Source organism: Nelumbo nucifera, chromosome 7 (assembly GCF_055504915.1).
Source record: "Nelumbo nucifera cultivar China Antique chromosome 7, China Antique-T2T, whole genome shotgun sequence".
Classification (NCBI taxonomy): Eukaryota; Viridiplantae; Streptophyta; class Magnoliopsida; order Proteales; family Nelumbonaceae; genus Nelumbo; species Nelumbo nucifera.
Window position 1 is genome coordinate 48,838,566 of NC_142655.1, and position 72,089 is coordinate 48,910,654.

The 72,089-nt window shown below is 40.4% G+C and overlaps 3 protein-coding genes and 1 non-coding gene across 7 annotated transcripts; 1 reads left to right on the forward strand and 3 right to left on the reverse strand.

Annotated features, from left to right (window-relative positions):
• Positions 1-265: 265 nt before the first annotated feature.
• Positions 266-2,145, reverse strand: LOC104608140 (aspartic proteinase NANA, chloroplast-like). Its single transcript, XM_010274033.2, has 2 exons — positions 1,501-2,145; positions 266-1,354 (listed from the first exon to the last, which is right to left on the reverse strand). Exons 1-2 carry the CDS (start codon positions 2,064-2,066, stop codon positions 532-534), a joined length of 1,389 nt encoding a protein of 462 aa, XP_010272335.2. The 5' UTR covers positions 2,067-2,145; the 3' UTR covers positions 266-531.
• Positions 2,146-14,060: 11,915 nt separating this feature from the next.
• On the reverse strand, positions 14,061-23,319 carry LOC104608095 (protein JASON-like). 4 transcript variants are annotated; one of them, XM_088892371.1, is made up of 7 exons: positions 23,023-23,319; positions 22,814-22,865; positions 22,378-22,478; positions 17,718-17,968; positions 16,544-17,375; positions 16,322-16,404; positions 14,061-14,520 (listed from the first exon to the last, which is right to left on the reverse strand). In XM_088892371.1, the coding sequence occupies exons 1-7, from the start codon at positions 23,164-23,166 to the stop codon at positions 14,412-14,414; spliced, it is 1,572 nt and encodes a 523-aa protein (XP_088748497.1). In that variant the 5' UTR covers positions 23,167-23,319; the 3' UTR covers positions 14,061-14,411. The 4 variants fall into 4 exon arrangements, with proteins under 4 accessions (XP_088748497.1, XP_010272277.1, XP_010272276.1 ...); XM_010273975.3 differs by having other exon boundaries at positions 16,544-17,378; XM_010273974.3 differs by having other exon boundaries at positions 22,814-22,868.
• Positions 23,320-65,226: 41,907 nt separating this feature from the next.
• Positions 65,227-66,783, reverse strand: LOC104608142 (uncharacterized). The gene has a single exon (XM_010274035.1). It carries the CDS (start codon positions 66,781-66,783, stop codon positions 65,227-65,229), a length of 1,557 nt encoding a protein of 518 aa, XP_010272337.1.
• Positions 66,784-67,462: 679 nt separating this feature from the next.
• Positions 67,463-67,569, forward strand: LOC148790470 (small nucleolar RNA R71). Its single transcript, XR_016078975.1, has one exon. It is a non-coding gene; the product is annotated as a small nucleolar RNA R71 (small nucleolar RNA).
• Positions 67,570-72,089: the final 4,520 nt, after the last annotated feature.

Below are 72,089 nucleotides of genomic sequence, written 5' to 3' on the forward strand. Positions count from 1 at the left end.
GAAGAGTTAGTTGTACATTCCTTGGCTGAAGAGTTACACAAATAGTTTAAGCCTCGTTCCCACACAGATATTTTTCTAGCTGATGAAATGACTCTCATATATGATGTGATAATACATATTTTCCACCCATTTGTAATGTTCAACCCACAACGTTTCAGGTGCATAAAAAAACGTTTCAGGTAGAAACAGCAACAAGGAATGCACAACCTTATTTTCACAATCCAAGTATCGGATTAGCTGCATTAATTAAACCCTATAAAACCGGTTTATTGTTGAGAAGAAGAAGAAAGATACAAATGTGTATTTATTGAGAAAGCAAAGAATTAAGGGTAAAAAAAATTACACTACAATTGAAAGATGATCAACCTGAAAACCAGTACTCTTGGACCGGAAAGCTAGAGAACAGAAAACCCAACTGGATCAAATCGTTCTGGTTGTCAAAACCACCCAAAAGACCATCTTAATTTAATTTCAACTCTACAACAACACTGTTTCGATTACACTAGCTATCATCACAGGGATCGAATCAAGCTATTCATCAGTGCAGCTGGAGGGTGCAAAGCCCAACCTGCTGGTCTTCAAATCAAACTCCCAAAACATGTTTTGCTGCATTATGTTCCCAATGACTGAGACACCGCCTTCAGGAGGAAGGGGCTGAAACCCAAGGCACCTTACTCCATCATCCACCTGGATCACATAGTTCTTCACCGGCGGCTCCATTCGAGCCTCACCGGTGAAATGGATTCTGAGTTTAGGCACTTCAGTGGCATTAAACTCTCCCGGTTTCACGCTGATGCAGAACTCGAAACGAGGATCCTCATACTTGGTGTACTTAGTCAAAGACTTAATCAAAGCATCCATCAGAGGCCTGTAAGCATCCATTGCCAGAAACGTCAAGGTGCTACCTTCATCAATAATGGTTCCTCCCCCATCATCCCTCAGCTCCCACACTTCGGACGGAATGTCTAACATAACACCATCCAGTGAGATGCCAACCACATTCACACCATAGAACGTAAGGACCTTGCCAAGGACTAGATCCGTGTGCTGCATATGTGGTGGATGTCGAGTCTCGCCGAAGACAAGGTAACTGCGGACGTTCTCGGGGCTGAAATGATCAACCAGGCAATATGAGAACTTGTAGCCAAAACTTTCTGAACCTCTCACGGCGAAGGAGTAGATGCTGTATCCCAGCCCGACTACACCATCGATAGCGTCATTTTCCTCTATACCTTCAATTATCTCGTTGCATCCCACCAGGAATTGTTCCATTTTTTTCTCCGTGCCGCTCTTCATTTGTAGGGTCAGTGTTTCGTTGGCAAAGAAGCCTAGCACACTCTGCCCAGCTCCATAACTATAGATATAGAATCAAGTGATGATGATGATCAAATTAGAAACACCCAAATTAAAAGAGATGAATGGATGGATATATATAGATCGAACAGAAGAAGACGAGAGCTTAGCTAGCTATAGCTAGAGAAGAAGGCAGCCAATACATACCTGTAGTCATACTTGCAGGGGCTATCTGGCATGGGGCATATACCCAAAGCAAACAAATCCCCAAGATCTTGAGTACACATCGTGGACGAGCAATTAATTGTTTGAAAGGAAGACGACTTTGTTGGATCGAAAGACACCTGCTTCCCTTCATCTTTATTACTTCCACATTTCATCCATGTAAGCTCGCTAGCTGTGTTTGCGATCATAATCAACTGCTGGGGTGGAGTCCCCACTTTCAGAGGAATGAGGTAATGGCCTGACCTAACCGATGCCCCAGAGAAGAATGGAGCTCTTATTACATCATCGGTAGCAGTCTCTTCAGCTTTCCTCCTCTTTTTCATCGCACGGGAGATCATTTGGACACGCTGAGAATCGTAGTGAACATGTTGCTTCATTTGTTCCATATTGTTTGTCGGTGGCCCCAAACCAGGCTTTCTCTGGAGACGAGGGTCATTCTTGTGAATCAGGTCGAATCGCACTGTGTCACCAGACTCACCACCATATGCCGGGACTAAGAAGAACCCATTGATGGAAACTAAGAAGAAATAGTGCAGGAGAGACATCATTGGACGTGGTTTCAGCAACCTGCAATTGCTAGAGGACAATTCTTCCTATTGAAGTTGCTAGAGGACAAGTTTAAGACAAACAAAAACAAACCCAAGAATTAATAGTGTCTTTTTCTTTTTCTTCTTTTTTTGGTAAGCAAGAACAAGGTGTAATAGAGCTCCATTTGTGGAGATCCGAACTATTAGGGAAGTTGGGAATCATTCTACGCTGTCTGAAAAAACCGGGGAATAAAGATAGAGTGCAACTGCAGCACTAGGAAACTATAGGAGAGGTTCAACATCTAACAATCAATATTCTCTCTTTCTCTCTCTAATTCAATTCTTTGAATTGATTAAAGATCATCATCATCTCCTAATTTGGGTTGGCTACATGAATTTCATCTTGTCATTCCCTTCCTTATGTTTAGTGTCTTAACCAATTATGAGCCCTCAAATCTCCTTTCAAACTTCCATCCTTTTAATTGAATAATGGCCTAAATTATATTCTTATTGGAGATCTATTTAACTGTATGAAAAAATTGGACAAAGGCAGAAATATAAGGCCATGTTTGGTTCGCTGCTCTGGGCCGCCTTCTCTCATTTTAGGTAAGAATGGGCAAGAATGAATAACATTAGACTGTTTGGTTACAAAATTCTTGTCAAGGGCCACATTCTTTTTACAATGAAAAGTCAACTTCATAGCACGAAAATTGAGTAGCCTATAGCATGAAAAATAATCATGCCCCATCTTGCTCATTTCATTTGAGGAAACTCTGCCTACAAAACTATTGTCATAAATGTTTACTTTTACAAAAATACTTTTATAAAAGTACTTTTACATGAAAGTACTTTTATGAAAGCACTTTTTTGGAAGTACTTTTACTAAAGTACTTATATAAAAGCACTTTTGCGGAAGTACTTTACAAACACACTTTTGTGAAAGTACTTTTATAAAAACTTACAAAAGCACTTTTATAAAAGTACTATACTAAAGCACTTTTATGAAAGTACTTTTATAAAAGCACTTTTACGAAAATACTTTTATAAAATAACTTTTACAAAAGCAATTTTAGAAAACGACTTTTATGAAAGCACTTTTATGGAAGTACTTTTATGAAAGCACTTTTATGGAAGTACTTTTAGAAAAGCACTTTTAGAAAGTACTTTTATAAAATCACTTTTAGAAAGTACTTTTGTGAAAGCACTTTTATAAAAGGACTTTTACAAAAGCACTTTTATGGAAGCGCTTTTACAAAAGTGCTTTTACAAAAGCACTTTTATGGAAGCACTTTTAGGAAAGTACTTTTATAAAAGCACTTTTATGAAAGTACTTTTGTGAAAGCACTTCTATAAAAGGACTTACAAAAGCACTTTTAAGGAAGCGTTTTTTACAAAAGCATTCTTATGGAAGCACTTTTATGAAAGCACTTTTACGTAAGTACTTTTACAAAAGCACTTTCAGGAAAGTACTTTTATAAAAACACTTTTACGGAAGTACTTTTGTCAAAGCACTTTTATAAAAGGACTTTTACAAAAATACTTTTATGGAAGTACTTTTACGAAAGCACTTTTGTGGAAGCACTTTTATGGAATTACTTTTATGAAAGCACTTTTACGGAAGTACTTTTACAAAAGCACTTTTAGAATGTACTTTTATAAAAGCACTTTTATGAAAGTACTTTTACAAAAATCTATGCCAAGTGGTAAACATTGATTGTTGGAGACCTAGGCTAGCGGTTGGTGAATACTGGCATGAATTTTTTTTAAGAATGAAAATGAAAAACATAGCACATTTGTTAGTATGAAAAGAATTCATTTTTAGGAAAAAAGTGTTCGGTTCATAGCAATATTTTCTCATTCTGCCTATTTTTACCCACTCTTGTCCATTTTAGAATTTCATCTTGGATAAGAATGAAAAAAAATGAAAATTCAACCAAACATGGCATAAGTGGCTAGATGTTCTGTGTTTTTGGCATTTCAATGCCTTAAAATAGGATACGATATGCCTGATACCGTGAACCCTTGGCCGTTTGAGTATTCATTTAACATCATAACGAGGATAACCATGGCTTTTAAAATGTTGTTGACTAAACGATCAGATCATTCAAACCAAGAACAGATCATGATTCCAGGTATGGTTATGCCTTGAACTATTATTTGCTAAGAAAATTTTGAAAAGGGCAGAAAACCGCTGAATCAGATGATTGAACTGTTCAACCTAGTCAACAGTTTATGGCTTACATTTAAATTTATAAGAAAAGTATTATATATATATATGAAGGAGTAGTTTATTCCATTTTTCCGTGGGGTTTACCATTTACATATGATAGAAAGACTCAACTCTGGAGGATTGGAATCCCAATACTAGACGATAGGAGTCTCAAGGCTAAGGCAATATCTATCAATCCCCTTTGTCTAGTATTAGCCATCGACAATCACCACTTGCAGAGATGACAAGGGTTTGTTCTTGCAACGACGACCAACTCAGTAGAGAGACCCAAGGCTTGCAACAACGACTCAAGGCTTGTGCTGGTGAATATCTATCTCACTACAACAGTGACCCAAGTAGCAGTGGCAATTAGGCGGGTTGGATTAGTTTTGGTTTGGGTTGACCTTCAACCCAATCCATCTAACCTTCCAACCCATTAATGACTCAGTTATATAAAATTAAATGGGTTGGGTTTAACTCAAACCTGTTTTGACCCAATCCAATCCGGCCAAACCCATTAATCATATATTTATGTACTTAAAACAAAAAAAAAAGGAACTCCCTCTTGACAAATAAGTTGGTCATAGCTTGGTGCTAATAGTAATTGCTATTTACACAAGTGGTGAAGGTTCAAATCATATTACATGCATATTATTTTTACACAAGCGGCAAAGCCATTTGACTATGTTTGGGTTTCGGGTTTGACCGAACCACTTAGGTTCAAATTGGTCAAACCAACTTGAACTATCTAATTGAATTGTCTTCGAGCTAATCACATCAAGAGTAGCTGAACCGTTTGGATTCAGATCAGTCCAATCAGACCAGACCAAACCGGTTTAGTCAATGGCGGATTGACTTGGACCAGCCCATATCAGGTTTGTGCACGGGTTTGGGATCGAACTGACTAACCCAAAGCAGGTCAAGGGAAGTAAATCGGATTGGTCCATATTCGGGTCGGATTGTATAGATGAGTCAGGCCGGACAATCCAAACCGGGCCAAAGCAAGCGGGGTCCCGCACGGCCCCATTTCAGATTTAGGTCAACCCAAATCGGCCTGCCTTGGGTCAGATTGGGTTCAGACTGGGCTGTCCAACCCAAACGAACCGAACCGAGGTGATCGGGTTTGTTTATATTTAGATCAAGTTGTGTTGGTCCGGACTCGAGTCAAGTTGATTTGGATTTATGTCTATTTGGGTGAAGTGTATTGATTCGAGACAAAACTAATTTTAGTCAATAATTAATAGAAAATTAATGTATTAATTATAAATTATTTCATTCAAATGAAGAAAATTAAAAAGAATAACCAAGGAATTAATACTTATATCTTTAGTGGTTAACCCAATGGTTATCCATAACCTAACCCAACCCAACCCATTTAAATTGACCCAATGGATGGCCAATCCATTTCCAACCCGCCAAGTAAAAGGGCGAGTTGAGTGGGTTAGATACTGGGTGGATTCGCTGGTCGTTATTGACAACGGTGCCCAATGGCTTGGGCATGGGAGTTGGGAGCAGCAACCAACTCTCTCTATCTCTTATTCACTTGTGCCGGCAACCACCCTCAAGCTAGTTAAAGTTTCATGTTTACATTTTTTGTTCAGTCATTTTAATATTGGTTGAAATCTGTATTATGTTGCTGTGAAATCCCATGTTTTCCCTTGGGCCTAGCATTCCAGCAGTTACCTAGACCCTTCAATAGCAATGCACCACGCCTGCAGCTCAGCTCAACTATCAAATTTCAAAGTTAAAGGAGTCCAGAGTCAACAATAGTATGGATTCCAACAGATATTCATTTTTATTTATTCATGGATAAATTGATGAAACTTCCCCTAAAGTTTTGTAATTGTAATCACCTCCCCTAAATTTTCAAATATAGTTGCAAGTAGACCCTCTTTGTTAGAATCTTCTAATAAGAGGCACAAAAATGTCCAAAATACTCATAAAGTTACTACTAATTCTGATAAGCTGATTTTCACATAAAAAAAAACAATACAAATTTTATGAACAACAAGAAAAGGAGTTTAAAGTTATAGTTTTACCTTTGAGTGATTAATATGAAAAGCAAATATGAAAAATAAATCAATTTCACAAACTAGATTGGAGAGGCTTTGGCAGTGATTGATATGAAGAAATTTTTGAAAAATAAACATTTTGGTCAAAAGTAAATGCATGGGACATGGGTATTTTGGACATTCTTGTACCTCTTATTAGAAAATTCTAACAGAGGGGGTCTACTTGTAACTAGTTCAGAAAGTTCAAGGAAGGTGAACTCTCTCTCTCTCTTTCTCTACTTCTTTCTTCTCCTGAACCCGTCTCATCCCAAACCCACTTAACTCATCCTGACCCATTCTACCTGATTATTATTTGACATATCCTATTATTGCTATCATTTATCAAATTTGAAATTCAAATTTAATTACCTTAATTAATACCCATTAAATCATCATATCATAATTAATTTAATTAATTCCATTTAAATATATTTAAAACCAGTATTGTATAAAATTGAGATATTAAAAGGATTTAAAAGTAGGTTGTTTTACTTGAAACATAAGTATTTTAACCACTAGTTCAGAAAGTTCATTTGCAAATACCTAGATCTCGACCCATAAATCCAACAATCAAACCAATTCTGAATGCTTTTGCCTCTAGAATCTCAATTATCCATTTAAGACTTTTTTATGAATAATTTCTTAGGAGAATATATTTTTTCTACTACAAATAACACCATTACTTATTAAACTTTGATCATTTTAAATTTGGTAACTTTTTACATGATCATTAATGAGATTTATAGTATTAGTTTGTTATAAATTGATGAGCGGTAATTTGGTCCTCCAATGACATCATGACACGTGGCATCGGAGAACAGCTAGGTGACACCTTGGCACCACATAAGCAAACCACTTCGGACTCTTCATAGCTGTATCAACAACCACGGCACCACCTGAGTAAACCGAACCACACAGCTTGGTGGGACCTCAGGTTGGTGTAAGAGGCAACTTGCTTCCACCAAATTACCCTGGTCTCGACAAGACATTAGGTCGGTATGAGAGGCAACCCGCTTCGGCCGACCTGACCTGAGTTCAGCTAGTGACCTACCTAACGTGTCGGGCGACCCCTCCTTAAGCAGGTTATCGTCTCCAACTTCCCCGAGATCAAGACACCATGTCAAAAGACCCGGTTATCACCCTGCCCACTTCAGGCATGACTAGATAAACACTACTCGCTTACGCGGAGTCAACCTCCAGGCTTGAAACCACCTCCGAACCAGATGAGCCAGAGATCTCGGACGCGCTTCGTGAGCCTCACAGTAGCTTGCCTATATAAAGGCGTTCCCTTCCTCTGAAAAGGTATGCACGACTTAGCATTCACAGCTCTCTAGCTTTCTCCCTTTTAGCTCTCTCAACACTCTTCGCTGACTCAATCAACCCGGACACTCTGATCTCTCTCTCTCTCTCTCTCTCTCTCTCTCTCTCTCTTGCAGCTCAACCTAGCGACCTACTCAGTCTAACATCCGAGCTGTCCCCACGACCAAAAGACTTCAAGGCCCTGATGCAACTACACAAGGTAACCAATGCGAGCCTTTGCATGGCCTTCTCGACCACTTTCTGGGGCACAGCTCGGATGTGGTATTTGGGGTTGGCCACGAGCTCCATTAAGAGTTGGAACCAGTTGGCCGACCTATTCACTACATCAAATGGTTCAACCTGGAGCAACTTCAGATTCCCAATATATATACATCGGGGGTCCAAGAAAAGAGGTAAAAAAGTCAGACATTTTGGAGCTCGTCTGCCCCCATATCTTCCATACTAGCATCAGTTTTTTCATCTGCATCGCCTCCAACCACATCGACCTCGTCCTCCTCCTCGAAGTCATGCTCTTCATCAACTTGACCCATCATCTCGTCGATGCATACCGAGGACTTTAACTTGCTGAGGTCGAACTCCGGGCACACCAAAGCTACTAGTATCCGGCACAGCTCAAATCCCTGATGAAAGGTGCCAGATCCGAACTCCTCCCTCTCCTTCAAGAAGTTGGGAGAAGCCATTAACTCTTCAACTACATGGATCTTGGCTACATGGACATCATCAAGAAACTTTTGATTGTTGCTCGGTGAGCTCAGCTTCCTTCTCCTGTAACTGTTAGTCCTTATGCCTGAGCTCCTCGGTTAGCTTCTTAACCTCCCTCGTTAGGTCTGCGTTACGACTTCGCTCCACCACAAGCTCATCCTTCAAGTCACCGATGAGACGGACAACCCGCTCAATTTAGGACCTATACTCCGTTGCTTCCTCCTTGGTAGCCTGGGCCCTAGCCAAACCACCCTCAGCCTACCCCAACAAAGAATGCGCCAAAGTGTTTGCCTACAAAAGATATAAAGGGAAATGAGTCCAGAATGTAGGTCAGAATGAATACAACGGGAAGGTCGAGAACATACCATCATGAGGCAATGCATAAGCTTTCCCCCGAGCTCACCGGGACATGACTCGCAAAGCCTCACAACCTCTTCAAGAAAGACGACCTCCTTGCTCCTCACTAGGGCGGTCTGAAAGTCCATGATGGTGCGCCTCTCCTCAGGATCGGTTTCAGCGTTTGAGCCTCCGAACGCCCCGGTCTCGGGTGGTGGAAGAAGCTCCTCGGATATATGGGTGACCTCAGGCTCTAGCAAGGTCCTTCCTAGCTAGTCTCGCTCGACTAGGTCGACAACCGACACAATCTCAGTAATTCGCATGGCAGTCTCTAGAGTAGCGACCTGTGATGCCTCTTGGTAAGCCACCTTCCTCTTCATGGCTTGGAACAGCCTGGAATTCGGATATATGGGTGACCTCAGGCTCTAGCAAGGTCCTTCCTAGCTGGTCTCGCTCGACTAGGTCGACAACCGACACAATCTCAGTAATTCGCATGGCAGCCTCTGGAGTAGCGACCTACGATGCCTCTTGGTAAGCCACCTTCCTCTTCATGGCTTGGAACAGCCTGGAAGTTGGCATGCCCAACATGTCTCCTACATAAGAAATCAAGGGTGAGTCGAACTATAAAAAGAAAAGAAAGTAAAGAAGAATGCCCAAGCCTGAGGTGACGACCTACCTGGAGGACTCATCCATGCCTGGACCTACACTCTTGCCTGCAGTCGCTCACTTAGAGTTTCCTCCCCAAAGTCCCTCACTCCCTCTCTCCAGGTCATCAAGAATGGCCATCCGCTACTTAACTCAAGGAAGATATACTTCCTCTTCCAGGTAGGGTTGCAAATAAGTCAGATCAGATCCGATCTGAATCTGATACCGATCTGTTAAGAAGCGGATTCAGATATCCCTCCTGATCCTAACAAATCGGATCAGATCGGAAAAGCCGATCTGTTAACTTAACGAATCGAATTTGGATATTGATTTATCCGATCCATTATGACCCACTCCGATTCGTTAATTATGAGATATTATATATTATATATTATTCACATATTATATATGTATATTTTATATATTATATATTATATATTTTAATATATTCTTATATTATATAAATAATATAATATATTATTTTATAAATATAATTTTAATCGAATCGGATATCCAATAATATATTCAAATTCGAATTCAAATCATACATTTGAAAATCCGATGAATCCTTATCGGATTTGGATCAGTCATATTTTCTTAACGGGTCGAATCGGATATGCCCCTACTGAATCCAATCTGATCCATTTGCAGCTCTACTTCCAGGCCGGTACGTTGGAGGGAAATCCGTTCAACAACTTACACCCAGGTCAGTGGAGTGCTGGAAGGGTTCTTTTTATATGGCACAGATCGACAAAGGTCTTAATATCTAAAGGGAAGCCGACGTGGTGATAGAACGAGATGGTGCTGATCAGGGTCCGAATGGAGTTGGGATGAAGTTGATCTAAACTAATGTTGTAATAGTTTAGTACCTTGGGAATAAGCAAATGAAGGGGAAACCAAAGACCCACTTCTAGGGCCTCCTCGAAGATAGCGATCTCGTCATCCCCATGCTCCCACAAGTACCCCTCAAGAGGAAGAGAGTATCTGAATTGATTCGGAATCTTATACTGAGTTGTAAGCTCGTAGACGTTGTCAGTAGAGAGCTCGAAGGGACTGAACTGGTCTGGTGCTTTAGCCTATGTGAAGACGAGGCCCTTTTATGAGAAACTCGCCAGTCTTGGGTCGAGGTCCCTTCCTTGGCTCGACAGGACGGACCCCCCTCTTCCCTGGACTCACTACTAGATGAACATACTGACCTAGCTGACAATACCAATCACTCCGATAATGCCGAGCTCCACGATCTCACCAGGAACCCCAAAGATAGGGACGAGAAAAATAGGCCCTCGAGCGTCCTATTTATAGGCAGATGAACCAAACCATGGACTATTGAGATTAGGTGGATCAAACGGTTTGTAAGGGTAAGGCGGTTCGTATTCCGATCAGTTTAGCACATTTTTTACGTCCACACGACCTAATGGTTGTGGCATCCATGTGTCCCCAATACGCTACCTTGTGCCTAGGTCGGACCGACCGACCGAAATGCAAACAGCTAGGTGGGATCTGAGGTCGATGTAAGAGGCGACTTGCTTCCACTGAACTGCCTTGGCCCGGGCAAGATATCGGGTCAGCATGAAAGGCGACCCACTTCTACCGACTTGACCTGAGTCAGCTAGCGACCTGCCTAACGTGTTGGGCGACCCCCTCCTTAAGCAGGTTATTGTCTCCGACTTCCCCGGGATCAAGACACCACATCATAAGAGTCAGTTATCACCCCGCCTACTTTAGGCGTGACTGCATAAACACTACCCGCTTACGCGGAGTCCACCTCTATGCGTGAAATCACCTCCGAACCAAATGGGTCGGAGATCTCGGACACACTTCATGAACCTCACAACAGCTTGCCTATATAAAGGCATCCCCTTCCTTAGAAAAGTTATACACAACTTAGCATTCACAACTCTCTAACTTTCTCGCTTTTATCTCTCTTAACACTCTTCACTAACTTAAGCATCAGAGTACCCACCCCGGGTCAAGCAACCCGGACACTCTGATCTCTCTCTCTCTCTCTCTCTCTCTTGCACCTCGACTAGACGACCAACTCAATTTGATATTCAAGCTGTCCGCCAGTAGGGAGCACCACATCACGCATCATCATATATCAATGTTTGCTTGGGACATTCTAATGGTTTATACATCTCATTTTTATGATGAAATTACACTTCACATAAAGTCATAAACTATTAAAATACATTTTTCTTATGTATAGAATTATTAGAGGTGTAGGTTATATAAAATTCATATATTTTTAATATATATTTGAATTTCCATGGTGTATCTATGTGTATTTTAAATTTTCCCTTATATATATATATATATATATAATCCAAACACGTTTCTTTTAATTGCATCTTCAATATTCTTTGCATTCAATACTTTGAACCTTGCACCCAATTTTACATCACATAAGTAAAATGTGATGCTAGGGCTGTTCATAAGAATGCCCAACCCGACCAAACCGACCAACCTGGACCGACCTAACCCGAGTCAGCCGGGTTTTCATCCGTACCGGTCGGTTTGGGTTGGGCACATACATAAACCGAAATCTTAGGTCGGTTTCGGTTTTCTTGCATAAAAACCGAAACCAACCCGACCCGAACCGAACTAGTATTCTACTAGTTTGGTAGTTCCTACTTCCTAGTTTGAGTAGTTTCCTAATTCCTATAGTCTTCTACTTTTAGACTTCTACTAGAACTAGAACTCTAGAAGGCCCATTAGGCAATTACAATTAGAATTCAATTAGGTGTCCTTTTTTAGTTTTTTACCTAGATTAGAATTTAGAAGGTTTCTAAATTTTTCTTTTATTGATTTACCTACCTAGATTTACCTAGTTTTTTACTCTAGAAGGCCCATTATTGACACTTGTTTTTACATGAAGAATTTATTGATTTTATTCTTTACCTGAATTAAATTTAGATTTATCTTGGACTCTTGAATATCAAATTATCAACTAATTCGGATTTTATTTGGCTTTGTACAGGAGCAAAACCGAAATCGACCCAACCCGACTCAAACCAACCAAGTCGGTTTGGCCTGTCAGTGGGTCGGTTTCGGTTCCCACCTTAGCTAACCCGACTAGGTCGGGTCGATTGGGAAAATCCCAAGAAACCGACCCAACCCGACCCGTGAACACCCCTATGTGATGCCCCTCACTAAATAGTGTATTTTGCCAATGCTAAAGATGCCTATATATATATATATCTATATATATATATATAAATATAGATAGATATATATTTATATAGATAGATAGATAGATAGATAGATAGATAGATAGATAGATAGACCAGATACCTTGAGGACAAAACCCAAACCCTATAGGGTTTTAATATAAAATCTCAAACTCGTCCCAAACCGTATAGTGTTTTGATAAACGGGCCATACTAGGGCCAGGACAGGTTGAATACCCTAAAATTCTCATGAAATTGCCATCCTTACTAAGAATTCTTCCAGGTGGTCCAGGTCTTTCATTGAGTTTAAAAGTAGCAAGTACTGATGTTCGACAAGTTGTTATTACGGAATTTGATAAGAAGTTGAAATCTGTTAAGGCGGGGAAAAAGGTCTTAGGCGTAATCTTTGTTGCAGTTTTTGCTGCTTAGGAGGATTACAAGAATTTCAATGAAAACCCTTGGGTCCAGTTCAATAGAAAGCAGTGGTTTAAAAAACAAGTGGGAGACTGAACCGCTTTTGCCTTTTTTTTTTTTTTTTTTGACAAAAACCGCTTTTGCCTCTGGGTTGTAGGTAGGTCAACAGTTCGTTGTATATATTATCTAATTTATTTTTTTTCAGTTTTTAATGTTTTTATTTATAAAAAAAAATGCTAAAAACTGGGATTTGAGACAAAAAGAGAATTTTTTACAACAATAACTGGGCAATGCACCCTCCGCCCTTAGAATGCATAGATCTTGAAAATATAGTAAGAAATTGTGTGCAAATGATTTGGGTGCATTTGTTTGCAATGTAAATTTATTTGCATATGCAAAACTATGTAGTTCAAATGATTTAAATGCAAATTCTCAATTATTTTTGTTTCAAAGTTTACCTTATTTAATTTGGATCTAGTAGGGATGAACATTATTCAGTTAAAACCAAAAAATTTGGTTTCAGTTTTTCCAGGTTTTGGTTATTTCAGTTCAGTTAATTCAGTTATTGAATATTAAAGTTTCAGTTTTCAAAATTTCAAATAAAGTTAACCAAAAAAACTAAACAAATTTTCTATATAATATGTAATATCCGATATATAAGACAACATAAAATATATTTATATTAATATAATATAGTATATATAACACAACAAATTTCCTGTAATTAGGTTTCAGTATGATTTTCATATTTTATTTTAACTTTATAATTTCAGATCATTTGGCATAGATCTTAACCAAATAAACGGACTACTCGCCCCTAGATTGTAGTACATAAGAAAAATAAGAACTAAAGTGGAAAAAATTAAAATCCAAAATAAGATTAAACCACATTTTGCATTATTTTCATTTGAACTCCCATACATTTGTATTGGTGTAAATAAAATTCACTGCAACCAAACTTAGCGTAGGAACATATTATAGCAATCATTCATTAACTACTTAACTTTTTTTTCTTAAATAGCCAATTAAATTAAGCGCCATTGGTTCATGAGTACTTTTGTGCGTAACATTTGAGTACACATGGTTTGTGTAGTGCAAAACTCTGAAGAATTTAATTTCATTGAAGATGGAATGGTCATCTGGATTGTAAATATCATAAATGAAAAAATAGATGAACTGAAACCAAAATCGGATGATCTTATACAGATCATCCATGTTTAAAAGATTCAAAAGATTGAAACCCTGATATACCTCTTTGCATAGTTTCACAAACCATGTCAATTACTATATACATAGCAAGAAGCTCTCTTGGACTGCAAAACAACTAAACATTGTAACTCGAAGAAAACCTAAGCTTTCCCAAGTATGTTCGAAGTCTAATAACATCCTCCAAATCAGCCTTGCATACTTACACTACACCGAATAGTACATGGCAGACAACTTTTACTTAGACCCCATTAAGAATGCATAGTGCTATAATCAACCTTGCATCATCAATGACTAAAGGCATTGCCACCTACGATCAGAAAGAGACCACTGATTCAGGATGTAAAGAAGACGGTAGTCGAGATACAGCAGTATCAGTTTCCTCATTCTCTTCAAAGTTTATTGGTCTCCCATTAACAAGTTTCCTGGAGTCAAAAAGACCAAGAATTAGATATGATCTGGATAACAGATTCAATGCCAAATAAGCTCAAGTATAGGAAAAAGAAAAATTAACAATGGATATGGCACTGAACAGAACAGAATGGCGAAATACCATATCGCTGGGACAAGGCTTAAATAATGTTGGCAATGATGATGATGAATGGAAAAAGGATAGAAAGCCACTGGACAAATCCAGAGATAGAAGTAATAAAAGGGATATTATGTGGTTTTGTACAATATCAGAAGAAAATGGAGCAAAGATATCTTTACACAAAGGGAGAAAACCAGGCATATAGTTCACTGAATGAGGTGTTACAGTTACAACCGGACAACCAAGGAATCTAACACATGGCCTTCATAAACAAAGTTATGCCAAAGAAACCATAAACAGGATGAAGATTCCGTCATGTATTATAAAATATAAACTCGTGGTATTTTGAACCTATGTTTGCAAAACCAGAACATACTTGCCAGCTGAAACAGAAGTCTAATTTTAGGGTTGCACTGCATTCAAACAAATATTTAAATCATATTAGATGAATCAAAGAGGAAGATTAAAGAATCTTAATAAAAGATGGAGAAACTAAGAAAAGCTGAAAGTTTTAGGAAATTTATTTAATGAACATAAAGAGGGTTCTAATGGAGGTTGTACTAGAACTCCAATATAAATGGAAACAGTATGTTGTTGTGTACCATTGTAAAATTGACGTTTCCAAAGTAAAGGATTTGTTAAAAAAGATGAAGGGAAATGCATTAGGAATTTAGGACAAAAAGGTGTCCCAATAAAAGCTTGGAAAGACATGGGAGAGATATGCTTAGTATGGCTAATTAAACTATTTAATAAGATTATCAAAACAAAGATGAGCAGGGGTAAGGCTGCACACATTTGTCCCTCCCTAGACCCCACATTGGCAAGAGCCTCATGCACTGGGCTGCCCTTTTTATCAAAACAAAGATGTTGGATGATTTGAGAAAAGCTCTATGGTGCATATATTTTAAAACAAAGGCAAAATACAAAGTTGTAATAATTATTGTGAGATTCAACTGATGAGCCACATTAATGCATTATGAAACTTAGGGAGAGTGTAATGAAGCAAAGGTAACATCATGAAACAAGTGTATAAAACCAAATTGGTTTTACAACAAGAAAAACAACCATGAAAGTTATCTTTCTATTGAGAAGGTTGATTAAAAAGTTTGGAGAGAAGGTGAAATCTTTATTTAGCATCCATTGATCTAGAGAAAGCATATATGATATAGTTGCATCATGAGGTAAGTATATTAAAAAAACACAAACAATCGATGGCATCTACACTCCACCATGTATTGGACCTTTGCTCCTATTTCTAGCAGTTGAAATATCAATTGAGTTTGATAAATTAAGTAGGAAATAAAAGAGAGCTTCTTTGGCCACATGCAGAGACTATTGACCTGAAATTTTCCCAGCAAGAAACCTCTTCTCTAATAGCTTTTAGATTAAAATTTGAAATTTCAATTTGTTAGGGCTACTTAGGGAGTTGGAGTAATAGAAGTTGGGGTAGTATATAACTCACATTTACATTATGATGTAACAATTTCTGGGTTGAACCTGTCATACAATTACATGGTTCATATATTTGATAACAATTTCTGGGTTGTGGCCTATAGATGAACCACTACACAACCAACATGGTTGTATTTCTGGTGGAGCCTTGGACACATCAAAACATGTTCAACCACAACTTTTATTTGCAAATTGCAACATGCCTTCACACTTCAAGTAGTGTTATAAGTAGCAATGCGCACCTTTTGTAGCCAAGACTCTCTTCTGATAATGCCTTCTCTAACCTTTCCTCAAATGGTGTTGCATGCCAATGGACTTTCTGGTCCTATAAACAAAATAACATTCCTTCAAAACCTTAGTAACCTCTAAGAGACCATACATGCATATATGCATAGATACATGTATACTTCTACATGTGCAAGTAGGTGTATATAAAATGAACAATACAAAATATAATGAAGTACCTCTTTGTATTTGTTAGTTGAATTTGGGATCCCATTCCCATCCCACCACTTAGATGAGATACGAGAAGGCTCTTCATCATTCCAGTGTGCAGCAACCATTCCAAGAATAGGCCTATCCCCATCAGAAGTTTTAGAAGAATAAGATCTTCCACCCGGGAAAACCCCACAATTTTGATCAGCATCATCTTTTGGGGGTGATGATGGCTTCAGCCAGTGAGACAAGCTTGCATCAACCTTTGACTCCTTGACAGCCATATTTTCTCTCTCCTGTTCCATTTCTAACTTGTTTGAGTAAGAAACAGATGCATACTCAGGAACTGCACTTGCAATCTCCTCAAGAGAGTCTCCTGTGTGACCAAGTTGTTCCTGATGGGTGCTAAAATCTTCTTCCTTCAGTGCTTTCCACTGAGAAAAATTCTCAACAGGGTTCAGAACCGGATAAACATACTGGGACCTGATCCGAGCATTATTCCCATTTCCATATTTGTCTAGGTTTACTGGATAAATGGTTCCAGGTGTTTGCATCTCATCAGTTAGTTTTAATGGAGTTGGATAAGGAGAAGACTCTGATTCATTGTGTCTACCCGAGGAATTAGATTTCAAGCTTTTTCCATTTGAAGGAAGATTTTCCGTATCTAACTCACATTTGAAACGCACACACTTGTTTTTAGATTCGGAAGCAATGGCTGGTATCTCCGGAGTAACTAATGCGGATGTTTCATTAGTACTAGGATGAAGAGGAAATGTTATTGCCGTACTAGGATTTTCAACCTCACTGCATTCATGATGCCTGGTATAGTCCCTTCCTACCAGCTCCTGCCCCTTTGGCATGCTGCTTCAAGTAATGAAAACAGTCAAACATTAGCTAGCTACACAAATTTTGTGAAAATGAAACCAGAGGTCCACCAATGGATGCTCATACATATGGGAAAAACTAAAAGAAAAAAGGTTTGTTGGATCTCTCTGGAACATATCTTAATAAAAAATGGGTATGTCACCACAAGTTTCAGACTTTGTTTAAGGAATCTTCTGCCATATTTCTTCTTCTACCTATTAAGGAGAGTTCCATGTATCATATATAAATGGGTGAAATCAATTTAGTCATAACATTAATAATCAAGCATAGATGATAGATCTTATTTCACACATGATGAATTGAATAGAGAAATTTAACCTGACAGATGTATGATTTTGAGAATCCGATTCCTTTCCCAATTCTTCACAAAGCTTAACAGGGGAAATGGAAATCTGATTGGGATGCTCGTCCCATTGGAGTTTCTTGATAGATGCACCAGGAAGCCACGAGTGGAAATTGGAAGGTTCTGAATCTCCATTGTGGATTGCTGCATCTTTGATTTTCTCAGACGCTTTCCGAATTTCAGCCGGAGTTTCAAGAAGTGCCCCACAAGCTTTAAGGAATTTTGCCTGTTAGGGAAAAAGCGTTATATAAAGAACACAAAACAGAAACTTATTGGGCATTCCAATAACTGAATATAGAATGTGACCCTCAAAAAAGAAAGCCAAAATTACAGAACCCGTGTTTTAGAAGCACAAGGCACAAAAAAAAGTGCAAGGGGCATTTTGCACCTGAGGTACGAGGCACACGCCTTTTCAAAGCAAGGCACAAAAATGCAAATAAAGAAATAAAAATGCCAAAATTTTCAAAAAAATGTAAAAATATATATATATATATATGAAACATAATATTAATTAAAAATATAAACTTAAATTTAAAATAAATATTTTAAAAACCTATTGTCTCAAATTAAAATACATAAGCATAACATGTAAAACATATCTAACATGAAAATTCAAAAATAATACCATGTATAACATGCAAAACAAATTCCAACATGAAAAACTCTCAGCCTCCTTATTTTTGTCTCCAATTGCATTACTTCAAAGAGCCAATGTGAGGTTAGACATTATGCATTCCCGATTTTACAAGCCACTTTTGTACCAAGCCCCTTAAGTCATTCAAGTATGCTTCGAACCCAAAATATTAAATGGAAAGGAAAGCAATTCATGGGATCAAAAGGAGATTGAAAATGTTGTTTAAATATATAAATGGCCCATAATTTAAAAATGGATAGGGAACCGAACATAGTGGATTTTGGGAACGGAATTATGTGGAACCCTGTATAGTTGGGACAAGGCATCAAGGCCTAGGGCCTATTCATTTCCTCTTAACTCTTACCTCATAAGAGGAATCTTTTAACTTTAAGAGAAAAGTAGTTGTCTATTTCCTCTTATCTCTTATTTCTTAAAGTGCAATCATACAATTTTTTGTTTTCCAACAATACCCCCAAAAAGACAAACAAAAACTCTCATATATGGGGGTCAAAATGGATATTTGATAATTTTCAGAATTCAGAATTCAGAACAACATTCTCTGCATTCAGAGTTCAGAGGAAAGAAAAGTTCACCAATACCAATAGACCTCTTAATGTAGTTATTGCACTTTCAAATGTCAGACTTCAAAGCAAACGAACAGGTCCTTAGTTGAGTTGAGTTGAGTTGAAGAAAATATCACAATTTTTAGAAACTTCACTTGCACAAGGCTCTATATGGTTGCATACTTGCATGTGAAATGAAAGAAAGCAAATGATTTGTCCAAAAAATGATACTTATTATATTGTGCTTGGTTGCATGTAAAATGGCTTTGAGAAATGTTTTGGAAATTTTGAGCAGTAGTTGTGGGAAACCTGCATGCCCTCTATCTTTCCATGAGTTATTTTCTGAAGTGAGGGTTTGCCCCCCCTGATTAAATCTAATGACATTAAATCATTCAGATTCATTTTCCATAGAGTTGTCAATGGATCAGGTAGGTCTGACAGATCCAAATCAAACAAGAAAATTATATAGGGTTTGGATCAATATTATTGTAATTATGTTAGTTTAAGTTTTGGTTGTTTTAAAACAATTAAGACCCAAGACTGATTATATATAATTGCATATATAATCATGTATATGCATATTTAATTGGTAGAAACATTTAAAGAGATAAAGAGAGATCTTCATATGGTGTTAATTTACCTAGAGAAAGCTAATTAAGGTTCAAAGCATCAATACTCCCCATATGCAAATTGAATTTTTCATTTGACTGAAACTATTTTTTATATTTTTTGGTCTAGAAATTTCACAAGAGATCTATCATATAACACATTAGAGTTTGAAAAGAATGAATTCTTTTAATATTTATATTAAACATGTCATTGACACTAAAAACTAATACATATCAGTCAATACACACGGAGACGTTGTGGTTTTTTGAAACTTCTTAAGGATATGTATGAGGGTGCAACAACCAATGTTAAAACACCCAAGAGATATAACAAAGTTTACAATAACAATGGATCTTCACCAAGGTTCAGCACCTAGCCCTTATTTATTTGAACTAAGCATAGATGAATTGGCTAAACATATTGAAGAGGTGATCCATGGTCCCATGGTGCACATTGTTTGCTGATACATTGTTTTAATTGATGAATCTAATGAAGGATTAAATGAAAAAATTAAGCCTATGGACAAATGTCTTAGAAAAAGAGTTTTATTATAAGTAGGACTAATATGGAATATATGACAGGTAAATAATAATAATGTGTGAATCGTTCACTTAGGAACGGAGACCAAGAGATAAACACAATGTGACCTTTTCCTATGCCTTGGTTCAATAATTCATAACAAGGGAGAGATTGAGGAGGATTGCATCCATAGAATTAAAGCAGGATGGGCAAAATGAAAGGGTGCATCCAAAGTTTTATGTGATAGGTGAATACTACTTAATCTAAAAGGAAAATTATATAAAACAATTGTAAGAACAGGTATGTTGTATGGAGCAAAGTATTGGGCGGTCAAGAAACATGTCCAACAACTAAAGTTGTGCTTGAACAGTTTGGTACCATTGATGTTTCTTCTTGACACATTTGGGGTTGATCAATACAAATTGGTGAGACATTTATCTTGCCGCATCACATTAAACACTCACTTCAACAAAAAAATGCATGTCATTGCCATTTAGTGGTAAAACATCAAATTTAAGGCTTCAACTCTAAATAGCAATGATTAGTTCCCCACATGCATTTTTTAGTAGAGAAGACTATATTATGTAATGTGACAGCATATTTTTTTCACCAATTTGTATTGATCAACCCAAAATGTTTAAGAAGAAAGAGCAACAGTACCAAACAGAATGTGGCAAAAATGCATACAGTTAGATGGATGAGTGGAAAAACTAAAAAGAATAGGATCAAAAATAAAGTCATTCGATAAATCCTAGGAATAACTCCAAGAGGTGATAAAATGAGAGAAAATAGACTGAGATGGTTTGATCACATGCATAGAAGACCATTAATAACACCATAAGAAGTGATCTGTTGCAAGTTGAAGGGGCTAGAAGGACTAGGGGTAAGCAAAAAAAGACACTGATTGAAGTAGTAAAAAATGATTTAAGCACCTAGAATTTATCAATGGATAAACAGAATGGAATGGAAAAACAGGACTCGTGTATCTGACCACATATGGTTGGGATAAGGCTTGGACGATGATGGTTATGATATCCGCATATTACAAAGATACCTCAATCTGATACCTACTTTTTCCTTCACAAGAATACCTATTTTACCATGATATAACTGTAGAATTACCATATTATGATGTCCAAAATGCATACAGTTGGATGGATGAGTGGAAAAACTAAAAAGAATAGGATCAAAAATAAAGTCATTCGATAAATCCTAGGAATAACTCCAATAGGTGATAAAATGAGAGAAAGTAGACTGAGATGGTTTGATCACATGCATAGAAGACCATTAATAACACCCATAAGAAGTGATTTGTTGCAAGTTGAAGGGGCTAGAAGGACTAGGGGTAAGCAAAAAAAGACACTGATTGAAGTAGTAAAAAATGATTTAAGCACCTAGAATTTAACAATGGATAAACAGAATGGAATGGAAAAACAGGACTCGTGTATCTGACCACATATGGTTGGGATAAGGCTTGGACGATGATGGTTATGATATTCGCATATTACAAAGATACCTCAATCTGATACCTACTTTTTCCTTCACAAGAATACCTATTTTACCATGATATAACTGTAGAATTACCATATTATGATGTCCAAATGTGCCAATTTATCAAATACTTAGGTTATTGTCAAAGGAATAACTGTCAATTATAATCAGGACTATCAGGTCAAACCTAATAGTCCCAATCGCAGACCCTATAGGTCTGGTTTGGAAGTGGTTTTGCACTTTCACTTATTAAGTAGGGTCCAGGTCAAGACCTATTAACAGCACTAATTCTCCAAGATAAATCAAGCAATAGGAAAATGTTTTGTTTTCATATTGAATTTGGATATCATTTGTCAATGAAAGGATTCACTTTTCTGTCATTTTACAAGAAATTAAATGCAACCAAAAAGAAAAAAAAAAAGTAAATACTTAAAGTATCTACTAAAATCACCGTTCTATCATAATACATTAGAGTAGTAGAGCACCTAAGGAACACATCAAGGAAAAGGAAATGCAATATCACACTTACTGTAGTGTAATCTACACCTTGTGAAATTAATCTGACGAGAAATAAATAAATTTTAAATATGAATTTATGCTTGCTTTAGAATATCTTCAAAACTTCAAGGCTCAATAAATGCATTATTATTTAACTTCCATGTAACCAAACAAAACTATATTTTGTTAGTTGTTTACCAGTTAGAACATGATCACAGAAACATGTATTCTCTCTCAAAGTGCAATTTTTAAAGCAGAACAAGCTACAGATACCAAAAGGTTTGCAAAAAATCTAACGGCATAAATAAAGACAACTCACACCTCATCCTTGAGCTCCCTGACATCACCATCTCCATAAACATCAGGCAGTGGAGATCCCGGATTATGATTCTCCAGATCCTCGCAAGGAAAACCTTCTTTCTCTTTAAGAAGAAAAAAAAAATAGAAGTCCATTCAGCTGTACTACTATAAAATACTTTATGGAAAATGTACAAAAACAAACAGATGAAGAAAATTTTAATTTAAATGATCAGATACTCCACAGATGAAGGAAAAGTTCATTTAAATAATCAGAAATTCCATAGTTGATAGAAAGTAAGAATTACCAAAATGGCAAAATAAAAGTATGAATCAAGATCACCTCAAATGCAGTTTTACACTAACAAATACCTCACAAGATAGATCCTAATTACAAAACAGGGGTGAAATCCAAATCACAAACAATTCGATACCCTCAATTTCCAACATCAGTTTTTACCTTCAGATAGAAGTAAAGATGAGAGTTGATTTCTCGATGCAATGGAACCACCCTGCTAGATTAAACGAAACCAACAAGAAATCACGCATGCATTCACAAACTAATAAGCAGAAAAAAAGGATACATTCTTCATCTACTTAAAAAATCCAATACTAAGAAGACGTGTAACTACAGAATTGAAACAAAATAAACAATAAAAAAAAGACTACCTTGCCCTTTGAAGCAACTGAATCAGAAATGATATGAGATTGAGACCGGTCTGCATCTTTAATTCGAAAACAACCAAAGAAACACCCCATCTTTCTCAACAATCTAAAGATAAACCCTGGAACACGATCAAACCGAAAGCACATATCATAAATCGGAGAGATTAGAGTAGCCAAGACTGAGACCTAGAGAGAGGGGGGGACAAGCCGACAAAAGAAGAGGAAACGAAGACAAGCGAAGATGACGAGTCGGAGCGGATTCTTTTTCAGCTTTCCATTTGTGGAACGCGAGATTGTTTGTTTGGTTGTTTGATTGTTCGGCTCCATTTTGAAATTTAAATTTGGTTTAAAAACGAGGGAAAACAATATTGTAATTTTCTTTTTTTCTTTTTTAGTAAGCAATTTTTATGATACCTAAAAAAGGATGACACTTGAAAACCCTATACGTAAACTTTAATGAATACAGGTTGATTGGTTACATCACTTATCAGCCATTCAGCCTTATCAGGTACAGCCGTAGAGGTGTTTTTGCGGAATTCGGATCCACTCCTCAGTCCTTACAATACCGTCTTCACACTGTCCTCAGCCATTAAAAGCATAATACACGGTTTCAAGTGAGTGTGAGTACGGTCATGTATGAGATGTGCGGGGTGAGATTATGTTGGTGGAGGATTGAAAGGTATTTTATTAGTAGGTGATCCGGACTCGGACTGAATCCAATTTCGTTTTGTGGGTCGTGCCTGTTTGGCCCGAAACCCCTCAAAAAGGGAAGCCTAGCACAGTCCGTGTCACAAGCCTAGAGGGGCCCATGGTCAGTCGTACCGTGGACTCGTGGGCAGTATGATATTTTTAGAAAAATTAAAAGAATAACGAAAAATATTAAAATAAATTAACAAGATAGAAAAAAATTGAAAATATAAAATTTTATTCTATATGAATTTTAATATATATAAATAACAAAATGAAATTGAAGAAACAATTACAAAAAACAAATTGAAATAAAAATAGTATAATAATATTGAAAGCAACACATTATAATACATATATTTGTATATTAATATATTATATATAAATAAATGTATGTGTGCGCAATGTTGTGTCATGCCAACATGTTATTGCACTATCGGATCTGCTTTTCACAGAGGGCGCCTCACACGCATATCCTACTATGCATTGGGAACATCTCCCGATTCACACTTGGGTGCCTCACATGCACATCCACCCTGCATTAGAAACTATGCATGGTATGATGCGCATATAAGGTGGTGTGAGGCGCCATGTAAGAGGAGCAGATCTGGTCTCCTACCCAAGTCCAGCACGTCCCAATTGATATAATTACCGGGCTATGCTGGCCCACTCTATAGCTGTATTACCAAGATAAGGCATGATTATTGAGTGCAACTTGGTCAAATTAACCTGAGCCCAAACCACCCGGCCCACAACTTGAGTTGGACTTGGATTTGTGGTCCTTGGAATGGATCTAGCTCAAAACGTTAGGCTTGCTTATTATTTTTTAAATTAGGCCTGGGCCTAATTGGCCTGACCTCACCCCCACCTTGCGCCGATGTGAACTTGTCCAACTAAACTATACATTATATATACATATAAGCATATCTTTTCATATACATATATACAGGTATGTCAAATTTAAATGTAAGTTGACTGGCCAACCCCTAGTGGTAGGAGTGTTCAAATTTGGTTGATAAACCGAAAATCAAGCCAAATTAAATCGAATAAACTAATTCGGTTCGATTAATTCAACTATCGGTTCGGTTTGGTTTTTATTTAAAAAAAAAAATCGATTTTCGGTTTTAATTTGGGTTGACTGAAATTTTCAACCAAACCAAACCAAAAGTCGAATTAATGTCGTTATTTAATTAAATATATTAAACATTAATGTTTTATTTAATACTTTATACTAATTAATTATTATATTTTCCAATAAACAACTAATAATAGTTACTTAAAACCTAGACTCATTATTAATTGCTTATTAGTCATTAATTGTTCATTAATCATTAATTACTTTGGAAAATGGCCAATTCCCAATTCCCCATTGGCGTAGGGCTTTGGGCTTATTTTAGCTTTTAATTAATAATAGCTAATTAATTAAAACCATTGAGCTTTGGGATCATTCTAACTTTTAAATAATAATAGTTAATAATTAATTAATTAAAACCATTGGGTTTTGGAGCAATTTTAACTTTTCAATGCTTGTCATTTATGTGGAACCAGGGTCCAACCAAACCGAACCGAATTCGGTTATGGTTGGCTTAGTTCTAAAACATAATTCGGTTCGGTTTAGTTAGAAGAAATGGTAAAACCGAATAGTCAGTTAGGTCCCCTGTTTAAACTGAACCGAACCAAACTGACCGATTGTACACCCCTACCTAGTGGGAATAGGGTCTGGTTTTCTAGAATTTTTTATTCGACATAAATTACCCCTTAATCACTGAATATATATATATATATATATATATAGCAATTAAAAATTAAAAATTATATTATATATATGTTGCAATTTTTTAATTGCTAATATAATTATTGCATTTTTAGTATGTTTGTTTCTAGAATTAAAAACCATTTTGTGTATAAATTTTAATTGGTAGAGTTTATAGATTCTATTTAATATTATATTCCCAAATATTTGTAAATATTTAATATGTTGTTATTTAATGTGAGGTAAATTAGAATAATAATTAATAATTGATATATATATATATATATATATTAATTTTAAGTACTAAAATAATTATTCTATTATTAATATTTTTATTTGCATAAATTTCTTGAGATCAAAATAATTTTTTGATTTTAATGTGAATTTGATAGATTATTTATTTGTTTATTCTATTAGTTTATAAAATCACAATTTTTAATATTATTCTTTCAATTTTTAGTAGGAATTGTTAAACATAAATATTTGTTATTTATTTAGATTACACTTAGTATGTATATACAATATTTAATAAAAGTTATTTTATTTCACTAATTAACACAAGAATTAAGTTGAACTAGTGGTTTAGGGGTTGATTTAAAACACAAGCATGTGGCGTGGTGGGAGACTTAGGTTTGAATCTCCCCTTTGTAAAATCTATTTTTAACAAAAAGGCACGGTTGCACGGTTGCATGGCATATTAGTTCATATCACATTGTATTGGACATATGTACATCGATATGGACCGATACGATATGCCCCGTAATAGGTGTATCTTATCGATATTTAAATCCTTGCACTTAATCCAATTACCAAGTCAACACACCACTATTCATACCTTTAATAGTAGTATAGATTTATAGAGCTTAAACTGCCTAGAGGTCATCTTTCATGGTTAAGGATTTGAAAAATCAAAAGTTCTATTGACCTTTGTTTTTCATTACCATTGGAAGAAAAACATCAAATTCAACTACCTCATGCATTCATTCTCTCAAAGGGAGTCTTAGCTTGGTTTAGGATTTATTTGCCACATTAGAAACCAGTCCTAGTCACCTATTGGGTCTCACAATTCATTTGAAACCTTCTTAATGAGTTCTAAATGGATCAGGCTCTAAAAATTGTTTTATATGTTCTTTTTATTATTACAAAATTTTGGGTAAAATATAAAAGCCGCCCCTATAGTTTCATTTTAACAAATACCTGTCCACACATGGACCCTGTATATATGTCCACCAATGGTGTGTGGGGCCCACCTTAAAAAATGTATGTAGACCCCACATACATGTCCAGACATAGACCCTACATGCATGTTCACCAATGATATGTCGGGCCCACATTGTAAAATGTACATGAGTCCTACATACATGTCTACCAATAGTATGTGGGACCCACCTTGAAAAATATGTGGGTCCCGCATACATGTCCACCAATGGTATGTGGGGCCCACCTTAGGAAATGTATGTGGGTCCTACGTGTTAAATGAAAGGTTTATTGGCCCACATACAAGACATTCATATACATAACACATATTTTCATCATATTACCAAATAGTCTTTTATCTTTTATGGTCTTTCCTATATCTATCAAAAACATTTTAACCAAACAGTCTTTGGTCTTCCAATATCTATTTGCAAAAGCTCATCCTGTCTTTTAACTATCAAATCTTGTAATAGATCTTTTAAAAAAGACTTGTCAAACAGGCACATAGTTTCATTGTACCTACATACAACACCAAACAGACTGATTGCAATGCTGATTTTGTGCCCATTAGGAGGGCTTTCACACACCTTCTCCTAGCTTTACATGGTGGGCCCCATATAGAAAACTTAGAACTTTAGAAGCTTTGTTTGGTTAGAAAACCCATAATCCTAAATGTTTTTTCCTTCAACCAATAATAAATCTTTGTGGTGAAGCTGGTTTTTATAGATTTTTTAGAGTGGGTTAGTGAAAGCAACTCAATTAAAGTTGCTAAACCAACTTCATTAGAAAGTCATTTTATTGGCCGAATGAAAGCACTTTCCTTCAGCCAAGAAATCGTCTTTCCGGTAAAGCTGGTTTTTTATAGCCTCTTCAAAGTGAATTAGTGAAAGCAACTCCAATCAAAGCTGCTAAACCAACTTCATAGAAAAGTCATTTCTTCTTTTCGAGTTTCCAGCAGATGATTTTTGAACCATCATTGGCCCAGATGGTCAAACCATTCAGCCCGAAAATATCCCAATCAACTAGTTCAATTTGATCTCAGATTGAAATTTTGCCAAAAACCATTGACTTAATCAGCGACCCGCTAACCCAAGCAATTGAACCATCAATTCGTTTGACCAAAAATATTATTTTTGGTTATTTTTGTTTTCTTTTTTTAAATTGTAATGGACCATACATTCAGATTAGATGGTTGAACTACTGATTTGGAAACCGATGGCTAAATTGGTTTTGATTCCGAGCCAATTTTTAAAACATTGGTTTTTATGGCTTCTTCAAAGTGGAATAGTGAAAACAATTACAACGAAAGCTACTAAACCTGAAACTTCACCGGAAAGTCATTTATTTGGCCCAATGAAAGCGTTTTCAGGCTTTCCAGTTTTTTCACTAAACTAATAAGTTTTCCTTGTGGGGCCACTTTAAACTGGGGCTGCATTTGGATGCGATGTAAATCAAGAATCGATGTAAAAATTACATCGGTTGGGTTTTGTAGGCGTTTGAAAAGAGGGTGTAATTATTATCAACGTAACCAAACCACCAGGCCATCATCGACTCATTGCTACTATAATTTGAAGGTCGAGGAGTCTCTCTCTGTCTCTCTTTCTCTCTCTGTTGTCGTTGCTAAAGTTTGAAGGTGGAGTCTCTCTCTCCCTCCCACTAGGGGTGATCATGGGCCAGGTCGGGCTTTGCACTTATGATAAGGGATATAGTTTAGGCTCGGGCCCAGCCCCCGGGTCTATAACATAAGCCCTAGCCCAAGTCTACACGGGCCCAGGCCGGGTCGGGCCTGATTTTAGGCTAATGTCTTTCATATATAAACCATTACATATCTATAATATTTTATATTAAGTGACATAACATGCATATAAACTTTTATTTTATATATTATGTAATATAAAATATTACATATAATATAAATTATACATGTCATGTTATAATATTTATATATAAAATATATAATATAATATAAAATAACATGTATACATTATACACAAAATGTATAAATTTAAATATATGCGGGCTGGGTCGGGCCCGAGCTAGGCTTGAAATATTAAGCCCAAGCCCGACCCTAAAATTTGTGAGCCTGGGCCCGGGCCAGGCCTAAGCTCGGAATTTCCAGGCCAGGCCGAAATGATCACTACCTCCCACATTTTTTTGATCAATTACAAAGGTCATTCTGTACAGTAGGGTAGTGACAAAGACCCCTATACTTTAATTTGCGACAAAGGCCCCTCTAAACATTTACGTTGTGATGAATACCCTTGAACCGTTAAATTAGATAATGGAAGGTGTTAAATTATCAAACTATCCCACTAAACTTTTTTTTATTTTACTTTTTTGCCATTCTCTCTTAAACTTTCTCTATTTTTTATTCCCTGCCATTGTCTCGCTAAAGCCGAAGAGTACTATGAGAGCAATTCTGGAAAATCCGCTAGACCAAAATGTCCTGTCACTTTATGCAGAGTTGATGTGGGAGGCCCACAAAGATGCTAACCGTGCTGAGAGATACTTCAATCAAGCTATTAAAGAAGCTCCAGACGACTAGTAAAAATAGCCAATCTATTTCAAGCTTATCCAGTTGAACTCGTCCAATATCAAGTCTTCTTGAGATTGATTGAATTGGGTTTTCATTCACCTCGAACTTGGCTTTTGTGTGCAGTTATGTTCTAGCTTTGTATGCCCAGTTCCTATGGGACATCGACGAAGTGGAGGGAGGGGAAGAAAATGAGGAACATACAGTAGGGAAAAACAACAGAAATATGGTAACACTGCAACCACCACCACCAAAATTCTGTAGAGTTCCTCCTCTACCACCAACCTTGACTGTTGATTCTAATTAAAGACTTTAAGAGAATTAGTTATATTAGTATCTGTTTCTCTTTCTTTCTCTTTTTGAATAAAGAAATCTGGAGCAGTAGGTGAGAGATGCTAGGTTAGGCCGCCAAAAAGCATATGACTATAATTTTTCTTTGTTTCTAGAGAGGAGACGACATAGTTGAGAGTTATTGACTGGTGGGTTCATCATTCATTTTTGGATGTGAGGATGTGAATATATAAAGAAATGAATGCAAATAATCTTTCATGGCTTAATTTCATCTGTCAAGTGGACATAGAATTTTTTTTTTCTTACCATAAAGTGGTTACTCATGAATTAAGATTGTTTATTAATCAAACCAAATCCCTAGGAATTAGCTATTGATCTTGTTTGCCTGATTGAAGTGTTTGAGGGAACAAATCGGAGAAATATTGTAGGGCTTGTAAACCCATTCCTAGAGTTTTAAGATGATCATATTGAGGAGTTATACCCTCCTCTAAGTGGAGTGATAAAAAAAATCCTTCCCCCTATCAATTAATGGAGCCATCATACAATAATCTACAGGTCTTAGATTTGTCAGATAATGCATTTTTTGGTAAAATTCCCAGGAACATTGAGGTTTTAAACAACTTGTTGATCTTATGTGTATACAGGAACTCACTCGTTGGTTTTATCCCAACAAGTATAGGTTATTTGTGTTGGGAATAATCCCTACATTTTCCTTGTGAAAAACCACGGAGATCTTAACCACAAATATCAAACATGCAACAGTAATGAAACATATAGCCAAACACAAAGGAAGTAATAATAGTAGATGCCAAGTTTTTACGTGGAAAACCCCTCAATGTGAGGGTAAAAACAACGGGACCAAAGTTCAAATCATCCACTATTAGTAATAGTAATGGGATACAATATTTTTCTATCTAGTTACAACTAGATGATGAACATCAAGAAAACTCTTGGATACCAATAAACAGAAAACATCATTAAAATGGGTAACAAACAAGAAATCTCTCACCAAAGGTGGAAGTACAACAATGGAAGCAAGAGGAGATGCTGAAAACGGATTTGTCTTCTTCGTTTCAGCCCTTATAAATCTTCTTCTTTTCTAAACCCCTTTTCTATTCTCTGATATTTTCTAGAGAGCTGTTAGAGTTGAGAGAGTGGAGAGTGAGCTCTCTCCAATTCATTGGTTAGCCCAAAAGACGTGTTGGCTTACCTTGCAAGCCAATGCAAAAAGTCTCTTGACTTTCCATTATCTTTCCTTTTGTCTTTTGCTTCATTTCTTTTCTTGTCTTTATTAGTGGGTCCCATATCATAAGGAGGGAACCCCAACAATCTCCCTCTCCCGACTTATGAGGACTGCACCATGCCCAAACCTGCAATGCTTTTACAATATTCAAACTTTTCTTTCGGTAAGGCCTTGGCCATCATGTCTAACCCATTCTTTTTAGTGTGAATTTTCTCAAGTTGCACTTCCTTTTCTTCAAGAGCATTTCGAATCCAATGACACCTCACATCAATATGTTTGGACTTAGAATGAGATCTTGGATTCTTACACAGGTGAATAACACTCTAACTATCACAATGAAGTGTAAATCTTTCTTTCTTCAAACCAAGTTCATTTAAGAACCTCTTCAGCCACAATATCTCCTTGCAAGTCTCTATATACAGCGTCTGTAATTGGCAAGGCTACACATTTTTGCAACTTGGACTACCATGACACTGCTCTCCCAGCAAAAGTAAACAAAAAACCTGATGTAGACTTTGTAGAATCAATGTCACCTGCCATATATAAACCCTTCAAACATAGGTTTACCACCACCAAAAGACAAATATACTTTGGATGTGCCTTTCAAATACTTAAGGATCCATTTCACGGCAAGTCAATGCTCTTTGCCTGGATTGGCGAGAAATTTACTAACCACACCAACTGCACGTGCTATGTTTAGCTTAGTACAAACCATAGCATACATAAGACTTTCTATGGTAGAGGCATAGGGAATGTTCTTCATTTCTCCTATTTCTTTCTCATTCTTTGGGCTTTGATCACTAGACAATTTGAAATTATTTGTCAGTGGAGTACTAACCGGTTTTGCTTTATCCATGCAAAATCTCTCAAGCAACTTTTCTATGTAGCTTTCTTCTGACAACCACAATCTCTTGGATTTCCTATCACGCGAGATTTTCATACCCAAGATTTGTTAAGCTAGACCTAAGTCCCCCATGGAGAAAGACTTGCTTAACTACTTCTTTAACATGTTAATTGTTGTCTTATCTTGCCCAATAATCAATATGTCATCAACATATAACAAAAGAATGATAAAATCATCACTAGAAAAATACTTAGTGAAAACACAATGATCTAAAGATGTTTTACCATACCCATGCTCTATCATAAAAGATTTAAACTTTTGGTACCATTGCCTTGGAGCTTGTTTCAAATCATACAAACTCTTCCTTAGCTTACAAATCATATGTTCATTTCCTTTGACTTCAAATCCTTTCGGTTGTTCCATGTAGATGTCTTCTTCCAAGTCAACACGAAAAAAAAAACTATTTTGACATCTAATTATTTAACCTCCAAATCCATACTTGCAGCCAAGCCCAATGCAATACGTATTGATGACATTTTTACCACTAAAGAGAAAATTTCATCAAAATTGATGCCCTTTTTACCATGGTTGCGAGCTCCTATCTTCATGTATACCCATTTGTTCTTGATTTCCTTTTAACCCTTGGGTAGTTCCACCAAATCATAGGTATGATTCTTATGCAAAGAGTCCATCTCCTCTTGCATAGTTTTGAACCATTTTTTCTTGTTCTTACTTTTTTGAGCCTCATGATAGCTTTCAGGTTCACATGCATCTGAAAGAATTATGTACTCATTTGGTGGATATTTTCTCGATGGTAGACGTTCCCTAGTTGATTTTCTTAATTCAGTTGGTGGCTCTTGAGGGGGCTGCTCCCCCAATTCATTATCATCGTCGACATCTTCATTGGGAACATTCTTATTATTTTTTGAGTTCACATTTCCTTGTTGCACATCTCCCCCATCATTTTTGTGCACCAAAGGAGGAGACACTGGATCCAAGTCTATAAGTTCACCATCATTTGCTTGAGGCTTCTCATTTTTTTCAAAGTCTTCGACTGTTTGGTCTTCAAAAAAGACCACATCTCTACTTTTGATGATTTTCTTTCCCACTGGATCCCATAACTTGTAACCAAACCTTTCATCTGCATATCCCAAGAAAACATACTACTTGGTTTTGTCATCAAACTTGGACCGCTCATCCTTGGGTATATGCACAAAGGCCCTATAACCAAATACCTTGAGATGATCATAGAAAATATCTTTTCTTGTCCATACCCATTTAGCAATATCACCATTCAAAGGAACTGTAGGAGACAAATTAATCAAGTACACAGTTGTACGCATCTTTCACAACTTTTCTTGTGGCAACATGCATCTAACTCTCTCTAAAATGGTGTGGTTCATTCTCTCAGTTACACCATTTTGCTGTGGAGTCTTAGGGACTGATTGCTCATGTCAAATGCCATGGCTTTTACAATAATTCTGAAATAGACCTTCATACTCACCACCATTGTCAGTATGAATATACTTGAGAGGTCTACATGTCTCTCTTTCAACCATAGCATAAAAAAGTTTAAAGACATCTAGTACTTGGTCTTTAGATTTAAAAACATTAGCCCAGACTTTTCTGCTAGCATCATCTATGAAAGTAACAAAGTAAGATGCACCATCAAGAGTTTTGACTTTCATAGGCCCACAAACATCAAAATGAATTAGTTCTAAAGCATGCTTTCTTCAATGAGGAGGAGAGCTTTAAAATGAAACTCTATTTTGTTTACCAAATAAGCAATGAATGCATGTATTAAAATGCATACATTTCATGTTAGTTAGCAGATTTTTCTTGGCAAGAATTTGCATTCCCTTCTCGCTCATGTGACCAAATTGTCTATGCCACAATTTTGTAGAGACTTCCTTCTCCATGATGTTCATTTCACCTTTGCAAACACGTGCCTGTGTATGGTAGAGAGTGTAACACCTGTTGCCTTTTGTTACCACTAGAGACCCCTTGGATGGTCTTTGATGATGCACAATCTGGCCGGTCTTAGCTGTCAATGATCTTGCCTCTGAACTGATTAACAGGGACCTGAAACGGAGGGAGAAGAGAAGCTCTGGGGAGAACCCGGCGTAAGGGCTCCGAAGCTCAAGTTAGAATCCTTCAAAGGCAAGATAAACCAGATAGCGCAAAAGTTAGCATACCTCATTCCTGGGGGGTGGGAGCCTTTTATAACCACCTCGCGCACTCACTTCCAGGCTTCCGTCAGATCGGGCATGATTACTTCTGAACTCCTGCCAGTTCGGATGTCATTTCCTCTGGCCGGACAGAACCACCACTGTTCCTTTTGTCGGAGCCGTCTCTACGGCTAGTGACGACGGTTGCAGGTGGCGGTAGCAGGAAGCCGTTTGAAATGCGGCTGTCAGGCGTCAGATCCCAAATCAGTCAGGTGCGTCGCCCTTGGATACGGACGTCCTTGGTGTCGGGTACGTTTGGTCAGCCTAGCGTTTCGGAAGCGAAGTGTTGGAGTGGCGAGCGAGGTGTCTTGAGTTCGGTTTGGAGTGTTCCGAGCTGCCATGGGCCAGCTCAGGTCAGCTTTGTGAGGCTTGGGGCCCAGTATAGTTCGTGCTCCTTGCAGGGAGCTCGAGTTCTCAGTAGGGAGCTCGCTCTTAATAGGGAGCTCGGACTCCCAGTAGGGAGCTTGCTCTTAATAGGGAGCTAGGACTTAGGGAGCTCGGGTTCTTACTTAGGGAGCTCGGACCCTTAACAGGGAGCTCGGGCTCCTAGGAGGGAGCTCGGACTTAGGGAGCTCAGGTTCTTACTTAGGGAGCTCGGACCCTTAACAGGGAGCTCGGGCTCCTAGTAGGGAGCTCGGACTCAGTAGGGCGGTCTGGAGTTCGGGCTCAGTAGCGAGCTTGGACTTTGCTCTCGGTGCATGCTTCGGTCGCTCTACTGTCCCGAGTTGCTTGTTTCTGCCACGTGTCGGGTAACTGCGAGGTCGGGCCAAATTCCCCTTCATCAATTGTCCCCCACTCCCTGCGACAAGGGTCCCGTCTTGGTGCGGGGAATTTGCAAGGTAGCATGAGGGTTTTGGTCCGTGCTGAGCGCGCTTGCTCTAATTTGATTTTCAAAAAAGGGCGCGCGCTTGGGAGTCGTGATGGTAGTTGTTCGGGAGTTGCGCTGCAGACGCTTTTATTGCGAGGAGACGTGCGCCGACACCCCGTCAGTTTCGAGAAGACGCGTGCCGACACCTGTCCTCTGACAAGACGTGTGCAACGCCTCGTTGGTTTTGGAGAGACGTGCGTTGATTGGTTTTGGAAGACATGCGGTTTATCGCGACTGTGGGCCGTTGGATTGGCTTCGATCTGGGCCGTCGCTTTCCGGCCGCTGTGGATATAAATAGCGCGCGGGGAGGGGGGACCCCATCCTTGCTATTGTTGTACATCTTGAGCTCGCGTCCCAGGTTCCTTTCTTGTTCGAGCTTTCGTGGTCTGCTTCAGTCTTCTTCCCGGGTGAGTGCTTTTGGAATCCCGTTCTGTTTCCCGATGTCTAGTTTGGAGGGTTCAGACTATTCAAGCGGGTCTGATGTAGGTTCTACGAACTAGTTTGCGTCCCCCGGTAGTTCAAGTGTGCCCGATGTAGGTCCTGAGGAAGGGGTCGGGCCTACAGCCCAAGGTGCTTCGGGTAGGTCGGCGTCCACCTCCTGTCGTGGCCGGGTTGTAGATCAGTTCGGCCCTTCGACTATGATGCCTGAGGAACTTCAATCCCTCGTAGACTACTACGACTTGCCCGGGGAGCACGGTTACTTCATCCCTACGGGCAGCTTCCCTTGGGAACATGGTCCTAATGAGATCGTGATTTTCCGGGAACAGCTTGCTGCGGGGCTGCGACTGCCCTTTCATCCTCTTCTCGTCGAGGTTCTAAACCACTTCGGTGTGACGGTCGGCCAGCTTCACCCGAACTCTTTTAGAAATTTAGTGGGGACGATCTCCTTATTTTGTGACGAGAACTTTCCTTTGGATCTGGAGATTTTCTCCTCTATTTTAATGCTGAAAAAACAAGTGGGTCCCCTTCCTGGGCGTAGGCGGGCATACTACCTGTCTCCTCGCCCGGGCTTCAAGCTCTTACACGGACTCCCCAATAAGGTCCCGGCGTGGAAGCGGGACAATTTCGGGGTGCGAAGTGCGCTGGGGTGGCCGTTTCAGACCGGCTGAGGGATGGCCGCTCCCGATTCCGGCATCACACTTGATAAGGAGACGGCGAAGGGCCTCCGGCAATGGGCGCGGCTTGGGCTGGATTGCCAATGGTATCTGACGGAGGCCAAGCTTATTGCTGCGGGCTTGAGTTCGGGTAGGTTCTTTCCCTAGTGATCCTGTCTTGCTCTCCTTTTACGTGTCTTACTGATGCCGAACTCCTTTTCGCAGGTACGATGGATTCTTGAGGGACCCGAGGTGGGCACTTGTTCCAGGGCATGAAGAGGAGAAAACGGGTGGCTAAGCGAGCTCGGGCCGAGCTATCCCAGGGTGCGGAGCCCGAGGTGCCGGACTATCCGGCAGAGGAGCCCGAGATAGTTCCTCCTATGCAGGAGCCGGCGGGGGCTCCTTATGCCGTAACCACACACACGGGGGCTCCCGCCTACTCCGAGTCTGCCCATACGCGAGCTGGGCCGTCGGGCTCGGAGGCCCCGGGGGACTTCAGGAGCGTGCTGTCACCTGTTCATGCTCTTCAACGGAGTAAGGAGGCGATGTTTCCCGAGGAAGTTGCGGCGTGGATCGAGCTCCCTCTGCACCAAGTGGCCTATCGTGCTGTTACTCATGCCATGGTGGTAAGTGCTCCCTTCTTTAGAGTTCGGCTTTTATTCTTCTATTCGTTCCTTTGATCCCGTTTTCCTTTGATAGGTGAACTCTTCCATTCACGCCTTGGCGAACCAGGTGGAGAGATGCTCGAGGCAGGCGCGAGCTGCCAAGGAGGCTACTCGAACTGCCGAGGAGAATGCTCGTGCTGCCGAGGCTGCTGCTCGCCGCCCGAGGTCTAGGCAGGTGAGGTCTCAGAGAGATGCCGAGGCCATGGGAGTGGTGGTGAAGCATATGGCGGAATTAAAGCTGGACCTGGAGCACCAGGTTGAGTATCTTCAGGAGGATATCAGGGAGAGGACTCAGATCTTCTCTTAAGGCATCGAGGACGCGAAGAAGAAAGCTGTCAGTGATTACATTGCTTCGCCGGATTTCGATGATCTGATGGTGGACTCCTACAGGAGGGGTTTCAAGCTAAGTCGGTGGATGATCCGGAATACGTACCCTGACCTCGATACCAGCGCCATATCCACTTCGCGCATTACTCAAGAGATGGCCAATGCTGTGGATGCCGAACCGGACTCCGAGGGGGAGGCAGGTCCTTCGGGCGTTGTTGAAGTGGCTTCTGATAATGATGAAGTGGCCCCTGGCTTGTAATGGCTTTTTTTTTTTTGAATGTACACATCTATCCGAAATGAAATGGCTTTTGTTCAAGTCTGGTTGTCTTCGAGCTGCGTTTTTTGCCGAACTGACCATTTCGGTCCTTCAGTTCATTTTCTGACGGCTGTTTCTCTGGTCGTCGTCGAGTTGCGTTTTTTGCCGAACTGACCATTTCGGTCCTTCAGTCCGTTTTCTACCTAGGCTTCGGGGTGCTTGCCTTGGTCGTTTATAGGTAGTATCTTCTTAAGTTGACGACGTTCCATGCTCGGGGTACTTGTTTTCCTTCTAGGGTTCTGAGCTCGTATGCTCCCCCACCGAGTGCTTTCATTACTCTGTAGGGTCCTTCCCAGTTTGGTCCAAGTTTCTCTACGCCAGGTTCGGGCACCATGACCTTACGGAGAACCAGGTCGCCGACGCGGAAGTTCCTCTTTTTTACTTGCGCGTTGTAGTACCGAGCTACCTTTTGTTGGTAGGCCGCAGTTCGGATGTGCGCGAGGTCTCTCACTTCATCCAGTAGGTCGAGGTTGGTGCGTAACTCGCCCTCGTTTGTCTGTTCGTCGTACGCTTCTAGTCGCAACGTAGGCACTTCGATTTCCGCCGGGATCACTGCTTCGGTGCCGTAGGTGAGGTTAAAGGGGGTCTCACCTGTGGTGGTTTTTTTCCGTGGTTCGGTGTGCCCATAGAACGCTTGGTAGTTCGTCTGCCCACAAACCTTTGGCTCGGTCCAATCGCGCTTTCAGTCCGCGGAGGATGGCTCTGTTCATTACTTCTGTTTGGCCATTTGCCTGTGGGTGTGCGACCGATGTGAAGTTCTGACTAATTCCCATACTTCGGCACCATTCTTGGAACTTGATATCTTCGAACTGTTTGCCGTTGTCGGAGATCAGTACCCGAGGTAGCCCGAAGCGACATACAATGTTCTTCCAAAAGAAGTTTTGTATGTTTCGGGCAGTAACTATTGCCAGGGGTTCGGCTTCTATCCACTTTGTGAAATAATCTACTGCCACCACTAAGAATTTTCTCCCGCTTGTCGCTGGTGGGAATGGCCCCAGGAGGTCGATCCCCCATTGGGCGAAGGGCCATGGGCTGGTGAGGTATTTGAGGTCGGCAGTGGGCTGATGGTGGATGCTGGCATGCTTCTGACACTTCTCGCATTTTCTGACGAGCTCGATTGCCTCTGTCTTCATCGTTGGCTAGTAGTATCCTTGTCGAAGTGCCTTTTGGGCGAGGGCTCTGCCCCCCAGGTGTCCGCCGCACAAGCCTTCATCGATGTCGCGGAGTACCAGCTCGGCTTCGGCTGGGCGCAAGCAACGCAGATAGGGGAGCGTGTAGGATCGTCGGTACAACCATTCGTCTATCATGACGTATTTGGCTGCCTGGCGCTGCACCCTCTTGGCTGCGTTGCAGTCCGTGGGGAGGGTTCCGTCTAACAGAAAGCTCGCGAGTGGGTCGATCCAGCTCGGCTCTGCTTCAGTGATGGGAGCGACCTCTTCTGCCCCACCGAGAATGCTGGGCCAAGGTAAGTCCTCTACGTACACGGTTCTCCTGGCGTTGTGGCTCGTGCTAGCCAGTCGGGACAGGGCGTCGACCTCAGCGTTCTCTGACCTCGGGATTTGCTTGATGAAGTGTGACTGGAAGTTGAGCAAAGCTTCCTTTACTTTTGCCAAGTACACAATCATAGTGAGCTCGCGTTCTTCGTACTCGCCTGTAACTTGGTTGACCACGAGTTGGGAATCACTGCAGATAACCATGTGCTTTGCTCCGACCTTGTGCGCTAGGTTTAGCCCGGCTATCAGTGCCTCATATTCCGCCTTGTTGTTGGACGCCGCGAACTCAAAGCGTAGTGCGTATTCTAGTTTTGTTCCGCTCGGGCCGCGTAGCACTATTCCAGCCCCGCTGCCTTGTTGGTTCGAGGAGCCATCTACGTGAAGGATCCAGGGCTCCTCATCCCAGTTCACGCTTGGTCTAACTAGGAGGGATGCCATACTGGCTGCTACTTCACGGGGTTCGGACTCGTTTGGGTTGGGAGCTCCGAGTTCGCCCGATGACGATGACGGTGTGAGCTTGGAAGTACGGGCGGAGTTTCCATGCGGCTACCACCAGTGCATACACTAGCTTTTCTATCTGCGGGTACCTTGTCTCTGCTCCCTGCAAGATTTTACCAACATAATATATGGGTCCTTGGACCTGGTCTGCTTCCTTTACTAGTACCGAACTGACCACCTCGTCGCTAGCCGAGAGGTACAGTTCTAAGATTTCGCCTTCCTCGGGCCTAGCTAAGGTTGGCACACTAGCGAGGTAGTCTTTTAGCTTGTCAAACGCAAGTTGACAGTCTTGGGTCCATTCGAACCCTTTGCCTTTTATTGCTTTGAAGAAGGGTAGGCAGCGATCTGCCGACTTGGACATGAAGCGGCTTAGAGCGGCTATGCGGCCGTTTAGCCTCTGAACTTCTTTTACTTTTCGAGGTGGTCTCATATCTAGGATGGCTTTTATTTTGTCCGGGTTGGCATCGATACCGTGTCGATTGACAACGTAGCCCAGGAATTTGCCCAAGGTGACGCCAAAGACACATTTGTTGGGGTTCAATTTCATGTTATACTGACGCAGGATTTGGAAGACAGAATCTAAGTCTTGTATTAATTCTTGTGAAAACTGTGTTTCGACGACCATGTCGTCTACATAGCACTCTATCTTTTTTCCGATCAGGGGCCAAAACAGCCTATTTACAAGTCTTTGAAAGGTCGCCCCGGCGTTTTTTAACCCGAAGGGCATGACCTTGTAACAGTATAGACCGAACTCGGTTATGAAGCTGGTTTTTTCCTTGTCGGATTGGTCCATCCAGATTTGGTTGTAGCCTGAGTAGGCATCCAGGAAGCTTAGCAATTCATGTCCCAAGGTCGCGTCCACTAGGCGGTCGATCCTAGGAAGGGGGAAGCAGTCTTTTGGGCAAGCTCGGTGTAGTCGACGCACATGCGCCACTTGCTGTTCGCCTTTTTCACCAGCACAGGGTTGGCCACCCAGCTCAGGTAGTGGACTTCCCTTATGAAGTCTGCCGCGAGGAGCTTCTCGACTTCCTCGTCGACCGCTTTCCAGCGCTCTGGGGCTAAGTTCCGTTTCTTCTGTCTAACGGGTCTAACTAAAGGGTCAGTGTTAAGTTTGTGAGTTATAAGACCAGGGTCAATACCGGGCATATCGGCCGTGGACCATGCAAAAATATCTAAATTTTGGAGTAAAAAACTTACCAGTTCAGCCCGTTGGGGTTGTTTGACAGAAGCACCAATCTGGACTGCGCGAGCTGGGTCCGTAGGCGAGATTAGGATCGCGACTGTTTCTTCTGTGGGCGAGGCTCGTTCTTCGCCTTGCTCCGTGGGCCGCTCCAGATCGAGGTCGCCGGCCGGCTTGGACTTACCCTTTAGGGCGGCAACGTAGCACTTGCGGGACTCGAGCTGGTCGCCCCGCAATACCCCCACACCGAAGTCCGTAGGGAACTTCATGGCCAAATAGTAGGTGGAGACCACCGCCCGCAGGATATGCATGATTGGCCGCCCTATTATGGCATTGTATGGGGAGGGGGTCGCGACCACCAGGAAGTCGTAGTTGAGTCTGACCGCACAAGGCCACGTGCCGATTTCCACAGGCACCATTATTTCTCCAAGGGGCCTGACCTCCTCCCCGCTGAAGCCCACCAGGGGAGTGCTTGCAGGTTTTAGTTCGCTCCTTGGCAGCTGTAGCCGATCAAACGCCGATTTGAAGAGGATGTCCGCCGAGCTGCCTGAATCTACGAGCACGCGCCTAATCTCGAAGTCGCTGATCCTTAGTTTAATGACAAGCGCGTCATCGTGAGGGTAGCGAACTCCTCGCGCGTCGTCTTCTGTGAAGAGAATTGGCTCTTCGGTCTTTGGTCTTTTCGGAGGGTTCCGCTCCTGGAGGATTGCTTCGCGAACTGAAGTCCGAGCCACCGCCGATGTGCACCCCGCTACCACCGAACCTCCCACAATTACATGGATGGTTCCCCAAACTGGCCTTTCTGCCGGAGGCTGTCGCTGCATCGGTTCGGCAGGCCTGCTGCTAGTTTCGGGGGCGTCCTTTAAGTGCTCGCCTGGCTGATCTGCTTTATTGCTGTTATTGCTATGCTGTACAAAGTTTCTCAAGTATCCGCGATGGATGAGCCCCTCTATCTCGTCTCGGAGGCGCACTGCTCGGTACTGTGACCATGGTCCTTATGGAAACTACAATAAAAATTCTTGTTTCTTTCGTTCGGATTTCCCTTTAGGCGAGGTGGCCATTTCACGTATGGGGCGTCCTTGATCGTCATTAGGATCTCGGTCCACCTCATGTTCAGTGGCGTGTAATCCGTCCGAACTGGCAGGGGAGCTCGGAACGACTGGTTCGGTTTTGGGTCCCGGGCCGGGTTTTTTCGGTCGGCCGAGCTAGAGGGCTCGCCGTCCCTCTTTCTTTTCTCGTTTCTGCCCTCGGTTCTTTGGTTGATTTCCTCCTCAGTCCTCATGAACTTGTTCGCAAGCTTGAGGAACTCGGCCACGGTCGCGGGCTGGTTAGCTACCATGTGCCACTTGAATTCCTTGTGCGTCACCCCTCTTTTTGCTGCGGCGAGCTGCACCGCGGGGTCTAACCGCGGTATCTGTAAGCATGCCTCATTGAATCGTTTGATGTAGCCCCGTATGGGTTCTCCTTCCCTTTGGACTACCCCAAAGATGCTTTCCTCTGCTCTGGGGCACCGTTTGCTGGTGACAAAGTGTGCAGTGAAGACCTGCACGAACTGAGCCCAACACTTTATCGATCCGGGGGCCAGGTTCCTATACCAAGTGCGGGCTGCCCCCTTGAGGGTGGTGGTGAAGGCCACGCACATGCATGATTCGCTGGCTCTGGCGAGGTGCATTTGGGACTGGAAAGCGTCCACGTGGTCGTTGGGGTCGAAGAACCCGTCATACTTGTCTAGGGGCGGGAGCTTGAAATCTCTGGGCAAGGGGACTGCCAAGAGTTCTGATGCGAGGGGGGAAGGAACTGAGAGAATCGGGGCGACTCCTACCTCGTCCAAGCTCGTCTCGCCTTTGCCTCTGAGCTCAGATAGGACGCGGGTGGCGGTTCATCGACTTCGACGGCACCTTCGCTGCTGAGTGGGCCTTGTGCTGGCGCTGCTGGCCTTCGTGTTGCCGAGCTCGATGGGCCCGTAGTGCTGGTAGTCCGCTGCTGCCAGTGCGCCGAATCGGTTTTCCACCAGTGGGGACTCCGTTTTGGAGCCCCGGGGTGCCGATCTCGCGGGCGAGGTTCCCGATCCGCCTGCGAGCCGCGAGGCGGGGATGACTTTTCTTTCTCTCCGACCTGGGGATGAGGCCTGGCTGTTTGGGGGATTCTGGGGCCTAGAGGCCTTTCCTTGGTGGAGGCGCCCATCCTGCGGAGAGGCCTTGACTGGCTTCGGGGCAGGGTGGCGAGGTGGAAGTAGTGGTTGGTTCGGTGTCAGTTGAGGGAACTGCTGTTGATAGTGGTATTGGGAGAGGTTGTGCAACACTTGGTGCTGGTGAAGCTGGTGTTGCTGGAACTGTTGCATCTGGGCTTGCATTGCCCGCATGCACTGCATTAGGTCGTCCAACCAATTTTGGCTGGCTGCCAGGGGGACGGCGGTTGGTTCAGTGAAGGTAGTCTCGATGGGAAGAGGGAAGGGGATGTTTGCGGCAGGTAGGCTTACAGGCGCCATTGCTTGTGGCGTAGTCAGATTGGGGATTCCATCCACCGAGAGGGGGATGGTGAACTTCCCAACACACACCACGGGAACTTGGGGCTGTTCCCCGGTGGTGTTTGTCTCTGTGCCCCGTCCGGCGTTGCTGGATGAGGCCATGAGTATTGAGTTTTTCAGAGAAGAAGAAAAGGGTATGAAAGTTTTGGAGGGAGGCCTTTAGAAGCGTTCCCACAGACGACGCCAATTGATGATGCACAATCTGGCCGGTCTTAGCTATCAATGATCTTGCCTCTGAACTGAGTAACAGGGACCTAAAACGGAAGGAGAAGAGAAGCTCCGGGGAGAACCCAGCGTAAGGGCTCCGAAGCTCAAGTTAGAATCCTTCAAAGGCAAGATAAACCAGATAGCGCAAAAGTTAGCATACCTCATTCCTGGGGGGTGGGAGCCTTTTATAACCACCTCGCGCACTCACTTCTAGGCTTCCGTCAGATCGGGCATGATTACTTTTGAACTCCTGCCAGTTTGGATGTCTTTTCCTCTGGCCGGACAGAACCTTCACTGTTCCTTTTGTTGGAGCCGTCTCTGCGGCTAGTGACGACGGTTGCAGGTGGCAGTAGCAGGAAGCCGTTTGAAATGCGGCTATCAGGCGTCAGATCCCAAATCAGTCAGGTGCGTCGCCCTTGGATACGGACGTCCTTGGTGTCGGGTACGTTTGGTCAGCCTGGCGTTTCAGAAGCGAAGTGTTGGAGTGGCGAGCGAGGTGTCTTGAGTTCGGTTTGGAGTGTTCCGAGCTGCCATGGGCCAGCTCGGGTCAGCTTTGTGAGGCTTGGGGCCCAGTATAGTTCGTTCTCCTTGCAGGGAGCTCGGGTTCTCAGTAGGGAGCTCGCTCTTAATAGGGAGCTCGGACTCCCAGTAGGGAGCTCGGACTCCCAGTAGGGAGCTTGCTCTTAATAGGGAGCTAGGACTTAGGGAGCTCGGGTTCTTACTTAGGGAGCTCGGACCCTTAACAGGGAGCTCGCTCTTAACAGGGAGCTCGGGCTCCTAGTAGGGAGCTCGGACCCTTAACAGGGAGCTCGCTCCTAACAGGGAGCTTGCTCTTAACAGGGAGCTCAGGCTCCTAGTAGGGAGCTCGGACTCAGTAGGGCGGTCTGGAGTTCGGGCTTAGTAGCGTGCTTGGACTTTGCTCTCGGTGCATGCTTCGGTCGCTCTACTGTCCCGAGTTGCTTGTTTCTGCCACGTGTCGGGTAACTGCGAGGTCGGGCCAAATTCCCCTTCATCAGTCTTCATTTTCTATTACCAAATTGATTATTAAAGCCTTCTTCATCTAGCTTCCCAGATAAAATCTAAGTGGTGATCTAGAACATGTCTGACATCATTGAGAACAAATTTGCAACCTAGTCAGTCTCAAGATAAATATCACCCATCCCCACAATTTTGGAAGTTCCAATGTTTCCCGTTCTCACAACACCAAAATCACCTGTATTGTAAGATATGAAATATTCCTTGTGAGGAGTAACATGATAGGAAGCACCTGTATCAACAATCCAATCTGTGTCACAACATGCTAAATTAATGCACAACTCTTCACAACCTGTGAGGACAATAATATCTCCAATTGTAACTGCATCGGGGTCCTTTTCCTCATTTCTTTCACTTTCTTTCCTTTATTTCTTGTTGTCTCTCTTGAGTTTTCGACACTCACTCTTGTAACGGCTTTGTTTCTTGTAATGGAAGCATGTAATGCCTTTCCTTCGCTTGGACTTGCCTCTAGACTTGTCACGATTATGTGGACCTCTTCTTTGGCTTCTACCCTGGCTTTTTGTAAGGAGAGCATATGGTTGTTAGAGTGAATGACACTCTAACTATCACTATTCCATTGGATGCAGAGTTACTGAGAGATACCACAAGTGTTTCCCAACTTTTCGGCAATGAACTAATTAAGTAATAATAGAGCTTAAAGCTCATCATCTAACACCATCTTCATTAAAGCTAATTGATTTACAATATTTTGCATTTAATTCAAGTGTTCGTTGATGGAGGTATCTTCCTTGTACTTCAAATTTACAAGCTTTCTAATTAGGAAAGCCTTATTGTCGGCGGTTTTCTTTTCATAAAATACTTTTAACTTGTTCCAAAGTGGAATAGTTGAGGTTTCATTTGCTACAAGGTGATAAACACACTATAATCTAACCATTGTCTAATAAAAGCAACAATTTTTAAGTCAAAGAGTTCCCAATCCTCATTGGACATATCTTTTGGCTTCCCATTATCACCTCTCATAGGTGCATACAAATCTTTAGAGAGCAACAAATCCTTCATTTTTTGTTTCCAAAGAAACCAGTTTCTTCCATTTAATAAAATCATTCTAATTTAACCTCCTTCCATGATTTACACAAGAACCAAGGGCTTTGTTACTAGTTTATTGGGAATAATCCCTATATTTTTCTTGTGAAAAATCACAGAGATCTTAACCACAAATATCAAGCATGCAACAGTAATGAAACATATAGCAAAACACAAAGGAAGTAACAATAGTAGACACCAAGTTTTTAAGTGGAAAACCCCTCAATGTAAGGGTAAAAACCACGGGACTGAAGTTCAAATCATCCATTGTCAGCAATAACAATGTTTTTCTATCTAGTTACAACTAGATGATGAACATCAAAAAAACTCTTGGATACCAATAATAGAAAACATCATTAAAATGGATAGCAAATAAGAAATCTCTCACCAAAAGTGGAAGTACAACAATAGAAGCAAGAGGAGATGTTGAAAACAGATTAGTCTTCTTCGTTTCAGCCCTTGTAAATCTTCTTCTTCTCCCAAAGACCTTCTCTAAACCCTTTTTTTGTTCTCTAGTATTTTCTAGAGAACTGTTAGAATTGAGAAAGTGGAGAGTGAACTCTCCCCAATTTGTTGGTTAGCCCAAAAGACGTATTGACTTGCCTTGCAAGCCAATGCAAAAAAGTCTCTTGACTTTCCATTATCTTTCTTTTTGCCTTTTCATTCTTTTCTTTTCTTTTTTTTATTAGTGGGTCCCACCTCATAAGGAGCGAACCCTAACAATTTGAAGGCTGTAACTGTTCTTTATTTGAGTAAGACCCAACTGAATGGTAGCACCCCATCTAAAATTGGGGAAGCTTGTTTGAAGGAACTGAGGTTGGAAAAGAACTTTCAAGCTAGCAAAATTCCTTTCCAGAGTGGGAAGTGCTTGTCCTTAACATCTCTGTAAGTTCTGTATTCCCTTGCTATTTTGTTTCTGCTTTGAAGTTTATTATCACTGTAAAATTTCAAGATTTTCTTTATGTTGTGTGGATTATAACAAATCAGAGGACAGAAATCAGTGTTCCAAAGGTTTTATTTGATTAAGCTCAGTTTGGAAGGTATGTACAGTACAAATACATACAAAATACAAGGTTTTGTAAATATGTATTTATACTCCTTCCAAACTGAACCAGAAGTAATTGCATTCGGTTTAATGTCCTTCCTTCCCGATTCATCAAACAACTTCTAAATATCATCCAACGAGTTACACAGACGCAAGCATTTATTAGGATATTATAAGTACAATCACCGGAGATGTGTATTGATCAATATCTATATAAAATTATTGATTTTTTAGTTCTTTACAATTCAATAGAGCATTGAGAAGAGAATTGAAGGATTTTACCGTTCTTTGGTAACAAAAAGCAAGAATTTGATTAGAAGTTTGATCAGAGGGTTGTTTGACTTAGGATCTCGGAAAAGTTAGCGAGTTTGGGATTCTTCTCACAACGAAGGAGAAAGGGTAGTTTGGGTCTTTAAAAACTTTAAACAGTTTTTTTTTTTAAATCTGACTGACGGAATGCTAATAGAGGGGGTCTTTATCTAATAATCAAAGTTTGAGGAGGTTTTTATCGCAAAAAAAGAAAAAATACAGAGAGGACTTTGTCACAAGCCCCATAATACAAAGGGGGTGGGTCTTTATAATTTACCTTTTTTTTCTTGACTGGTTGTTTTTTGGGTTTTGTTGCTTTCTGTTGTTCTCATATTTTTATGTGTGGGTTTTGTTGTAGTAATGGATGTTTTCCTTCGTTTTTGTTATTCACTTTTGCATTTATTTTTGGCTTTTTTTATCAAGCAGAACATATAATCGGTGCTTAGGTAGATTATCGTCGGTGTTAACCTTTAGTTGAAGAAAAGGGCTTCAGTTTTTTCTATTGAATATTTGAATTGGTTTCCTTTTATTTTTTGTGATTAAGACCCCTGAACTTTGACCTCTACCGCTAGACAAAAACCTCCTCTATCAATGTTCTATCAATTGGATTCAAGAAAGATTCTCATTCAACTATTTTAATTCTTTTAAATCCACAAATTACCCTTTCATATTTATTTGAACAATGAAAAAAATCTCCGACCAAATAGCCGATGACCGGTGACAGACAAAATGGGGGATGTTGCCGCATCTTTGACCAAATCGCCGGTGACCACAACGATAATTAATTCTTGTAAGTGGTGGATACCCATGAATTGTCCAACTCCCATAAGCTTGTAATCTTTTGCAGATGGTCTGGAAGGGTATCTGAGCTCACCATATGGACCCAGACTCACTAAAACATTGACGATTGTAGAGCCCGTGAGGCCAGAGAATGAAGACATGAAGCTCTACAAAAATTCCTTGTAAACTTGAACTAGAGTCTTCCCATCAAGGATTGGTAATTCATTGACAGCCAATGAATTACCGGTTGTTGAAGTTGAAGAAGATGTCCTCCTCCTATGCTTCACCAATCTTTGACACTTAGTTAGGGAGTGTGATCTTTGCTTTCTTGGAGGCATGGAAGTTGAGGGAGACACGAACCTTCAAACCTGTGTCACAGATCATCTCTGGAAGTTCAAGGTAGCCGGACCACTCATTATTTTATGTCGCCCATGGTATTTTTAAGTACGCACCTTCTTTCCTCCTTTTGTCATTTGAGCGCTCCCTCCCTTCCGTGCCAGCAGTGACTTAAAAGAACGAAGAAGTAGAGGGTCTTTGCTCTAGGGATGCAATTTGGGTAGGCTCAGCCCGAGTCCGAACCAGCCCAATTCAGAATTTTACACGGGTTGGGCTTAGATTTTTTGTCCTTGGGCTGGGTTCAGGCCTAGGAAGTCGGGCTTTTTTACTTTTTGGGCCAGGCTCGGGCCTGATAACTCTTTAGTTTGATGCCTTAAGGGCACCATTTCAGAGGTTTTTTATTTCTGAATTTTGATTATTGTCTTGTTTAATTCCAAACCTTTAATTTCAGTATTAATAAATTTTATTTTCTTATTTTCTGCAATCTCCATTTCCATTTTTTTATTTTTATTTGTCTGGAACGAGAAAATAATAACTTTTCCCTCACTTCCCTGTGGGGTCGACCCCTTCCTCATCACGTACTACGCTGTTTAAGGTTACGTGAGGATTGAAAAAATTTATAAATTTCTAAACTGATGTTCTGAAGTGGTTAATGACACGCTTCCGAACACACCATGTTTTTGGCGCCGTTGTCGGGGAAGCAACAGAGAAAAAATTTTTATTTGCTTTGTCCAGATCTTTTTCATTATTTTTTTTTTATTTTCGTTTGATTACTTGATCTGTAATTTCATTTTAATTCTTGTTTCTCTTTGATTTTGCAGAACATAATAAAAAAAGGTGGGGTACCGGAGCATTGCCGGACTACCGAAGAAAAGAGAAGAGAAGAGAAATTGGATTGCATTTCAAGTGTAGTCGTCCTAATTTAGTAATTTTTTTATTTTTATTTTTGAACTCCTTTTTTTGGTAAAATAGTGATTTTCGAATTCTTAGTTAATTATTTTTTTTCTAGATCCGATTTATTTTTTTAGTACTATTTCTTTTTCGTTATGTTTTGAGATCTATTTTTTCTTTTAATTTATTGAGCGAATTTCTGTTTAGGATTATTAGGTTCTATTTTTCTTTTATTTTCAGATTATAAACTCACTTCGTTTATTTTATTTTATTTTATTTTATTGCCACATATTCTTATTTTTTTATTTTCTATTTAATCCTTTGAGTAGCGATTTTTTTGTTAGAATTTATTTTTGTGGTTGTTAATTTTTTTAGCATAATTAATCCTTTTATTTTCAGTTTGCTGTAATTATTTGTTGTTTTATTTAATTGCCCTTTAATTAATTAGTTATTTAATTGAATAATTAATTGTTAAAAGGAATTATTGAAAATTTCAAATTTGAGTTTAAATTTTAAATTTGAATTTGAATTTGAATTCAAAATTTAAACTTGAATTTGAATTTAAATTTCAAATTTTGAATTTCAAAAAAAAAATAATAATAAAATAACAAAATAATAATAAAAATTTTAATTAGTATTTAAAAAATTTCTGCAATTGCATTCCAACATTTAGGGTTTGATATTCTAGAGCATGCATCATATAGGATTATTTAATTGTTGAAATTATCTTGTTAGTTGTGAATGTGTTAGTTTTTTTTTTATTATTATTATTTTAATTGTTCCTTTTGCCGAATTAGTTTTGTTTTATTATTTTATGTTAAATTGCTTAATTATATATTAGAAATAATTGTTCATGCATTGTAATTAGTTGCATTTATTATATTTATTATGTTTTTTTGTTAATCCATTTAAGGGCAATCCAACTTAAATAAGATAAGGTGGGGATTTCATCACCCTTCCTTAGCCCAAAAACCACCATCCTTTCATGTACGGTTCACCCCAAACCCTTATTTAAAATTTGGATAGCAAGATCCTTTAGGGAGCCTCACATGTAGTTCAATAGTGTGCTAAAATTTAGGGAAACTTATAATTACTTTCCATAATCGGTGGTTGGTGTCTAAGGAAAGAAGTTAAACGACTAAGCCTAAGCGGGTTTTGTGGTTACTTAATTAGGTGCTTGCGAGAGCAAGGGGAGCCTCTCACATCCCCACTTCTTACCTGGCTAACCAAAAAAATGGTGTAATTCCAAGTGAACCTAAGAGGATTCACATTGGTTGGACCACTTGTTTAGGAAGCCTTAGTTTAGCCTGTAAGTCGTGTGTTTGATTTTCTTGCATTTTTTTTTGTTAAAATTTAAAAAAATTCAAATTTGAATTTAAATTTCAAAATCTGAATTTGAATTTAAATTTCAAAAATTTAATTTTCAAATTAAAAAAAAAGAGAAAATCAAAAATTTTAAAATTCAAATTTGAGTTTAAATCTCAAAATTTAAATTTCAAAATCTAAATTTGAAATTAAAATTCAAATTTCAAAAAAATTTAAAAACAAAATAAAATGAATTCAATGGCTGGAGTTTGTGGAATGAGAAACTACTTCCAACCTAAGCCACATATAGATTGGAACCATGTGTCTCAACAACTGGATAAGATTAATGGGATGGCCCAAAGACTTGATCAAGTCCTTGCATTTCGTCAACAAATTGGCCCATACCCAACCTTGTCATCCTGCCCAATATGTTTCATTTGTGCAAGCCTGGCCCATCATGTTAGCCAGTGTCCTGCAGCGGGCCCATGTCAACCAGTCGTTCTAGAGCAAGTACATGCAGCTAACGGATTTTTCCAACCCAATGTTAACCCATTCTTTAGTCCATATAACCCTAGGTGGGAAAATCAGCCCAATTTCGCTTACTAGGCCCAAGCCCAAGAAACCACCTTGCTAGATGTGCACTCTTAATGGTCTGAAGCCCAGATTCACTATGAGTACAATAATTACCTTGGGACTCAACCGGCTCAGCCATGTCAAAGCTCCCCTCAGTTTTATCAAACTGATTCACTCGATGATAGGTTTCTACAGCTCCAACAATTGATCTTAGCTCAGCAATAGTCAATCCTAAGATTAGAGAGCCAAGTAATTCAGCTCATGGAAACTAACCTGCAGTGGGAGAATGATGCAATGCTTAGTCAACCAGTTGTAGACCCCAGAAATGAATCCCTGGGTCTTCCTCAATACCAAGATCTTACAACCTCTAATGTCCCATACTTAAGAAAATGTTGAAGAAATCTCAGCTTTTCAAAGGTAGGGAAAGTTCTAAGACCTGTGTGAGTCCCAAAGTCCTTCTGCCTACCCAGAACAAAATTGTTATACAATGAATGTAAATAGAAACCCCGGAGAAACCGGTCCGGTCATAGCGGATGACCTGACGAAGGAAGCTAATGTTGTAACAAAGTCTCCACACCCATGATGGTCTTGGCCCACTGTTGAACCTCTCCCTGAGCTAAAGAGTGAACCACCCGTGCCTTCTCTTGAATCTCCTCCGCAACTTGAATTAAAATCCTTGCTGGACTCCCTTAAGTATGTGTTTCTAGGACATGACCAAACACTACCAGTAATTATAGCAGCCGATTTAACCCCTATACAAGAAGAGAAACTGATTGATGTCTTAAAAGATTATAGGGGTGCCATTGGTTGGTTGGTGGTTGACCTGAAAGGGATTAGTCCATCCATTTGTATGCACCATATTTATACAAAGGAGGGTGCCAAACCGAGTAGGGAAATGCAAAGGCAATTGAACCCAAATATGAGAGAAGTGGTCAAGCAAGAAGTAATCAAGTGGTTGTATGTGGGTATTATCTACCCAGTTTCAGATAGCAGTTGGGTAAGTCCTACGCAAGTGGTGCCTAAGAAGGGTGGACTCACCGTGGTCACTAGTGATCAAGGTGAAGTGATCCCCACCCGGCTTACCACTGGATGGCGAGTATGCATCGACTTCAGGAAACTCAATGCCGCCACAAAAAAGGACCACTTCCCTCTGCCCTTTATTGACCAAATTTTGGAAAAAACTTGCAGGGCAGAAATATTTCTACTTCTTAGATGGGTATTCTAGGTATAACCAAGTAGCCATTTACCCTGAAGACCAAGAGAAAACTACTTTCACCTGTCCATATGGCACATTTGCTTTCCGAAAAATGCTATTTGGATTATGTAATGCACCAACAAACTTTCAGAGGTGTGTGATGGCAATTTTCTCAGAAATGGTAGGTGATTTTCTGGAAATATTTATGGATGATTTCTGTGTCTTCAGGGATTCCTTTGAAACTTGTCTCGAACACTTACGAAGAGTTCTTCAACAATGCGCCGAGACAAACTTGGTACTCAGTTGGGAGAAGAGTCACTTCATGGTCCAAGAGGGTACTGTCTTAGGCCACATAGTTTCCAAACGAGGGATCAAGGTAGATAAGGCAAAAGTTGACATAATCTCTAAACTCCCACCTCCCACCTTTGTCAAGCAAATCCGCTCATTTCTCGGACACACTGGTTTCTATCATAGGTTCATTAAGGACATTTCCAAGATCTCTTGGCCTTTGTGCAATCTTATGCGAAGGATGTCCCATTTAATTTCGATGAGGCTTGTCTTAAGGCTTTCGATTATCTAAAAGAGACACAAACCAAAGCCCCAATCCTTCGACCTCCCAACTGGTCGTTGCCCTTTGAAATAATGTGTGATGCCTCTGACTATGCTATCAGAGCAGTTTTGGGACAAAGGGTGAATAAATGTCATGTGGTAGTATATTATGCTAGCCGCACCCTATCTGAGGCTTACTTGAATTACACCACTACCGAGAAAGAACTATTAGCTGTAGTATTTGCTCTGGAAAAGTTTCACCCATACCTATTGGGTAACAAAGTGGTTGTCTACTCTGATCACTTGACCTTAAGACATTTGTTGTCTAAGAAAAAGGCCCAACCTAAGCTTATCAGATGATCATTCTTTTGCAAGAATTTGACCTTGAGATTCGGGATAAAAAGAGCTCTGAAAATGTAGTAGCTGATCATCTACCCATAATTCAAATTGAAAAGAGTGAACCTGCGCATGACTACTCTTTTCCAGATGAACACCTCTTAGCGGTTTCCCATAGTACACCCCCGTGGTTTGCTTATATTGTCAACTATTTAGCGGTGGGTAAAATTCTTAAGGGGTGGTCCGAGAATGAGAATGACAAATTCTTCTCATAGCTTAAATATTATTTATGGGAAGACCCTAAGCTATTCCGTATCTGTTCGGATCAAGTAATCCAAAGATGCATCCCTGAGTCTGAACACCAAAGTATCTTTAATTTTTGTCACACTCTTGCTTGTGGGGGTACTTTTTGGGGAAGAAAACGGTGGCCAAAGTACTGCAAAGTGGCTTTTATTGGCCAAGTTTATTTAAGGATGCCCAAGCTTTCAGTAAAAATTGCTTAAAAAGCCAAGCTGTCGGGAATATGTCCCTAGAGACATGATGCCACTTAATCTCATTCTAACTGTAGAAATCTTCGATGTTTGGGGTATTGATTTCATGGGACCATCACCATCATCCGGTTACGAATACATCCTGGTGGCTGTTAATTTTGTGCCGAAATGGATTGAGGTGGTAACAACCCAGACCAATGACAACAAAGTTGTAATGAAATTTGTTCAAAAGAACATTTTCTCTAGGTCTGGTTGTCCACGAGCAATCATTCGTGATGGGGGGTCACATTTCACTAATGCGCAATTCCGTGCTTTGCTCCGCAAATACGGAATCACTCATAAAATAGCAATGCCCTACCATCCCTAAATGAATGGTCAAGTGGAAGTTTCCAATTGGGAAATTAAGAGTATTCTTTAAAAATCCGTTAGGCCTGATCGAAAAGATTAGCCCGACAGATTGGATAATGCACTTTGGGCTTATTGGACGACGTATAAAACTCTCATTGGAATGTCTCCTTATAGGCTAGTCTTCGGCAAAGCTTGTCATCTTCCTGTAGAATTAGAGCATTAGGCTTATTGGGCCATCAAAAAGTTTAATTTCGATCTAACCCAAGCTGGATCCCACCAGGCTCTGCCATAAGTGAGATGGAAGAACTTCGCAATGAAGCTTACGAAAGTTCTCGCATTTATAAAGCCAAAATGAAAGTGTTCCATGATAAAAACATTTCAAGAAAAACATTTGAACCTGTTCAAAAAGTTTGGCTCTTTAATTCTAGGATGTGGTTGTTTTCGGGTAAATTAAAGTTCAGATGGGATGGGTCGTTTGTTGTTGATAAAGTGTTCGAGGTTGGTGCGGTTAGAATAGTTGATCCCAAGAGTGGAACCATGTTCAAGGTCAATGCTCAAAGGCTTAAACCATACACAGAAGAAGTATCTGAGAGTAGAGGAGTTGAGAATTTTAGTCTAAGTGATCCAGTTGCGTCTGGCTGAAGACGTTAAACTTAGCACTGGTTGGGAGGCAACCCAACATAGTTTTCATTTGCTTTTAGGATTACAATTTTTCTTTTCAAGGGTATTTTTGGCCTTAGAATAGTCAAAATGTCCCATTTTCCCAATTAAATTCAATATTGTGACCTCTGAAGGTCTTTGTGCAAATCCTGGAAAAACTGGGGAAGTTTCAAGGCTGAAATGCAGCTTTTGGGAAGCTGGTGTGAATTCCAGCTGAGAAAGGGGGTGTTTTTCTGAAAAAGTGAGCACAGGAGGACACCTCTTATTTGCTAAACACAGAATGGCGTCCCTCCTACCGTATTAGCATACTCCCCTCTCCCTAGCAAACCCTAAGGCGCCTCTCCACTCATTCTTTCATCTCTAACAAACCCTAGCCGCCCCTAACTACTAAACCCTCACCTTCCATCCCTTCCTAACATCTAATCTCCACCCTCCATTCTAGGGCATCTTCTTTTAATGCATTCTAACCCTAGGGCACCACCTAACTTCTAATCCTCACCATTCAGCCTTTAGCCACTAGATCTCAGCCCTCTATTTCACTCTCTATCTCAGCCATTCACCCTAGGGTGCCACTCACTCCTTTTAATCTCCACCTTTCATCCCTAGGCACCTAAATCTCCACCATCCAATTCTGGGCACCCAAATCTCAGCCCTACATAATATTGGGCCCCTCTCCTTTTCTTTTCAGCCGTAGGATCACCTTAGAACAATCCGTGCTCTCCATTCTAAAACCTAGGGCGCCCATATGTCTGCAAAAAACCCAATTGCCGCCCCCCTCTTTCTCTCTAATCCTAGTTATGTCCACCCTTCTCTATAAAAAGAACCCCAAGGGTCCTGGAGAAAGGGTTGATCAATTCACCCAGTTCACAAGGCTAAGGTTTCTTGAGGAGTTCAAGGGTTGTAGAAGGGAAGGACGCCTAGTTCTTGTCAGGAGGGGTTCCTGCAAGCAGTCCAACCAATCTATAGCTACCGCCACTGGATATGATCATCCATCCTTTTATTTTCTTCATTTTCTTTCAGGTTATTTTTATTTTAGCAATCTTTTAGATTTAATTTCTATTCGTTTGTGTGCTTTGTAGATCCGAATTTGTTTAGTTCAAGGCTAAGGTGTCTCGAGGGGTTCGAGGGATGAAGAACAAAAGGACACCCAGGTCTTGTCAGGAGGGGTTCCTGCAAGCTATCCAGCCAATCTATAGCTACTGCCACTGGATCCGAATTTTGGGATCACTTTTATTTATTTCTTTTGTTGATTTCAGTATTCTTTTATTTCAGAATTTTGATTATTGTCTTGTTTAATTCTAAACCTTTAATTTCAGCATTAATAAATTTTATTTTCTCATTTTCTGCAATCCCCAGTTCCATTTTATTCTTTTTATTTGTTGGGAACAAGAAAATAATAAATTTTCCCTCGCTTCCTATGGGTTCGACCCCTTCCTCACCACATACTACATTGTTTAAGGTTACGTGAGGATTGAAAAAATTTATAAATCTCTAAACTGGTGTTCCGACGTGGTTAACGACACGCTTCAGGACACACCAGGGCGTAGCCCTTAGGTAGCCCGAGCCCAGCCTTCTTATATACATTTATACCTATATGTATGTATATGTAAAGGTTGCATACATATTTACATATATATATACATACATATTTGTATATATAACATTTGTATATATATTTTGCATACATATTTACATACATACATAAATATATGTATATATTTGCATAAATACATTTATATATGTATAATTTTAGAGTGGGTTCATTGACCAACCCGAGTGCATCAAATTACAGGGCGGGTTGGGCTCAGGTTGGGAAATCGGGCTTGAGCTCGAGCTCGGGCCTTAAGCCCAAATTTTAGGGTTGGGCCTGGGTTGACCATAAACCCATCCTAACCCGCCCAACTTGCACCCCTACTTTGCTCATCCTCTCTGCCCTCTTTCTCTCTCTTTGGTTCATTTATTTCTTCAGATCCAATACCACTGTCGGTAATGTTAATAGCTGGGTTTACCTGTGCCAGTAGGGACATTTGGAAGTGGGACTGAGGAATGGGGTTTGTAGAGGAGGAAAAAGGGTTTCTTGGCATAACAAAAAAATGTAGATAGTCTCTGTTATTTGTTATTCATTTATTCTCGTTTGTTTTAGTGTTCTAAGTTTGATTGATCTTTGTGGCATGAAGAATGAATGTTGTCCTGTTTTTCTTTTAGTTTCTGGTTAAACTTGCTTCCAGTTTCTAGTTAAAAGAAGATGTAATTATAAATCCAACTTGGTTATCTTCCATTAGTGATGTCGACCTCTGAAGGCAATGGTTATGGGATCGATTCCCATGCTCATCCAAGTTTGAACTCTGAAGTCAAATGGTGCTATGGTGAACTTGGTGCTTGGTGGCCCATGCCAATTAGGCATCGGTAACACTAATACCACTGCTCACACTGATCAAAAGACCCATTTACTATGTTTAACGCCTTTGTTTGTTAGTTTTTTCTTTAATTGGTCTTTTTATATTTCTTGATCGAATGCTTGTTCGTGTATTTCTCAAGGATTAAAGGTATTTTTCAGTCAATTAAATTTTAGGGAAAATTCCCAATAGGTACCCTGTACTTTAGGCCGAGTGCCAATTTAGTACCCAAACTTTAAAATATTTTCGTAATACCAAAACTAATCTTTATGAAAAAATTCAGACCATTTTACCCCTTTCCCTTCTTATTTCCCTAATCCTCTTTCTCTTCAATCTGGGTTGAATGAACGAGAGAGGAGAGGAGACTTCACTCAACTCTGACCATTGTACCCGATGTTAACTCCCGCTCTTCATTCCAAGCATGCTTCACTCAACTCCGATTGTTCCATCCCTTTCTCTTCATTCCAAGCATGCCCATTCCATCCCTTTCTCTTCAAACTCGGTTGAAGAAATGACAAAGGAGAGGAGACTTGGTTGTTCACATGCAGCCCCTAAAGGAACGGTGAAGAAAGGTGGTAAGCTTTACCCCTAACATCTGTCTCCTCCAACATCTGTTCATCTATAACCGCTCACAGTTCTGATGGAGTTTTAATACAAACTCCACTCCAGAACCACGCACAGACTTCATCTATTGCTATCTTGCTAGAGAAATTAGAGATGGTGGGACTAAGTGTAAGTATATAGTGGTCAGTAAGACCCTCAGAGTACAAAAGGTGTCAAACCAACACTACATGGATGCCTGCGATGAATCCAAAACCCATCGCACGATTGTGATGAGTTCATCACAGATCCACGATTGTGATGAACTCACACCCAAGACAGGTCGCGATGAACTTTGGGTAGCACGAATCTGCGATAAAGGTAAGACACATGTGGGTTTGTGATGAACCCTGGACACACAGATTTCTGATGAACCCGAACAAGCGCAAAACGATGATGTCACATGTGCCACATCAGTGGAATCACAGTAGAACGGGAATAGATATCGGTTACATGTACGTCTTTAAGTTACGCATGCGAGTTTAATGAAAGTACGCCCGCCAAACGATGATGTCACATGTGCCACATCAGTGCAATAGGGTCACGTACAGAGAGAATCCGAAAGGGATAGAATTATCTAATAATGATCCCTTAATAATACCTCCTTTCCTAACAAGAGAGATCCTCTTTCCTAAAAGGAAAAAAACTCCTTCCAGGAAAAAACTCCTTCCCTTATGACCTTAACCCTCTCTATAAAAGGGGGAGAGCAATTCTTCTCCAAGGGAGAGACAACAGAATCATAATCTTGACCTAGGGTTTCTGAGAAAGGGACTCTCCCTTCTCTCCTCTCTTCCCCATATCCTCTCCCATCCCCGTCCCCTTCTCCAGACTTTCAAAAACTGACCGATTGTCAGAAGTCTACGATGATTACATTAGAATCTCTGGTTTAGTTCTCCGGTCTCTAGTTTTGGCTCTAGAAACAGTAGAAAATTGTAGAGGTTTCATTCATTGCGAACAGAGAGAGTCCCTTCTCCCAACAGTTTGTTCTCTTCCTGAAGTGGTGAATCCAGTGGTAGCGAACATCACAACAGCGTTCCTTCTCAGTCTAAGTCGAGTTCGTGATCCAACAACGATCAGCCGTACACCCAATTAAATTCTTTCAAGCCAAAGCTTGTCTAAGGTTTCCCATCTTCATGCACCAACCATTCTGAGGCCAAAACCCAATCAGGCATTAAATTTTGAAGCATTTCATCCACCCACCTCCCACGTCCCATGATTCCTTCTGTCAAGAATGTCCAAACTAGTGCATCAAGTATGAGGGAGAGAAATCAGATCACTATATGCTAGGGCTCAAATACGGAAAATTCCATTGCTGATTGACGGATCATAAAACCTCTAACAGACGCGCTTTCCACCGCCTCTGGCATCTGCTACCACAAGACGATGGATCACTGTCTTTCTTGCATCTTCGTCTTTCTTTGCGATATTCTTAATTGAACGTGTAGTTGTTGGTCTAAAATCATGGAGGAAACTCAGTTCCCAGAACCACGCTTCGATTAATCCCATAGGGATTACGCGTAAGGAATACTTTACTGAAAATCTTGTTTTGCGTGTTTCTTGATTCCCCTCTAGATCTCCCTACCTTCGTTTTATCTATTTATTTATTTATTTTATTTTTTGAGAATATCGTGTCAACGATTTGGGTTCTCTGTCTAGGGTAAATCAACAGTATACAGAGGAATGGTGAACAAAGGGTGATCCTGCTATAGATTTCACCACACGATGCATTGGTACTACCATGGGAAGCGGACCCTCAAGTCTTGATAATAGATCGAGCTCCTATGTATTAGATTCTGCTTTATTTTCCTTAATGGAAAATTTTATCTTCGGGCGCGTGGGTCCAAGTAAGAGAAAATATATCGCCATTTACAATTGAAATTTTTTGGATTTCATAGGTGATGTTGTTGAAGTATTGCTTAGGAACCTTCGAGTGATTATTTTCAGTATTTTATTTCATTAGTGACAACTCATTGAGGTTATGTGACTTCATTTTATGACCACCACATTCAATGGTTAGAATTCCAAGTTCACCAAATTGAGTTGATGAACAGAACATTGGACTATAAATGAACTGGACACATGTATATATTGAAGGGATGAGAGATCCATCGTATGGATGCCCAAATCTTGCGGAATAAAGGGGCGAATTTCAAAAAAAATTTTCTCTCCCTTCAACTGGGAATCACATTCCCTGTTTAGAAAATCATATTTTCAAGGATCAATCTTGAACCATAAACTGAACCAGATCTGAACCAAAAGGAGTAGGAGAGAATTATACCTGATACGGAGAAATAATATCTCCCAATGAACGTGTTCACGCCCAAGGAATGATCTAAAGACTGCTCCCACTGAAGATGGCGTAGTGTAGGATGGAGCAGAATCAACAGTGTTCTTCTCCAAGAACTCTGTCCTTCACAAGAAACAACAGGATGGCATGTGAGCACAACTTCCTATCAATTCTTTCACAAAGAACTGATGTCAAGATCGAATCTTGACTTCTCCCACAGAGTTGGAGATCGAACTGGATGTCTGGCGGCTACAGGAAGGAGGCAGCAAGAAAGATTTTCGCAGGGATTGCAGAAATCTTTTCTTCTATGATTTCAGCTCTGAAGAGAATGTGATTATGTCTTCTAAAGGCTGCCGCCCCCTCCTTCTTTTGTAACCCTAAAAGATCAGCTCCTAATCCAATTAGGAGTTGCTGATCCAAATGATATTTGGATAAGACATCTCTTTAGGTGATAAGAATAAACCCTTATCCTATCTGCAGATTAGATCAGCATTCTCCTAATCTCATTAGGAGGTTTCTAGATCTAAATCATATTCAGATATGGACTCTCTAAGTGGATGGGGTTAAGACCCTATCCTATCTGCTGATCCATCTCAGAATTCGCCCATATTTAACTTATTAAATTAGTCCAATTCGAAATGGGCTTTAGGCCCATTAAGCTTATGTGCTCACTTGGCCCTCTTAACTGCTGCCTAGTTGGGCTTCCTTGTATGGCATGGGACCCAAACATTGATCTACACATCAGCCACATGGGTTCAACCCATCCTTTGTTACAAGGCCTGGCCGAATACACTGCTATGGACAGTGCACCCCCTGAAGCCCATCAAATGGGCTCTATGGGCCCAACACTTACCCTAAGTGGTCCCTGGACCAAGCTACCTTGTAACACCCAGGGACTGTGGGCAGATGCAAGATTAGCCTATCAGGTATTATCCTCAATGGTCTTACACTTAACCTCTCAGCCCATAATGATCAAACACTGCCCGACAAGAGAGGACCTCTCCCTCGGCTGCAAGGAACAGTGTTGCACTCTCTACTTATATGGATCCCAGGAATTAAAACCTTTTGGCAAACATTTTAGAAACCATAATATATATACTTTTATATCTCATATAAAATATATTTTGCAAAACAAATCTCAATGTTTGAAATCGGTTGCCGGCAGTCTTGGTTTCCATCAGTGAGAGTGCATCCCCGATCATTACCTTTGTCCGACAAAGGGGCTGATCCTGTCACTATGATCACCCACTCAGATGAATTCTCAGACTGTCCCAACATACCCAGGTTTTGACCCCTACTAAGGATCTCACTAATTGGTACATCAAAGACAGCCCAATCCGACACCTAGTGCAGTATCATAATCGAGTCTAGGGGTCGGGTGTAACTTTCCAGTTTTGCCCATTAATCTCCAAGGTCCAGGGCAATACTAGAAATCTGGTCCAGTTCAGAGATTCAATTAATACTACACTGTATGTGCCTAGGGTCTCACCCTGGCAGCTGAGACAGGCCACCCCAACCGACTTGCTGGCACCATAGTGTCAGCCTTACCAGGATAGGTCTCTCTAGACCGACCCACTGGCTGTGAACATTCTAAACTAACATGAGTCTCATTAAGTGTCCAGTTTAAGGGTATTTCACAGAAACATACCAAGGGAACATGAATCAAATATGCACTTTTATTCATTTACAATAAACTCATAAAGTACATCATTTTGATGGAAGCTAAGGGCATACAAAACTGTCTAACAGCTCCCACTTGCACTTAGGTCCAATTAGGTACAAGCCGAAGTCCCATGCTTTCCACGTGTTTCTCAAACACTTTCTGTGATAGTGGCTTTGTCAATCGGTCTGCTACATTTTCCGCTGATGCTACCTTCTGAATCAGAACGTCCCCTTTACTAACAATCTCCCGCAGTACGTGGTACTTCCTCTCGATGTGCTTTGACTTCGAGTGGGCTCGTGGCTCCTTAGCCTGAGCAATGGCTCCATTGTTGTCACACAACAACTAGTAGGATCGTAATGGATTTAAGCATGGCCATAGGCGAAAAGGTTTCCTCATAATCGATACCTTTTTCCTCTTGTAAATCCATTTGCAACCGATTGCTTTTACCCCAGAGGGCGGATCTACTAGAGTCTAGACTCAATTGATCTCCATTGATTCCATCTCTGCTCTCATGGCCTCCCCCCACTTTTGGGAATCTATGTCCAACATAGCTTCCGCGTAAGTCACGTGATCCTCCTCACTAGTCAAGGTTTCCACCAGGTAACTATCCTGGTCATAACCATAACAGACTGGTGGCCTGGATACCCGAGTGGATCTTCTAGGTTGGTCACTACCTGGAACTTGTGGGACATCTCCCACTGCTCTTGAGCTCTCCTCATCAAGAACTACTTCCTGACGATGGGTGTGCAGGATATAATCGATTTCCAAGAATTGTGCATTTCGGCTACAGAACACTTTTTGCTCACTTGGGTCATAGAATAGGTAACCTACAGAGCCTTTTGGATAGCCTACAAATAGGCAATGACTGGTCTTGGATTCCAACTTGTCTGCACTTGTTCTTTTAACATGTGCTGGACAACCCCAAATCTTCAAGTGTCTGACACTTGGTTTCTTTCCGGTCCAAAGTTCATATGGAGTGTTCAGAACCGATTTGGTTGGAACCCAATTCAGCCCGTAAATCGCAGTCTCTAATGTGTAACCCCAAAAGGATGTGGGTAATTCTGAGTGTATGAGAAGCGACCGGACCATATCTAATAAGGTCCTATTCCTCATCTCTGAAACAGTATTAAGTTGTGGTGTAGCAGGAGGAGCTAATTGTGATACTATCCCATTGTCCTTTAAGTAGTCCCTGAATTCGTCAGAGAGATACTCACCACCTCGATCTGATCGTCAGAGAGATACTATCCCATTCTCCTAAAAACACATGCAGTAGTGCGAGTAAGGATCGTTCCCACAAAGAGTATCTAGCCTAGTTTTTGTGCTGCATGAATTGGAGGGGGGGGGGGACAGGTTTGACTATAATGAAAACCAGATTTAAAAAGAAAGAAAATCAAATGAGGAGCAATGCAAATCAAAGTACCGAAATTAATCAAAGGAACAAATCTTGGTCTAAGTCAACATCCACCATCTGAATTTCGCTACTGATCATCGATGCAAAGATATATCAATTCACACTTTGAATATTCACCGTAAGAATTATTTTCCTATCTCTCCTTAGTTGCAGTTAATTAGAAAACAAGCGATCTACTTAACCCTTACTACTAAATAACCCGAAACAAGCATTCAAGATTTAATCTAGTACCAGCCTTAAGAATTGGAGATTGATGAAGTTAAACAACACAAGGACAAGCGGTTGCATTTAATTTAGTCGAGTGTTCTTCCTAAGATCTAACAATTTCTGACGTAGCAAATCATTAAACCCTAGTTGCTTCTCTGATTAGAGGGATTAAATAATTGCGGATCTGATATCTAACCGAGTAGTAGATTGCAACGAATAATAAACTAGTAGGCCTCCTAATGATCAGACGAAACAATCGTGAACATAAACATAGAAGAACATTTGATATTCAAAGCATAAATCAAACAGTAAAAATTATTTTTTTCAACCAAGTATCAGAATTTAGCCACGCATGGTCATGATGAAAACTCAAGGAAGAATTGGAGAAGAAGAAGAGAGGTGCGGCAGCTCAAGTCTGATTATTTTTTTTCTTGTTTTCCTTCTCTTCTTTTCTTTTCTCTCTACTTTCCATTCCCCAATAGAAGCCTACAAAATCTCCTAAAATTTCTCTCTAGATAATAGTCTCCACGTCTGACTTATCAAGAAAAATATTAAAAATTAGATAAAACAAAGTTCTAATGCAAGTGGAAGAGTGGTGATTTCCGCATATGAAAACTTGTAGGCTAAGGAACGTTTCCAGCACGTCAGCAGTGCGGTTGTAGCTACTTCGAGCCCGATTTAGACCTTGATGCATTCCATATTTCTCAAAACTCAAACCATGAAAGTTGTAGAGATTTTCCTTATCGTTCTAAATCATCTTGAATCATCCCAATCGGAGATTGGATGAGAGTGTTATGTCCAGATTACGAAGCGATGCCGAAACTGTCCAAAATTGTCCAATTAGCTCCGTTTTTCACTTAACGCCTCCAATTGTGCCTAAATCAAAATATAAGAATAATGAGTCCATTTAGGTACTAAATAAGTATAAAAGACTAAACATTAAGGGAGAAAAATAGGATATTTTGCATTCTCATCAAATCCCCCCACACTTAGCTTTTGCTCATCCTCGGGCAAAATTCGAATTCACTTTCCCAAAAACACCAAGGTTACAATGCCATCAGTAAGGAACAACCAAGCTCTTCAATATTCATAACTTATCATGAGCAAACATTTTTAACAACTTTCAATTACTTAGTAAGCACTTTCACTCGAAGATGGAATGAACTAAATACATAGACCCTCACGGAAATAAACACTCTACTCTCATGTATTTTAAGGGTATATGTTTCACTCAAATTCATTCAAATGGAAATGATCTACCATAGGCTTGCATATCTTCTCATTCTCCACCACTGGGATCACATGCATAACACGAATCAAAAGGACTTTTCAAGGGTTGTAACGGGGCTTAGGATCAAAGTGGGAAATATTTGTGAATGTAGCTCAAAAGCCATTGAAACTAGTGGAACAAAAATGAATCATCTAAAGCTTGAAAGTATAAGACATGTAAAACCAATCATTCCATTCAGCAACTTCTTCAATTTTGCTTTAATGCATTTAAACCATGTAAAACTTCTACATTGGAAAAGAGATTGTTCGAAAGAGCACCTTTCGCTTGCAGCAGGGAACAATCATTTGCAACAGTTTCCACCTTTGTATATATATATAAGCGGTCCCCCTTTTCTTGGAACTTTTGCAGGAACATAGATAATTTGTAACATCAAAAGCAATTTCCTCCATTCCTTCCTTACTTCTTTACTTATTTTTTTTTCAAAAAAACAATGAAACTCACAAATTGAGAACGAAAACATGTTCCATTTCACCGGTTATAAGCCACATCACAAATCTAGACACCCCACACCCATTTCTTGCACACCCACACATATCATAATGATGAACAATACTCCACTAGCTCTACGGCTTGGGTAAGGGTATTATTTTTTTCTCGGGTTTAAAGCTTGTAACATGGGTTCACAATGAACGACAAAGGTCAATAAAACTCAAAGGGGTTCAACAAAGGGGATAATTTATCACAAGGTAGGCTATTTGGCTTATGTAGCTTATAACAAAAAGGGCCTTAATTATGTTCATGCATGCATGTGTCAATATGATCTTGAAGAGAATCAAGGCAAGTTCTAGAGAAACAAATCCATAGAAGAATATCTCACATGAAATAAAATAGTGAGACTTATATGGATGTGTCAGTCTAAAGGCTCAAGATCTCACCAGCTTTTGTCTACAAAATTTAGTCACTACCATTCTCAAGGAAAATAACTAGACTAATTAATTCTAAATTGGAAGATTACTTATCCAATCATGTTATGAGCTTTTCAAACTTAATTGAATCTTGCTCATGGCATATACAACCTAAAAAAAAATTGTTGAAAACCTAAAAACAAAGAGCAAAACTTCTTTTTTTTTTTCAAAAAAAATGCAGAATTAAAAAAAAAAACAGAATTAAAACACAACCTAAATCCCCTCCCCCACACTTAAAACTTACATTGTCCCCAATGTAAGGTGAAATGCAACGAAAGGGAAAAAATAACCAAAATATAAATGCAAAAATATGAAGAGAAAGAAAAAAATGAACTTCCCTTTTTTAATCAGCAAAAATCAGATCTTCAAGGTCCAATTGTTCCACGTTCTCTACTTGGAAGCCTTCATAAAAATGCTTGAGTCTATGGCCATTCATCATGAACGCTTTGGAAGTTGTTAGAATTTGAATTTTAACTACACCATGAGGAAAAACATTAGTAACAACAAAGGGTCCAATCCAACGAGAATGCAACTTACCCGGAAACAAATGAAGTCGTGAATGGTAAAATTTTGACCAACTTTAAACTCCTTCCTAGAGATCATCTTGTCATGAAAAGCTTCGTCTTTTCCTTGTAAATCCTTGCACTTTCATAAGCATCATTGCGAATTTCCTCTAACTCTTGTAGTTGCAACTTCTTGTGTTTTCCCCTTTCATTCATCATGGGTGGGTTCAATCTTCTTTGTGGTTGATGGGAAGGCTTTGCTCCCTCTTCAAGTAAGATACGATGCATGCATGTAGACGGGCTGATTCCTTTAATATCCGCAACTATCCATCCAATAGCCGTCTTATGCTCCTTAAGGACCTGCACAAGCTTTTCTTCTTGTGGTGTGCTAAGGCTACTGGAGATGATCACTGGTAACATCCCTTCATCTCCAAGAAACACATACTTGAGGTGACTGGGGCGAGGCTTCAAATCTGGAATAGGGGCCTGCAAAACAGAGGGTAAAGGTCTCCCATTAGAAATTGGTAACATAATATAAGGAATGTTACTTGACTGTTGTAACTCCGGAGAATCATTTAACGCTGCAACAATTTCCTGCAAATGAGAACTCAATGTTAACTCCTCTTTCTCAAGATGCTTACTAATGGAAATTTCCAATCCATCTTTCTCATCAATGTCAAAAACTTCATGTGCTAAAGAATCAATCATATCTATAGAATAAATAGGATTATCATCTCTACGATATTCCATGGCATCATAAATATTAAACTTAACAATTTCACCATCAACTTCCAAGGTAAGTGTGCCACTATTAACATCTATCTTAGTCTTGGATGTTTTTAAGAATGGTTTTCCTAACAAAATAGGAGTGGTTTGATCACCATTATCCATATCAAGCACGTAAAAATCAACAGGGAAAACCAAATCATTAACTTTCACAAGAACATCCTCAACAACACCCTTAGGATATGCATTAGATCTATCAGCCAATTGAATCACAACACCAGTTTTATTCAAAGGTCCAAGTTTCCAAGAAGCATATATAGAATATGGCATGACATTGATAGAAACTCCTAAGTCTAACATGGCCTTTTCAATTCTAGTGTTACCTATCATGCAAGGGATAGTAAACATACCTGGATCTTTGCACTTTACAGGGAGTTTTCTTTGAATAACTGCATAAACATTCTCCCATACTCTCAGTTTCTCACATCCTTTCAGTTTTTGTTTCCTCTTATGTGTACACAGTTCTTTCAGGAATTTAGCATAACAAGGTACTTGTTTAGTAGCATCTAAAAGTGGAATATTTACCTCGCATCTATGAAAAGCCTCATAAAATTCTTTAAATTGCTCATCTTTTCTAAAATATACTAAAGCCTGAGGAAAATGAGGTACTGGTTTATAATCAGAAAGAGGTGGAAACTTACATTTAGGTATGTCATCATCATTGGGAATGTTCCCGTCTGCAATGACATTTTTCTCCTTTTCTTGCTTCGACGATGCAGGGGCTACCTTTGCTGGAATCTCAACCTCTTTACCACTTCTCAAAATGATTGCATTTACATTTTCTCTTGGATTCACAACCATTTGAGAGGGTAATTTTCCTGAACTTTGTGCCTCTAACCGACTAATTGCGGTTGCCATCTGGCCCATCTGATTATCCAAACATTGAATATTGGCCCTCGCCTCTTGTTGAAATTGTTTCGTCTCTTGTTGAAATTGCAAAGTATTAGTGGCAAGAGATTTAATAATATCTTCTAAGACATACCGGAATTAGAAGTTTGGCCCGGTTGTTGTCTAGGGGGGTACGATTGCTGATATTGTGGGAAACTTGGGCAGTTATGAGTCATGGGTTGATTCACTTGTGGATTTCCATAGTTGAGATTGGGGTGATCCCTCCATCATGGATTATATGTGCTCGAATAGGGATCATACTTCCTTTGCGGTTGCCCCGGAAAACCACCTGCCACATTTACCTGTTCAATGGGCTCTTCTTGAAGAGTTGGGCATATATCGGTTGGATGCCCTACCACCAAACAAATCCCACAAGCCTTCGCCGTTTGCATATTACCTATAGCCATTTGACGAACAAGAGAAGTTAGACTCGCAAATCTGTTGTTCAAGGGAAGAGATATTTACCTCATTAACATGCTTTGATGGAGGGTCAAGCCTAGTGCCAAATTGTTGAGAATTGGCCGCCATATTTGCAATCAAATTTCTCGCGGCCTCGGGAGTTTTATCCACCAAAGCTCCTCCACTAGTAGCATCAATCATGCTCCTATTAGTGGGTTGAAGACCCTCATAGAAATACTGGATAAGTAGCTGCTCACTAATCAGATGATGGGGGCAGCTTGCACATAATTTCTTAAAACGTTCCTAGTATTCATGTAGGGACTCTCCGCTATACTGCCTTACACCACAAATTTGTTTTCTAATGTTGGCCGCCCTTAAAACTGAGAAGTACTTTTCCAAAAATAACCTCTTCATCTCGTTCCATGTGATAATACTCCCAGAGGGTAGATAATAGAGCCAATTCTTAGCCGAATCCTTCAAAGAAAATGGAAAGACTCTTAATTTAATTTGCTCTTTAGTCACCCCTGTGGGTTTCATACTCGTGCATATCACATGAAGCTTCTTTAGATGCTTGTGAAAATCTTCACTTGCAAAACCATGAAAAGTGGGCAAGAGATGTATCAATCCAGATTTTAATTCAAAAGTAGCAGTAGCATCTAAAGCAGGAAACGTTATGCATAAGGGTTGTTGATTCAAATCAGGGGCGACAAGCTTTTTTGAAGTTCGATTTCCAGCCATGATTTCCTCCTCTCTCAAATTAGAACCGCTAACAGATAGTGAATCCAGAGTTGGATCATTCTCTTCAGAATTACTCCGAGCTTCTTTCCTTAACCTGCACAAAGTTCCCTCTATTTTTGGATCGTACTGCAATTCACCTTGCTTAGAAAATTGAGTTACAGGCATAAATCAAGGAAACCCTAATAAACCATGGAAAACATATCAAGAAAAATCTAGAGTGATGAAAATAAATAAACAAATAAAACAGAAAAATTCTACGCTAAAATACAAACAATCAAAGGGATCTCTCATTTTTTTTTCAAAAATTTCAAGAACGAAATAGGGATCACAAGAAGCACAAAAATCAATTAGAAAAACTCCCCGACAGCGGCGCCAAAATTTGGCGTGCTGTCGTAAGCACCCAAAAATAAAACCTATACTCCTACAAACACATGCAGTAGTGCGAGTAAGGATCGTTCCCACAGAGAGTATCAAGCCTAGTTTTTGTGCTGCGTGAATGAGGGGGGGGGGGGGGGGAGGTTTGAGTATAACGAAAACTAGATTTAAAAAGAAAGAAAATCAAATGAGGAGCAATGCAAATCAAAATACCGAAATTAATCAAAAGAACAAATCTTAGTCTAAGTCAACATCCACCATCAGAATTTCACTACTGACCATCGATGCAAAGATATATCAATTCACACTTTGAATATTCACCGTAGGAATTATTTTCCTATCTCTCCTTAGTTGCAATTAATTAGAAAACAAGTGATCTACTTAACCCTTACTACTAAAGAACCCGAAACAAGCGTTCAAGATTTCATCCAGTAGCAGCTTTAATAATTAGAGATTGATGAAGTTAAACAACACAAGCACAAGCGGTTGCATTTAATTTAGTTGAGTGTTCTTCCTAAGATCTAGCAATTTTTGACACAGCAAATCATTAAACCCTAGTTGCTTCTTAGATTAGAGGGATCAAACAATTACAGATTTGATATCTAACCAAGCAGTAGATTGCAATGAATAATAAACTAGTAGGCCTCCTAGCGATCAGACGAAACAATCATGAACATAAACATAGAAGAACATTCGATATTCAAAGCATAAATCAATCAGTAAAAATTAAATTAGATCTCACAGTTTTGCTGATTATGAGGCTTTTGTTTCCTTCAACCAAGTATCAGAATTTAGCCACGCATGGTCATGATGAAAACTCAAGGAAGAATTGGAGAAGAAGAAGAGAGGTGTGGCAACTCAAGTTTATTTATTTTCTTGTTTTCCTTCTCTTCTTTTCTTTTCTCTCTACTTCCCATTCCCAAGAGAAGCCTACAAAATCTCCTAAAATTTCTCTCTATATAACAGTCTCCAAGTCTGACTTATCAAAAAAAATATTAAAAATAAGATAAAACAAAGTTCTAATGCAAGTGGGAGAGTGGTGATTTCCGCATATGAAAACTTGTAGGCTAAGGAACGTTTTCAGCACGTCAGCAATGCGATTGCAGCTACTTCATGCCCAATTTTGACCTCGATACAGTCAGTATATCTCAAAACTCAAAACATGAAAGTTGTAGAGCTTTTACTTGTCTTGCCAAATCATCTTGAATCATCTCAATCGAAGTTCGGATGAGAGAGTTATAACCAGATTACGAAGCAATGCCAAAACTGTCCAGAACTGTTCAATTAGCTCTGTTTTTCACTTAATGCCTCCAATTGTGCCCTAAATCAAAATATAAGAATAATGAGTCCATTTAGGCACTGAATAAGTATAAAAGATTAAACATTAAGGGAGAAAAATATGATATTTTGCATTCTCATCACGGACCGCATCTTGACCCGAAGTAGCTTCTTCGGTATGGCGATCTACGAACTAAGCCGAGGTACCCACCTTGGCCCTAGCGGATCCACCCCTCCCAATACGAGCTCTGGAATGGCGGATAAGGGCTGCTCGGGCTCTAGAACAGCAGCCTACGGAGACTCAATACGAGCTCTTTTGGAAGCTCGCTTCTTCTTCCCCTTCTTCATGTTACCGAAGAGCTCGGTCGTAGGGATTTTCATGGTTACTACAACAAAAGCAAACTATCTGAAATGGCACCGAAGTAAAACAAAGACAGCACAACAAGTGACAACCTACCAGGACTCAGACTGGCCTGCACGAGCTTGTCTTCGGTCACGTAGTCCACGAACTTGAGACCGAGCTTCGCCCAAGACCGGAGCGCTTCTCTTGTCTTTAGGTCCAGCCTGACACCGGGATCTTCGATGGCCACCCTCTAGTGGGTCGGGAAAGGCCACCCCTCAGTGTTACGGACCATGAAGTAACGCCTTTTCCAGGGCGGGACCTTGTTTGGGAGCTCGTGCAAGAGTTTGTAGCCCGGACAAGGAGATAGATAGTTAGTTCGCCTGTGTTTAGGCAGAACACAGGAGGAGTTCTTCTTTATTGAGAGAATGGAAGAAAAGATATCAAGGTCAAGAGGAAGGTTATAGTCGTGGAAGAGGGAGATGGTTCCTACTACATTGCGAATGGAGTTCGGGTGCAGCTAATCTATGGAAATGTTAAAAAGTTTTATGACTTCGACAATCAAGGGGTGAAGTGGAAGATGAAGACCAGCAGCGAGCTGCTCCTCGTAGATCACGATCTCATCGTGACCGTGCTCCCAAGGAAAGTTACCTAGGGGAATGCTATAAACTAAGTTGTTCGGAAGCCTATACCGAGCTACTAGGGATAGGAGCTTGTCCGCCGTCATTGTTGATAGGCCAAAGTTATCTGGCTACCGACCTCGATGCGAGGTGGATGCCAGATCACCTGAGGCCTCTCACGCCTCCCAGGGTGATTCCACCTCTGGAGGATTGCAGACCGCATCTTAACCCGAAGTAGCTTCTTCGGTATGGCGATCTACGACCTGAGCTGAGGTACCCATCTCGACCCCAACGGATCCACCGCTCCCATCTAAAAGACTGTCAAAACTAAAGCTAGACATGAGAAAGACACGGAATCGAAACGGAGAGCTAGGGAAGACTCACCGAAGAGAGACCGAAAGAAGACCGAACTGAAGAAAAATGACCTCGGGAAGACACCAAACTAAAGAACTTGAACGCGACCTTAGATCGAAGGCTAGTGAATTTGTGGCCAAGCAAATGAGTCTCGGGCCCCCTATTTATAGCCGTTGTATCCGAGAGTCAACGATCAAGATCAAAGTGATCCAACAGCTCCTAGGAAAACCGGTTGCGCCCCCCCCCCCCCCCCCCCCCCCCCCCCCCCGAGGTTGAAATTGGTTTAACGCGTGTTTTGACATCCGTGGAGTTTATAGATTGTGTGACGTCCGCGCATAGACTAGACCCGACCTAGGTTATTCTTGGTTGAGCCGGGTGGCCGAACAGGTCCGACTAGCGATTCGCCCGACAAGCCGCCTAGATCTCGGACCAAATCCACTCGTCATGAACTTCCCACACCAAGTTGGGACCCCTGGCTCGGGGAGTGAGGGGCAATTGATGAAGGGTGATTGGGCCTTTCCTAGTAAAAAGGGGACACATAGACACAACCTGACTAAGAGATGACAACTCAGCCTAACAAGTTCAGTTCGCAACAATGGAGCTCGCGTATTTAGTCACCTCGGCACAAAGGCCACAGCTTAAGGATCACCTCGGAGCAAAGTCACCTCGATGCAGGTCTCACCTCGGCATCGAGGCACCTTGGTATTCAAGCCAGTTTGGAACTAAAAGGCCGAAGACCAGTTCGGAACCAGCAACTCGAATCGACACGTAACCAATTCTAGAGGCCTCTCCAACGACTCCCGAATCCCTCGAGATCACGATAAGCACTTATCCTCACTCCGCCGGGATCGGAGGAGGAACGAGATATGCCTTACCTGTATGTTGTTCCTTCGAAAGTGGAGCGAACTCCATCTCCACATCCCGGATATCCCAGAACTCTTTCGTGTGCCCCACGAATACTCAAGTATATAAAGTCTCCAACCCCAATGGCATGAGGTAGGCGTGATTTCTCTACTCTCTAGCTCTCTACATTCAAAGCTATCTCAGCTCGCTATAGCTTATTAACTTAAGCATCGGAGCGACCTCGCTGGGCTACCCACCCCGGGTTCTATGATCTTATTTTGCAGGTTTACATAGCTCGTCGTTTGACTGGAAACCAGATCATCCTCCAGCAAGGAACA

Bases quoted from the DNA above. Each gene is read 5' to 3' on its own strand.
- LOC104608142 (XM_010274035.1), bottom strand. From the start codon at position 66,783: ATGGGCCAGATGGCAACCGCAATTAGTCGGTTAGAGGCACAAAGTTCA.
- LOC104608140 (XM_010274033.2), bottom strand. From the start codon at position 2,066: ATGATGTCTCTCCTGCACTATTTCTTCTTAGTTTCCATCAATGGGTTC. The intron at 1,355-1,500 runs GTATGTATTGGC...CTATATCTATAG, and splicing joins CCCTGCAAGTATGACTACAG to TTATGGAGCTGGGCAGAGTG.
- LOC104608095 (XM_010273973.3), bottom strand. From the start codon at position 23,166: ATGTGCTTTCGGTTTGATCGTGTTCCAGGGTTTATCTTTAGATTGTTG. The intron at 22,869-23,022 runs GTAGTCTTTTTT...CGTTTAATCTAG, and splicing joins CAGTTGCTTCAAAGGGCAAG to CAGGGTGGTTCCATTGCATC. The intron at 17,969-22,377 runs GTGTGAGTTGTC...TTTCCCTAACAG, and splicing joins TCAGGGAGCTCAAGGATGAG to GCAAAATTCCTTAAAGCTTG.